The 72089-nt window shown below is 35.2% G+C and overlaps 2 protein-coding genes and 1 long non-coding RNA gene across 3 annotated transcripts; all 3 read right to left on the reverse strand.

Moving 5' to 3' along the window:
- Positions 1 to 22195: 22195 nt before the first annotated feature.
- Positions 22196 to 36585, reverse strand: LOC133336415 (PRL-1 phosphatase). Its single transcript, XM_061544709.1, has 4 exons — positions 36417 to 36585; positions 31215 to 31381; positions 22397 to 22528; positions 22196 to 22323 (listed from the first exon to the last, which is right to left on the reverse strand). The coding sequence occupies exons 1-4, from the start codon at positions 36531 to 36533 to the stop codon at positions 22212 to 22214; spliced, it is 528 nt and encodes a 175-aa protein (XP_061400693.1). The 5' UTR covers positions 36534 to 36585; the 3' UTR covers positions 22196 to 22211.
- A 1231-nt stretch (positions 36586 to 37816) lies between these two features.
- Positions 37817 to 47502, reverse strand: LOC133336416 (uncharacterized). Its single transcript, XR_009754544.1, has 2 exons — positions 47412 to 47502; positions 37817 to 37914 (listed from the first exon to the last, which is right to left on the reverse strand). It is a non-coding gene; the product is annotated as an uncharacterized LOC133336416 (long non-coding RNA).
- Positions 47503 to 62613: 15111 nt separating this feature from the next.
- On the reverse strand, positions 62614 to 62795 carry LOC133336417 (uncharacterized). The gene has a single exon (XM_061544711.1). It carries the CDS (start codon positions 62741 to 62743, stop codon positions 62618 to 62620), a length of 126 nt encoding a protein of 41 aa, XP_061400695.1. The 5' UTR covers positions 62744 to 62795; the 3' UTR covers positions 62614 to 62617.
- Positions 62796 to 72089: the final 9294 nt, after the last annotated feature.

The following is a 72089-nucleotide window of genomic DNA, read 5'->3' on the forward strand; positions in this document are numbered from 1 at the left end:
TATCGGCCCGTAGATCTTTCTTAGAATTTTTCTTTCAAACACCCCAAGAGCTGCCTCATCTGCTTGGGCAAGTACCCATGCTTCAGATCCATATAACAGCATGGGTAGTATCAGCGTCTTGTAAAGTGTGAGTTTGGTCTGGCGGGAGGTGGCCTTGTTTCTAAATTGCTTACTTAGACCAGACTTAGACCATAGTAGCATCTGTTGGCCATCACAATCCTTCTCCGAATTTCAAAACAGATGTCATTCGTACCAATGTATCAAGTTCCACAGTTGGTCCGAGACTACTGAACGTCTTGCGCGTTGATACTATCAGCTTGGTCTTCTTGCCGTTTACTGCCAGACTCACTTTGGCAGACTCCTTCTCAATTTGTTCAAAGGTGGCTGTTAACGCTCGCAATGTTTGATCCATTATATCGATGTCATAGGCGAGTAACGTGTGTTGTTTGGTGTACAGAGTGTCATTTCTATTCACCTTTGCGTCTCGTATGACCTTTTCCAGCAGGATGTTAAAAAGATCACACGACAAACTGTCACCTTGTCTGAATCCTCGTTCGGTATTGAAGGGCTCCGCTATGTCCTTTCCGACTTTAACTGCTGACCTTGTGCCACTTAAAGTTATCCTGCATAGCCGTATTAATTTTGCAGGAATGCCAAACGTAGACATGGCTTTAAACATCTCTGAACGGATAAGGCTGTCGAATACGTCTTTATAGTCGACGAATAGATGATATGTGTCGATGTGTTTTTCGTGGGTCTTTTCCAGGATTTGATACAGAGTGAAAATCTGGACAATGGTGGACTAGCCAGGTCTGAAGCTTTATTGGTATGGTCCAATGATGTCATTGACCATTGGCTCTGAACGGATAAGGCGGTCGAATACGTCTTTATAGTCGACGAATAGGTGGTATGTGTCGATGTGTTTTTCGTGGGTCCTTTCCATGATTTGGAGCAGAGTGAAAATCTGGTCTATGGTGGATTTGCCAGGTCTGAAGCCGCATTGGTATGGTCCAATGATGTCATTGACCATTGGCTTCAGTCGTTCACACAGCACACACTGGATAGCATTTTATATGCGATGGGAAGGAGACTTATTCCTCTATAGTTGGCACATATCGTCTTGTTTCCTTTTTTGAGCACGGGACACAGGATACTGAGGTTCCAATCTAGCCAAATTGTACTAATCAGCTGGTGCATGCTCCTGACCAGCATCTGGCCACCAGTCTTGAATAGTTCGGCTGGTAACCCATCGGCTCCTGCTGCTTTATTGTTCTTGAGCCGATTAATTGATTTTATGACCTCATCTTTGCTACAATATATATCATCACCTCTTATTGGTTCTGGGGTATCCTCTTCACCGCCACTATTTGATACCAGAAATTTTTTCGAAATGCTCCTTCCAGATCCTCAGCACGCTGTCTGTATCTCTCACCAGGTTTCCTTCTTCATCTCTACAGGAGGATGTGCCTGCACCAAAGCCATCGGTTTGATGTTTTACTCCTTGGTAAAATTTTCGGACTTCATTCTGACTCCTGTACATCTCGATTTACTCACGCTCATGTTTTTCTTGTTCTGTCTTCTTTTTTCTGAAAATACGTTTCTCCTCTCTGCTTTTCTCCTGATAATTTTCCATCGCATTACGTGTTACTACTGTCTGCAGGGTTGCCCTATACGCTGCGTTTTTCACATCAGTAGCATTACGACACTCCTGATCGTACCTTGGGTTTCTTGGTGGTGGTTTGTGGTACCCAAGCGTAGCTTTTGCTGCAATTTGTAGGGAGTGGGCAATTTTTTGCCATTGTGCTTCTATACTATTATCGGGACAAGAAGTGCCTTCGTCAAGTCGGTGGGTAAGTTGAGTGGAGTACGCCTCGGCTACCTGTTGTGGTTGCAACTTTTCGACGTCGGGTTTCCGTTTTGTGTTAGATGGCACTTTTGCTGCAACATTAAGACGACGGCGAACCTTGGCTGCTACAATGTAGTGGTCCGAATCTATATTCTCTCCTCGGATCGATCGAACGTCTAATACACTGGTTGAATGTCTTCCGTCCATCACAACATGATCAATTTGATTTCTCGTTGCTTGATCAGGAGAGATCCAGGTGGCCTTGTGTATATCGAGATGCTTGAATCTAGTGCTGCTAACTACGATGTTTATTGCTGCCACGAAGTCAGTCAACCTCATGCCGTTGTCGGATGTTTCTTCATGAAGGCTGAATTTTCCGACGGCGGCGCCAATGATATTTTCCCTTCCGATTTTTGGCATTAAAATCTTCTAACAGACTTTCAATGACATGGCCAGGGCAGTGGTCATATGCTGTTCCGAGCCGCCCGTAAAATATGTCTTTGGTCTGCTCATCTTCGTCTTAGGTCGAAGCATGGGCGCAAATAAGACTGATTTCGAAGAACTTCGCTTTATGCAGATTATAGCAATTCGCTCATCTACTGGAGTGAATCTGGAGACGAGGTCTTTTATTCTCCTTTTGACCATAAGTCCGCATCCAAATTTATGTCTCGTTTCATGGCAGCTATAATGCGTAATCTTCTGATTTACTTACGCCTGTCCCTTTCCATCACATTTCCTGTAAGGCAATAATATCGGCTTTGTACTTCTTGAGTACATCCGCCAAAGCGAGCGAGTATAGATTTCCAGAGCGTGGTCCTTTGAGTTTGGTTTTCTTTTTCTTTGCTTTTTCATAGTACGAGGTGTTTTCCGAGTGTGGGCAACTAACCCGACGCCTCAACCCATTTTGGTATAGTTCTTATGGGTGAACTCGCGGCACTTATCAGCTCGCAATTTCAACGGGTGATGAAAATAGCTACCCAGGTGACACCGCGGGGAGGTCAGTGCCCACAATTTAGATGAAAGAGTGACCAAAATAAGCCTGAACTTCGCCATGTTAAGGCCAATCAAAGCCGTTGCTTGGTATCTATCATCCCCTACGCCAATATTCTAAAAATCTATGTTGGCGCCTAAGAAAAAATACTTTTAAAAAATCTCCGCCTATATATATGTCCTGCTTGCTTATTTTCCTGTTATCCCAGTGTCGCACAATGTGATATCATGAAATTACACACATACATACACAGCCAAGCAATAGTGTATACAGAAGACATACACTTTACCTCACATCCATATTTCCTGTCGAATCCCCTAACAAGACACACACATACCCATACTCAATGGGCTCGGCATAGACAATTTATTCATTTTGTATGGCTGGGTGGAGAATTTGATGAGAGTCAATGATGCAAAAAAACAAAACACTTCAAAGGACTTCATTTTTAAGAACTCTAAAAAAGAAATCGGAAATACAAAAATTGAACATCGAAAAGTCATGTGGGCAAATAATTCACAAATTAAAACACACACACACACAGGTGCCGAATTACCCATCGAAGAGGATGCTACTTTGTTGATGTATGTCAAAGGTGTGTGTGTGGCACAGATGAAATGAGGGGTATTTGCTAGTATCGGCAGCGCACAAAAAACAATATGTGTATGTGTGTGACACACACACATATATATATGAATCCTATATTCGCGCGAAGCGGGAAATAAAATGCTAAGAATGTACTAAAATGAGTGTGCACAGTGGGCGTATATTAAAAAAAAAATATTTTTTTTTTTTTTTTTTATTTTTAAAAATATTTCTTAATATTTTTTGAAGAAGCCAATATAGGTGTGGATTTTTATACCCTACACAACTATGTTGTCAGGGTTTAATAGCTTTGTGCAGCCCCAAAAGTTTGTAACGCCGCGAAATATTGGTCCTTGACCCATCTTTAAGTATACCGATCATCACATCTCGACTAGCTGAGTCGATCTAGACATATGTGTCCGTCCGTATGTGCATTATAATTTGTAAACACGTTATGGACCAATCTTCACGAAATGTTGCATGTAGGATGGGTTCGCCCCAAGGAAGACCCCTATTGTTTTTAGTAAAGATCGGTAATGAAATGGACCAAATACTTAATTTTTGTCCTACACAACTATGTTGTCAGGGTATTATAGCTTTGTGCAGCCCCAAGAGTTTGTAACGCCGCGAAATATTGGTCCTAGACCCACCTATAAGTATGCCGATCGTCATATCCTGACTAGCTGAGTCGATCCGTCCGTATGTCCATTACAATTTGAAACACGATACAGGCCACAGTTATGGACCAATCTTCACGAAATTTTGCATGTAGGATGGGTTCGGGCCAATGAAGACCCCTATTTATTTAGGGAATGAAATGGACCAAATACTTAATTTTTGTCTGATCGCTCCAGACGACGCAATTTTGGTCCAAACATCGCGAAATTTTACATGGAGAAGGGTATCGAGCCAAGGAATAAGCATGCCTGTTTTGATAAAGATCGGTCAATATTTAGCGGGTCAAGTGAACCCTGACTTTACATGGAGAAGGGTATCGAGCCAAAGAATAAGCATGCCTGTTTTGATAAAGATCGGTCAATATTTAGCGGGTCAAATGAACCCTGACTTTTGTGTGAAAAAGTATATGTATTCTATTAGGTATAGATTTACCCCTGGAGGGTATAGACCCGAGGTGTCGAATATTTACAGGTACTTACGTACGGAAATATTATTTAGTAATCCATTACCGCACTCTGGAGGGCGGAAATATAGCGCTGATCGCTTTCAAATTTTCAAATATGATTCAGGTATGGTCAAGGACAACGCCTAAAATTGTCGATGATGATCAGATAATAATATTGGCATGAAGTGGACCGAAAACTTATTTTTTTGGGTTTTTTCGAATCGAGTCAATTATAAGCCGAACATCATAACACAACCCACGGAGAGGGGAATCTGGACAAGTAATTAAAAGGGCTGTACTGAATATTAGTAATATTTGGAAAATATATCAGTGTAAGGCAGCACTTCTGCCTCGAATCGGCAAATAAACCTCCGCGAAATAAACCTCCGCAAGAAGTTAGTGTTCCATGGTAGTTGTGTAGGGTATCGTATGGCCGGCCCGTCCTGCTATACTGCTCCGCTAACTGTTTTTAAACATATTTTTTCACGGCGTGGATTTTTAAAAAATATTTTTTCAATGCTCTATATAAGGCGTGGATTTTTAAAAAATATTTTTTCAAGGCTCTATATAAGGTGTGAATTTTTAAAAAATATATTTTCAAGGCTCTATATAAGGCGTGGATTTTTAAAAAATATTTTTTCAAGGCTCTATATAAGGCGTGGATTTTTAAAAAATATTTTTTCAAGGCTCTATATAAGGCGTGGATTTTTAAAAAATATTTTTTCAAGGCTCTATATAAGGCGTGGATTTTTAAAAAATATTTCTTCAAGGCTCTATATAAGGCGTGGATTTTTAAAAAATATTTTTTCAAGGCTCTATATAAGGCGTAGATTTAAAAAAAAAATATTTTTTCAAGGCTCTATATAAGGCGTGGATTTGTAAAAAAAAATTTCAAGGCTCTATATAAGGCGTGGACTTTTAAAAAAAAAATTTCAAGGCTCTATATAAGGCGTGGATTTTTAAACAAATATTTTTTTAAGGCTCTATATAAGGCGTGGATTTTTAAAAAAATATTTTTTCAAGGCTCTCTATAAGGCGTGGATTTTTAAAAAATATTTTTTCAAGGCTCTATATAAGGCGTAGATTTAAAAACAAAAAATATTTTTTCAAGGCTCTATATAAGGCGTGGATTTTTAAAAAATATTTCTTCAAGGCTCTATATAAGGCGTGGATTTTTAAAAAATATTTTTTCAAGGCTCTATATAAGGCGTAGATTTAAAAAAAAAATATTTTTTCAAGGCTCTATATAAGGCGTGGATTTGTAAAAAAAAATTTCAAGGCTCTATATAAGGCGTGGATTTTTTAAAAAAAAAATTTCAAGGCTCTATATAAGGCGTGGATTTTTAAACAAATATTTTTTTAAGGCTCTATATAAGGCGTGGATTTTTAAAAAAATATTTTTTCAAGGCTCTCTATAAGGCGTGGATTTTTAAAAAATATTTTTTCAAGGCTCTATATAAGGCGTAGATTTAAAAAAAAAATATTTTTTCAAGGCTCTATATAAGGCGTGGATTTTTAAAAAATATTTCTTCAAGGCTCTATATAAGGCGTGGATTTTTAAAAAATATTTTTTCAAGGCTCTATATAAGGCGTAGATTTAAAAAAAAAAATATTTTTTCAAGGCTCTATATAAGGCGTAGATTTAAAAAAAAAAATATTTTTTCAAGGCTCTATATAAGGCGTGGATTTTTTAAAAAAAAAATTATTTTTGAAAGGCGTGGATTTTTTAAAAAAAAAATTTCAAGGCTCTATATAAGGCGTGGATTTTTAAACAAATATTTTTTTAAGGCTCTATATAAGGCGTGGATTTTTAAAAAAATATTTTTTCAAGGCTCTCTATAAGGCGTGGATTTTTAAAAAATATTTTTTCAAGGCTCTATATAAGGCGTGGATTTTAAAAAAAAAATTTTCGAGGCTCTATATAAGGCGCGGACTTTTAAAAAAATATTTTTTCAAGGCTCTATATAAGGCGTGGATTTTTAAAAAATATTTTTTCAAGGCTCTATATAAGGCGTGGATTTTTAAAAAATATTTTTTCAAGGCTCTATATAAGGCGTGGATTTTTAAAAAATATTTTTTCAAGGCTCTATATAAGGCGTGGATTTTAAAAAAATATTTTTTCAAGGCTCTATATAAGGCGTGGATTTTTAAAAAATATTTTTTCAAGTCTCTATATAAGGCGTGGATTTTTAAAAAAAAAATTTTCAAGGCTCTATATAAGGCGTGGATTTTTAAAAAATATTTTTTCAAGGCTCTATATAAGGCGTGGATTTTTTAAAAATATTTTTTCAAGGCTCTATATAAGGCGTGGATTTTTTAAAAATATTTTTTCAAGGCTCTATATAAGGCGTGGATTTTTTAAAAATATTTTTTCAAGGCTCTATATAAGGCGTGGATTTTTTAAAAATATTTTTTCAAGGCTCTATATAAGGCGTGGATTTTTAAAAAATATTTTTTCAAGGCTCTATATAAGGCGTGGATTTTTTAAAAATATTTTTTCAAGGCTCTATATAAGGCGTGGATTTTTAAAAAATATTTTTTCAAGGCTCTATATAAGGCGTGGATTTTTAAAAAATATTTTTTCAAGGCTCTATATAAGGCGTGGATTTTTTATGATTTGTTTCCACTGTTCCCCCCCATCTATAACAATAGAAGTTCCCCCACATTTGGTGTGCGTATTCCAGTCCATTTTCGAATAGCTGCTGAAAAACATATTCACTGACAACTTTTCACATTCACACCCGCACACACACACCAACTCATTTTCCCTTGGCTGAGTATTTGTTTGTTTCGATATCAAAAAGCGCGAACACCATATTTGGTCCAGCATGTATCCATAATCGACATTATGTTCGCCTGGTGAAAATGCTGAGCGAAAATGCACACTTGTACAAAACTTATTCATTCATTCATCTCTCTTTACAATTAATATGTGTTTGTATGCGAGTGTGTGTCTATGTGTGTGTGGGTGCGTGAATATGAACAAAAGATTATTCTCATATACAACTTCGCACAAAAAATCACTACATGTATTTGAAGTGAGAGAAGATGAGGATGCTGTGGGACCAACACAATGCATCCACTAATTGAACAGCCATTTTCCTGCCAGGATTTGCCTGAGAGTGTGTGCGTAAATATGTTATATATACCCTCACCAAATAGCAGGTATTCAACACGACTAGCTCTTCAGATTATAATTAAAAGTCTAAAATGCCTGCAAGAATGAGAAGACCTCTAACAGGCCTTCTGGCTATTAATAACCCTTAGAGGGTCCTATGGCTATAGACAACCCCCTGTGTGTATATATTCCAATCCCAGAAGAACTACACCATATTAAAGGCTCCCTTGAGGTCTTCAATTTCCATTATCAACATACCCACAATTATATTCCTATATCAACTACATGAAAAAACACATCTCTAAACAATGTAAAAGACGACTTGTAAACCATTGCCTACTTTACGGCTGACTACAATACATTGTTATAATTTATAACAGTTGTCACGGTTTGTGTCTTGGATGGCAACATATTGTCTGTAATAGTGGATATGGTTGGTTACTCCATGTCAGCACTCGAAAAAAATATTTAAAAAATCCACGCCTTATATAGATCCCTTGGAAAAAAATTTTAAAAATCCACGTCTTATATAGACCTTGGAAAAAAATTTTTAAAATCCACGCCTTATATAGGCCTTGGAAAAAAATATTTTAAAAATCCACGCCTTATATAGGCCTTGGAAAAAAATATTTTAAAAATCCACGCCTTATATAGACCTTGGAAAAAAAATATTTTAAAAATCCACGCCTTATATAGACCTTGAAAAAATATTTTAAAAATATATTTTAAAAATCCACGCCATATATAGACCTTTGAAAAAAATATTTTAAAAATCCACGACCTTGGAAAAAAAATATTTAAAAAATCCACGCCTTATATAGACCTTGGAAAAAATATTTAAAAAATCCACACCATATATAGACCTTGGAAAAAATATTTAAAAAATTCACGCCTTATATAGACATTGGAAGAAAAAATATTTAAAAAAATCCAAGTCTTATATATACCTTGGAAAAAAATATTTTAAAAATCCACGCCTTATATAGACCTTGGAAAAAACATATTTTAAAAATCCTAGGAAAAACATATTTTAAAAATCCTTGGAAAAAAAATATTTTAAAAATCCTAGGAAAAACATATTTTAAAAATCCTTGGAAAAAAAATATTTTAAAAATCCTAGGAAAAACATATTTTAAAAATCCTTGGAAAAAAATATTTTAAAAATTCACGCCTTATATAGGCTTTGGAAAAAAATATTTTAAAAATCCACGCCTTATGGATCTATTGGTGCTTCAAAAAAAAAAAAAAAAAAAAAATTTAAAAAATCCACGCCTTATATAGACCTTGGAAAAAACATATTTTAAAAATCCACGCCTTATAAAGACCTTGGAAAAAACATATTTTAAAAATCCACGCCTTATAAAGACCTTGGAAAAAAATATTTTAAAAATCCATGCCTTATATAGACCTTAGAAAAAATATTTTTTAAAAATCCACGCCTTATATAGACCTTGGAAAAAATATATTTTAAAAATTCACGCCTTATAAGGGCCTTGGAAAAAATATTTTAAAAATCCAACCATTGTATAGACCTTGGAAAAAATTATTTAAAAAATTTACGTCTTATACGGATCTTTAAAAAAATTATTTAAAAAAATGTACGTCTTATACAGATCTTACTTACTCACTTAGTTAACTAGCTTCTTACAGAACGGTTGTTCCATAAGCCGAGCTTAAAAAAGTTTTTCAGGCGCATCGGTCTTGTGCGCATTTCCTCAAATTTGAGAGACCACGTTCCAAGATTTTGTTTTCTACTTGGTCTTTCCATCTAATTCGTTGGCTTCCCCTTCTACAGGAACCATCAGTAGGCTCGCTTTTATATGGCTTTTGAGCTGGGGCATTCTCATTCATTCGCACAACATGGCCTAGCCGCCGTAGTCGCTGCAGCTCAATAGACTGACAATGTCGATGTCCGCGTATAAATTGTAGAGCTCGTGGTTCATTCGATGTCGATATTCACCGTCGACGCAGATCGGCCAGTAGATCTTTCCTAAAACACCCCAAGAGCTGCCTCATCTGCTTGCGCAAGTAGCCATGCTTCAGATCCATATAACAGCACGGGTCCTATCAGCGTCTTGTAAAGTGTGAGTTTGGTCTGCCAGGAGGTGGCCTTGTTTCTAAACTGCTTACTTAGACCATATTAGCATCTGTTAGCCATCACAATCCTTCTCCGAATTTCAAAACTGATGTCTTTCGTTTTATTTATGGCGGTACCAAGGTATATAAAATCTTTAACTACCTCGAAGCTGTAGTTCTCAAGTTCCACAGCTGGTTCGAGTCTACTGGACGTCTTGCGTGTTGATACCATCAGCTTGGTCTTCTCGCCGTTTACTGTCAGGCCCACTTTGGCAGACTCCTTCTCAATTTGTTCAAAGGAGACTGTTACCGCTCACAATGTTCGACCCATTATATCGATGTCATTGGCGTAGGCGAGTAACATGTGTTGTTTGGTGCGCAGAGTGTCATTTCTGTTCACTTTTGCCTCTCGTATGACCTTTTCCAGCAGGATGTTGAAAAGATCACACGACAAACTGTCACCCTGTCTGAATCCTTGTTCGGTATTGAAGGTCGATAGGTCCTTTCCGACTTTAACTGCTGACCTTGTGCCACTTAAAGTTGTCCTGTATAGCCGTAATAATTTTGCAGGAATGCCGGACGTAGATATGGCTTTAAACACCTCTGAACGGATAGGGCTGTCGAATACGACTTTATAGTCGACGAATAGGTGGTATGTGTCGATGTGTTTTTTGTGGGTCTTTTCCATGATTTGGCGCAGAGTGAAAATCTGGTCAATGGTGGATTTGCCAGGTCTGAAGCCGCATTGGTATGGTCCAATAATGTCATTGACCATTGGCTACAATCGTTCACACAGCGCACTGGATAGCACTTTATATGCGATGGGAAGAAGGTTAGTTCATCTATAGTTGGCGCATATCGTCTTGTCTCCTTTTTTGTGCACAGGACACAGGATGTTGAGGTTCCAATCATTGGGCATGCATTCCTCTAGCCAAATTGTACTAATCAGCTGGTGCATGCTCCTGACCAGCATCTTGAATAGTTCGACTGTTTAATCCATCAGCACCTGCTGTTTTATTGTTCTTGAGCCGATTAATTGCTTTTATGGCCTCATCTTAGCTAGGAGGTATACACTCGTCATCTCTTATTGGTTCAGGGGTATCTTCTTCACCGCCACTACTTGATACCAGAAGCTTTTCAAAATGCTCCTTCCAGATCCTCAACACGCTGTCTGTATCTTTCACCAGGTTTCCTTCTTCATCTCTACAGGAGGATGTGCCTGCATCAAAACCTTCGGTTTGGTATTTAGTCGTTGGTAAAATTTTCCGGACCTTATTCTGAATCCTGTACATATCGATTTGCTCACGCTCAGTTTTTCTTTCTTCTTCTTTTTGGTGCTCAAGTGTTGCTTTTGCCTTATATAGACCTTGTATGGTATGATTTAACAAATCCACTCCTTAAATAGTAATTTAAAATATTCACGCCTTATATACCCCTTGGAAAAAATAATTTTTTTTCGAGGTCTATATAAGGCGTGGATTTTTTAAATAATTTTTTTCCAAGATCTATATAAGGCGTGGATTTTTATACCCTTCACCACACTGTGGCATTATGTCTTTGTGTACATGTTTGTAACAGGCAAAAAGAAAAGGGGTAGACACATGGTTCCTTTTGAGAATAATTTTGAGAATAAGTCGATGTATGCATCTCCGTCCGTCCGTCTATCTGTCCATGTTAAATTGTAAACAAAGTACAGGTCGCATTTTTGATTCGAATTGGATGAAATTTGGCACAGCTCATTTATTTGGCCCAAGGACGAACCCTATTGAAATTGGGAAAAATCGGCTCAGATTTAGATATAGCTCCCATATATATTTTCATCCGATTTTAGGTAAATGGTGCACAAAAGTCCCCATATCCTTCGATTTGCACGAAATTTGGCACATCGTACTGAATTAAGCCTAAAACTATGTGTGTTAAATTTCGTGAAAATCGGTTAAGATTTAGATATAGCTCCCATATATATTTTCGTCCGATTTTATGTAAATGGTGCAACAAAGTCCTTATATATCCTTCGATATGCACGAAATTTAGCATAGCGTACTGAATTAGGCCTAGAATGATGTGTGTTAAATTTCGTGAAAATCGGTTCGGATTTAGATATAGCTCCCATATATATTTTCCTCCGATTTTAGGTAAATGGTGCACCAAAGTCCCTATATATCCTTCGATTTGCACGAAATTTGGCATAACGTACTGAATAAAGCCTAAAACGATGTGTGTTAAATTTCGTGAAAATCGGTTCGGATTTAAATATAGCTCCCATATATATTTTCGTCCGATTTTATGTAAATAGTGCATCAAAGTCCCTATATATCCTTAGATTTGCACGAAATTTTGATTTATAAGTAAACTAGCATATACCCGCTACTTCGTTACCGAATGTGAGATGTATTTAAAACCACCCTATATCGACCACTATTAAAATTTTAGAACCATTTAGTACCATAGTATGTTATCAAATATACCTCTGTATCTCAACCCTACACACCCATTCCGACCGCAACAGAAATCTATCTCTATACTAAATTTGGTGTAATTTTTTACCATTTGTACTCTTGTTATACTTATTTTGAAAAAAAAAATCACCCAAATCCAAATTGAGTATCAGTTAGTGCACATTAATATAAATTTCCATAACTACCTACTTTAGCAATCATAAGTACAAATTTCCAACACTTCCAACATACCCCAATCTTAATTCCAAATTTCAGGATTCTATCGGTTCACTTAAATCCAATTTGTATCACATTTAGTACCACTTAGAACACATAAGTAAAAAGTTCCATTACTACCTACATCATGCAATCAAATTGAAATCATGAATTAGATAAAATCTTAATTATAATCCAAATAGTATCAAATTTAGTATACAGTAGTACGAATTTCCAAAACTTCTTACTTAACCCAAACATACACTCCCACAGTGATCCTAAATAAACATTTTAAGAATTCCAACACTATTGGTTCACCCACAACTCAAATTGTAGCAAATTTAGTACATAGTTGTACCAATATCCAAAACTTCATACATACCACAATCCTACACCCCCACAGTCATCCTAAATTCAAGTTTCAGGATTCCAACTTTATCGGTTGACCCACAATTCAAATTGTACCAAAGTTAGTACACAGTAGTACCACTTTCCAAAACTTCCTACATACCTCAATCACCCACAATTTAAATTGTACCAAATTTATTACACATTAGTACGAATTTCTACATTCTACACACCCCCACACTGATCCTAAAACCAAGTTTCAGGATTCCAACTCTATCGGTTCACTCACAATTCAAATTGTACTAAATTTAGTACATAGTTGTACTAATTTCCAAAATTTTCTACATACCCTAATTCTACACCTCCACAGTGATCCTAAATCAAAATTTCGAGATTCCAACTCTATCGGTTCACTCACAATTCAAATTGTACTAAATTTAGTACATAGTAGTACCAATTTCCAAAACTTCCTACATACCCTAATTCTACACCTGCACGGTGATCCTAAATCAAAATTTCAGGATTCCAACTCTATCGATTCACCCACAATTCAAATTGTACCAAGTTTAGTACACATTAGTACCAATTTCCAAATCTTCCTACATACTCCAATCCTACACCTCCACAGTGATCCTGAATCAAAATTTCAGGATTCAAACTTTATCGCTTCACCCACAATTTAAAGTGTACCAAATTTAGTACACATTTCTAAAACTTCCTACATATTTCAATCTTACACCTCAACAGTGATTCTGACTCCAAATGTCATGATTCTAGCTGTATTGGTTCACCTAAAATTCAAATTGTACCAAATTTAGTACCCATAAGTATTATTTTCTTAAACTGAATCCTGACCCTAATTCTACATCCCTACAATGATCCTAACTCCAAACTTCATTGTTCCAGCTCTATCGCTTCACCCAAATCCAAATTGTACCAATTATAGTACGATTTAGTACTTTTTGTACACATAAGTAAAAATTTCCAAAACTTCTTACATATCCCAATCCTACACTCCGACGGTAATGTTAATTTCAATTTTCAGGATCCCAGCTCGATTTGTACCTCCAAATCAAATTTGTACCAAATATAGTACCAAATATAGTACTTTTCGTACACATGAGTAGACGCTTTCCAAACTCTCCTCATATCGACCCTACTTCTCAACGTTATTTTTCATTCCAAATTTCAAGTTTTTAGCTCAATCCATTCACATGCTACGAAATTGTACCAAATTTAGTACATTTTCGTATTTTTCGGATAGTTATAGTTCGAATTTCCAAAAACCCTTTAGTACATCTATCCTACAGTCAATTAACGACCACCAACCCAAATTTCGGTTCGCCAAATACAAATGGTATCACCTTACCTGTCACATTTGGGCCAAGAGTGACCCACACCCAAAATTTCAAGATTCGAGCTTCAGCCGTTTCGTCTGGGCGTTAATGAATCGTTAAATCAGTCAGTCAGTCACTTTACTCTTTTATTAGTATATACATAGATGAAGAACTCAAAATGTGGTCGAATGCACAAACCATACTGAAATAAGTGTAACCTAACATGTGACAAGTATCGATGAAATCGGTTTAGATTTCGACATTTTCTAATTTCGTGCAACTCTATATCTGAACAAAATTTAGTATAGCTTGCAGAATGACATGTTTAATTTCAAGTTAAAGGTCCTTCAAAAATGCGACGTCTGTTAGGATTCCATCTGTTGAAAATACCCAAAGTGGTAAATTGTATCATATAGTCGGCCCCGTCCGACTTTACTACTTTCCTTACTGGTTTAAATAATTTTTTCAAGGTTCAAACTTTTTATTCAATCCCTGAATATTTTATTTTTTAAAATTTATTCCCCAAAATAAAACACACGTATATATTTTTTAATATTGTTTTTTTATTAATTCCTCTTTTTTTAATTTAATTTATTTTTCATTGTTTTTTGTTTATAAAACTACATTGTTGTTGTTTTTGTTATTTGTATGCTATTAAAACATACACAGTACTTTATAGTTGTTGTTGTTTTTTTTTCAATGTTTTTTTGTCTTAATAATTTTTTATATAAATTTTCATGTTTTTTTTTCTTTTTATTTTTTGCATCATTTCTAGATTCTTGAATTTGGGGCCCAGGAAGTAGCTGATCTATGATCATCATTTCCCATAACCACAAATCTCTGGTCTTTTTTTAATTCATTTTTTGCATTCTCAGTGATTTTGTTTTTTTTATTATTTATTTATTTCATATTTTTGTATGTATGTATATTTACTTATCATTGTTTGTATTTATTTTCATACATGGTTGTTGTTGCTGAATTTGTTTGTTCTTATTTTCTTTTTTATAGGTTATGTATTTTTTGTCACTTATATTTATTTTAAAAAAAATTAAATAAAAAATTAAAATGGTTTGGTGATAATTTTTTCAATAAAATTTTAGAATGTTATCAAATAAAGGTTTGAGTGAGTGGAAGTGAGAGCCAATGGAAATTTTGAAAAAAAAAATCGTTTATGTATAAAACAGATCAACAAGAATGAAAAAGAGAAAGAAAGAAAATGTTGGAATTTTTCCGATGAGGATGGAGAATGTCTGTGATTTTGTTTTTTTTTTAGAAATTTATTTTTTTTTATTTCAAAAATTTTATTTTATTATTGTTTTTTATTGTTTGTTAAAAACCAGTTGATTTTATTTAAAAAAAAAATAAAAATTCTTTCTAAAAAGTATAATTGTGTTTTATTTAGTTGTTGTTAGAGGTTTCAATTCAATTTTTTACAAATTAATTTTCATTGAACTTACACATTTTCCTACTTTTTTCTTTAATAAAAATTGAGATCTGTTAGAAATAGAAACATTACCCGGAGTACCCTCTCTTCAGCACAAAAATCCACAAAATATTGAAATTTTGGAAATACCATTATATGGAGCTATCCGAAAAATTGGACCAATAATGATGATTTTTTGTACGAAGATTTGCTACCCAATGAGAACCCAAATTACCAAATTACAGCCAATTCGGATGAAAAATGTACCCAAGCTCCCCAAAATTCCGATTAATGGGAGTTACAGTTATATGGTGGCTACCCCAAAAAGTAGACCGATTTTCATAATTTTTGGTACGAAGTTTTGTTACTTAGCCAGTACCCAAAATATCAAATTACAGCCAATTCGATTGAAAAATGTGCCCAAGCTCCCCAATATATCGAAATTTGTGAGATAACGTTATATGGCAGCTACCCTTAAAAATGGACCAATATTGATAATTTTTGGTAGGATGATTTGTCAGTCAATGAGAACCCAAAATACCCAATTACAATCACTTCGGTTCAAAAACGTGTCCGAAATCCTCAAAATACCGAAAATTTAGGGTACCGTAATATGAGAGCTACCCTAAAAAGTGGACCAATATTCATAATTGTAGGTAGAAAGATTTGCCACCTAACGAGAACCCAAAATACCAAATTACAGCCAATTCAGATGCAAAACGTGTCTTAAATACCCAAAATACCGAATATTGAGGGTACTATATAAAGGAGGGTATATGAAAACGTGGACCCAAATTGATTATTTTTGGTATGAAGATTTTTTACCTAATGAGAACCCCAAATATGAAATATCAAACAATTCGGTTTAAAAACGTTTCCGAAATCCTCAAAATACTGAAAATTTGGCGAACCGTTATATCAGAGCTACCCTAAAAAAGTGGACCAATATTCATCATTTTCGGTAGAAAGATTTACCACCTATTGAGAACCCAATATACCAAATTACAGCCAATTCGGTTTAAAAACGTTTCCGAAATCCTCAAAATACTGAAAATTTGGCGAACCGTTATATCAGAGCTACCCTAAAAAAGTGGACCAATACTGATCATTTTCAGTAGAAAGATTTGCCACCTAACGAGAACCCAAAATATCAAACTACAGCCAGTTCGTTTAAAAAACGTGCGTAAATTCGCAAAAATATCGAAATTTAGGAGGTAGCGTTATATGGGAGCTATCCTAAAAAGTGGACCAATATTCATCATTTTCGTTAGAAAGATTTGCCACCTAACGAGAACCCAAAATACCAAATTACAGCCAATTCGGTTGCAAAACGTGTCTTAAATACCCAAAATACCGAATATTGAGGGTACTGTATAAAGGATGCTATATGAAAACATGGACCGAAATTGATTATTTTTGGTATGAAGATTTGTTACCTAATGAGAACCCAAAATACCAATTTACAGTCAATTCGGTTCAAAAACGTGTCCGAAATCCTCAAAATACCGAAAATTTAGGGTACCGTTATATGAGAGCTACCCTAAAAAGTGGACCAATATTCATCATTTTTCGTAGGAAGATTTGCTACCCAATGAGAACCGAAAATACCAAATTACAGCCAATTCGGTTGCAAAACGTGTCTTAAATACTCAAAATACCGACTATAGAGGGTACTGTATAAAGGAGGATATATGAAAACATGGACCGAAATTTATTATTTTTGGTATGAAGATTTGTTACCTAATGACAACCCAAAATATCAAATTACAGGCAATTCTGTTGAAAAAGGTGCCCAAGCTCCCCAAAACATCGAAATATGAGAAGTTTCGTTATATGGGAGCTACTTTAAAAAGTGGACCAATATGAATAATTTTTGGTAGAAACATTTTCCACCCAATGAGAACCCCAAATACCAAATTACAGCCAATTCGGTTGAAAAACAAGCCCAAAATCCACAAAATACCGGATAATGGGGATATCGGAACAAGGGGACTTTTTCACAACATGGACCGATATTGACAATTATTGGTAGGGAAATTCTCAAACCAATGAGTGTCCACAACACGAAATTACCACAAATTCGCTTGAAAAGCGTTGGACCATTAAATGGCGGTTAATTACAGTTCCTGAACTATTCTCTAAAAAAATCCACACTTCGTATAATTTTTCCGGTAATTTTTCGATACACATAAAAACTACATTATTTCACCCATCCAATAGTGAAAATTGTATCCAAATATCTCTATTCATTGTCGAGTTATAGCCATTTGAAATGAACATTGTGTCAAAACATAGCTGCTACACGGTTCTGTTGTCCTGGTATGGCAAATGGCAAAATCGAAGAAATCGCAACTCCAATAAACCAGAAACGTGCAGGTGTGTTGCCATATTCTTAGCATGCTTTGTGCATGCATGTTTTGTTTGTTTGCAAATGCTGAGCATACTTTTAGGCGTTACATTAACAGTCAGTCGCATCTATTAATGTAACGCCTAAAAGTATGCTCAGTAATTTGTCACACACATGCATGCACAAAGCATGCTAACAATATGGCAACACACCTGCACGTTTTTGGTTTATTTATTGGAGTTGCGATTTTGTCGATTTTCACATTTGCCATACCAGGCCAACAGAACCGTGTAGCAGCTATGTTTTGTTCCAAGGTTCATTTCAAATGACTATAACTCGGCAACGAATGGAGATATTTGGATGCAATTTTCAGTATGGGATGGGTGAAATAATGTAGTTTTTATGTGTATCGAAAATCTACCGGAAAAATTATACGAAGTGTGGATTTTTTTAGAGAATAGTTCAGGAGCTTTAATAAGCCGACATTTAATGGCCCAACCTTTTTCAATCGATCTGACAGTAATTTCGTGTTGTGTACACTCATTGGGTTGAGAATTTCCCTACCAATAGTTGTCAATATAGGTCTATGTTGTGATAATGTCCCCTTGTCCGATACCTCCATTATACCGTATTTTGTGGATTTTTGGCTTGTTTTTCAACCGAATTGGCTGTAATTTGGTATTTGGGATTCTCATAGGGTGGAAAATCTTCGTGCCAGAAATTATCCATATTGGTCGACTTTTTAAGGCAGCTTCCCTTTGACGGTACCTCTCAAATGTTGGTATTTTGGGGAGCTTGGGCATATTTTTCAACCGAATTGGCTGTAATTTGGAATTTTGGGTTCTTTTTGGTTGGGAAATCTTCCTACCAAAAATTATGAATATTGGTCCACTTTTTAAGGTAGCGCCCACATAACGGTACCCTCAATTTTCGGTATTTTGAGGATTTCGGACACGTTTTTGAACCGAATTGCCTGTTATTTGGTAGTTTGGGTTCTCATTAGGTAACAAATCGTCGAACTAAAAATAATCAATTTCGGTCCATGTTTTCATAGAGCCTCCTTTATACTGCAATACCCTCAATATTCCGTATTTTGGGTATTTAAAACACGTTTTCCAACCGAATTGACTGTAATTTGGGATTTTGGGTTCTCTTTGGTTGGGAAATCTTCCTACCAGAAATTATGAATATTGGTCCACTTTTTAAGGTAGCGCCCATATAACGGTACCCTCAATATTCGGTATTTTAAGGATTTCGGACACGTTTTTGAACCGAATGGGCTGTAATTTTGTATTTTGAGTTCTCATTAGGTAACAAATCTTCATACCAAAAATAATGAATTTCGGTCCATATTTTCATATATCCTCCTTTATACAGTACCCTCAATATTCGGTATTTTGGGTAATTTAAGACACGTTTTCCAACCGAATTGGCTGTAATTTGGTATTTTGGGTTCTCATTAGGTGGCAAAACTTCATACCGAAAATAATGAGTATCGGTTCACTTTTTAGGGTAGCTCTCATATAACGGGTACCTTACATTTTCGGTATTTTGAGGATTTCGGACACGTTTTGGAACCAAATTGGCTGTAATTTTGCATTTTGGATTCTCATTAGGTAACAAATCTTCATACCAAAAATAATCAATTTCGGTCCATGTTTTCATAGAGCCTCCTTTATACACTACCCTCAATATTCGGTATTTTGGGTATTTAAGACACGTTTTCCAACCGAATTGGCTATAATTTGGTATTTTGGGTTCTCATTAGGTGACAAATTGTCCTAACGAAAATAATGAGTATCTGTCCACTTTTTAGGGTAGCTCTCATATAACGGTACCTTAAATATTCGATATTTTGAGGATTTCGGACACGTTTTTGAACCGAATTGACTGTAATTTTGTATATTGGGTTCTCATCTGGGTAGCAAATCGTCGTATTAAAAATTATTAATATTGGTCCACTTTTTAGGTAGAGCTCCCTTATAACGGTACCTTCTAAATTTCGATATTGTAGATTTTTTAAAGAATAATTTTTTAAAGGACATACACAAGGTGTGGATTCTTTAAAGAATATTTTTTAAGGGCCACAACAAGGTAAGGATTGTTTAAAGAATTTTTTAATGACCACAACAAGGTGAGGATTTTTTAAGAATAATTTTAAGGGTCACGACAATGTAAGGATTGTTTAAAGAATATTTTAAAAGATCTGCACAAGGCGTGGATTTAAAAAAAATTTAAGGGCTACAACAAGGCGTGGATTTTTTTAAATAATATTTTTTAAGGATCTACACAAGGCGTGGATTTTTTAAAGAATATTTTTTAAGGATCTAAACATGGCGTGGATTTTTCAAAGAATATTTTTTAAGGATCTACACAAGGCGTGGATTTTTTAAAGATTTTTTTAGGGGCCACAACAAGTTGAGGATTTTTTTAAGAATATTTTTAAGGGTCACGACAAAATCAGGATTTTTTAATGAATATTTGTTCAAGACCTACACAATTTGAGGACTTTTTAATGAATATTTGTTCAAGACCTACACAATTTGAGGACTTTTTAAGAAGATTTTTTCGAGGGCAACAACAAGGTGAGTATTTTTTTTAATGAATATTTGTTTCCGACCTACACAAGGTGAGGATTTTTTTAATGAATATTTATTCAAGACCTACACAAATTGAGGACTTTTTAAGAATATTTTTTCGAGGGCAACAACAAGGTGAGGATTTTTTAAGAATATTTTTTCGAGGGCAACAACAAGGTGAGGATTCTTTTAATAAAATTTTTAAGGACCTACATAAGACATGGATTTTATAACTAACATTTTTAAGGATCTAAACAAGTCGTGAAGTTTTTAAAGAAAATTTTTTAAGGGCCACGCAAGTTGGGGATTTTATACAGACTGTTTTTCCCCTTCCCAAAAATACAATTAACATGCCATCTTCCCTAATAATTTCGTTTCATTCGTACCAGTTTGTATATTAAAAAATTACATTATTTTAAAATTTTTATTTTGTTTTTTTTTTTCATGTGTTTTCATGTTGTTGTTGTTTTTGTTATTTTTATATACTGTATGGATATCAACTTATTATCATCATATCATAATCATTATCATTTCGTTATTATCATATCATTCAAAAAAATTATCATTAACTATGTTTTTTTGCAAATAATAAAAAAAATTACAATTACAAAAAAAAATCATTTAACAAAAAAATAGAATAAAATTAATTAAAAACTACAGAGACATATAAGAGTTACGGTTGTCTTATTTAAAAAAAAAATCATATATGTATTTATAATTATTACAAAAAAATATATTTTGAAAATAATTTAGAGTTTTCCATTTCTTTTTTTTATTCACATTGCAGAGAAGTGTGGGGTGTGTTTCGGACCCCCATTGTCTACATGCTTGTTTAGAGTAGACTTTAGAGTAAGGGTTCCGTTTGGGTATGGGCTGTATCTGTGATTTTTTAAACACAAGAGGGGAGTTTTTTGGGGGATTGTGGATCACCGGTTAGAAAAGTTTCAAGAGAAAACAAAACAAAAATAGAACTACGGTGAAATCTTGTAAAAATTGGTTTGGGTTGTTATTGTTGTTGGTTTATATATTGCCTTTAATGGTGTTGTCCTTTTATAAAGTCAAATCATCATTATCATTTTTAAAGGTCAAAGGGGGGAGGAGGAGAGAATTGGATTATGGGGAAAATTAAATCCAAACTAAATTCAATTACATTTTTAATTCTTGAGGAATATTAACAATTTTTGTAATTTTTGGATTAGTGGGCAAGGAAGGAAGTTGAATGAAAAAGTCAAAGAGTTCCAGGACTAAACAGAACAAGAAGTCGTCTATACACGATTTTCCAAACATTATCATGGTCATATTAAAAATTTAAATAGCGGCTGTTCCTGCAACATCATCTTCGTGGTCCTCATGCTCAGCAATTGAATATTTTACAAAGTTCCTTGGCAGAGTCATCAAAATATCTTTGGCCGGAGGAAGGTGTGTATGAAAATAAGCCTTGTTGCTGATCAATTTTCCCGATTGCTTGGCTTGGTTTGGCTTCCTAGTTAGTTCTCCAATTATTGTTGCAGACCTTGTTGTGGTTGTAGAGAGAGAGAGAGAGAGTAGCAGAATGTGATAGCACAGTAGTTGTGGTAGTTTTCATTTCCATTTTTTCTTTCTCTTCTTCATCTTCTTGTTGTTTGTTTGTTGTTGTAGTTGTTTTTTTGTTTTAAATTAAAAAAATGAACACTTTTCAACTGGTGGGAATTTATTTTTTTCTTTCTTTTTTTAAATATATGGTTATTTTGTTTTATATCTGTTACTTTCATTATTATTATTATTATGATTATTATTTTGGAAATCTATTGCACGCAACATGAATTTTTATGGCCATTTTTGTGCTTTAGCCTTGCCTTGGGCTTGTAGCGTTCCAAATATGATAACTGTTTGGCATTGATGGCTCCTCGTCGCTTGCTACAAAATAAAGAAAAAGAAAAAGAGACCGATTAGAGAAAATAATAAAAAGAAAAGAATTCGAAATACTCACTCCCTTATCATTTCAACAGCTGCCTCATATTTCAGACCCAACTCAATGAGTGCCAATGCCACCAAAACGGGTGCACGGCCGAGACCAGCGACACAGTGCACAGCAACACAAGCTTCGGGATTCTGTTGATATCTGGAAAAAAGAAAAAAAAATATTTGGAATTAAAAAAACACACAAAAAACGTGGTAAAACATGACACAAAGATATCAAGAGGACAGGGTAATACTTAAAATAAAGGATAATATTTTTTTCTGATATTTTTCATAGCCTATTTTTAGGCGCGGACTTTTTAAAGAAATTTTTCCAGGCCTAAACAAGGCGTGGATTTTTTAACTAATTTTTTTCCAGGCCTAAACAAGGCGTGGATTTTTTAAAGAAATTTTTTCCAAGACCTAAACAAGGCGTGGATTTTTTAAATAATTTTTTTCCAGGCCCAAACAAGGTGTGGATTTTTTAAATAATTTTTTCCAGGCCCAAACAAGGCGTAGATTTTTTAAATAATTTTTTTCCAGGCCCAAACAAGGCGTGGATTTTTTAAATAATTTTTTTCCAGGCCTAAACAAGGCGTGGATTTTTTAAATAATTTTTTCCAGGCCTAAACAAGGCGTGGATTTTTTAAATAATTTTTTTTTCAGGCCCAAACAAGGCGTGGATTTTTTAAATAATTTTTTTCCAGGCCCAAACAAGGCGTGGATTTTTTAAATATTTTTTTTTCCAGGCCCAAACAAGGCGTGGATTTTTTAAATAATTTTTTTCCAGGCCTAAACAAGGCGTGGATTTTTTAAATAATTTTTTCCAGGCCTAGACGAGGCGTGGATTTTTTAAAGAAATTTTTTCCAGGCCTAAACAATGCGTGGATTTTTTAAAGAAATTTTTTCCAGGCCTAAACAATGCGTGGATTTTTTAAATAATTTTTTTCCAGGCCTAGACGAGGCGTGGATTTTTTAAATCATTTTTTTCCAGGCCTAGACGAGGCGTGGATTTTTTAAATAATTTTTTTCCAGGCCCAAACAAGGCGTGGATTTTTTAAATAATTTTTTTCCAGGCCTAAACAAGGCTTGGATTTATTAAATATTTTTTTCCAGGCCTAAACAAGGCGTGGATTTTTTAAATAATTTTTTTCCAGGCCTAAACAAGGCGTGGATTTTTAAATCATTTTTTTCCAGGCCTAAACAAGGCGTGGATTTTTTAAATCATTTTTTTCCAACTCCTATAAAAGGCGTCTATTTATACCCTTCACCACACTGCGGTACAGGGTATTATGTCTTTGTGCATATGTTTGTAACAGGCAAAAATAATCGAGACAGACCCATGGTTCCTTTTGAGAATATACATAGAAACACTTTCTGAGTCGATTTATGTATGCCTGTCCATCTTAAATTGTAAACAAAGTACAGTTCGCATTTATGATCCGAATTGGATGAAATTTGGCACAGCTTATTTGTTTGGCCCAAGGACGAACCCTATTGAAATTGAGAAAAATCAGTTCAGATTTAGATATAGCTCCCATATATATTTTCGTCCGATTTAATGTGAATTGTGCACCAAAGTCCCTAAATATCTTTCGATTTGCACAAAATTTAGCATAGCGTACTGAATTAAGTATAGAATGATGTGTGTTAAGTTTCGTGAAAATCGGTTCAGATTTAGATATAGCTCCCATATATATTTTTGTCCGATTTAATGTGAATTGTGCACCAAAGTCCCTAAATATCTTTCGATTAACACGAAATTTGGCACAGCATACTGAATTAAGCTTAGAATGATGTGTGCTAAGTTTCGCGCAAATCTGGTCAGATTTAGATATAGCTCCCATATATAGTTTCGCCCGATTTAAGGTAAATGTTGCACCAAAGTCCCTAAATATCTTTCGATTTGCACGAAATTTGGCACAGCATATTGAATTAAGTATAGAATGATGTGTGCTAAGTTTCGTGAAAATCGGTTCAGATTTAAAAATAGCTCCCATATATATTTTCGTCAGATTTCAGGTAAATGGTGCACCAAAGTCCCTAAATATCTTTCGATTAGCACGAAATTTGGCACAGCATACTGAATTAAGCTTAGAATGATGTGTTCTAAGTTTCGTGAAAATCGGATAAGATTTAGATATAGCTCCCATATATATTTTCGTCCGATTTAAGGTGAATGGTGCACCATAGACTCTATATATTTTTTTATAGGGCATTATAGCTTTGTGCAGCGCCAAAAGTTCGTAACGCCGCGAAATATTTGTCATAGACCCACCTTTAAGTATACCGATCGTTATATCTGGACTAGCTGAGACGATCTAGACATGTGTGTCCGTCCGTCCGCCTGTCCAATTTAATTTGTAAACACGATACAGGTCACAGTTATGGACCAATCTTCACGAAATTTTGCATATAGGATGGGTTCTGGCCAATGAAGACCACTATTTTTTTGGTAAAGATTGGTTAATATTTAGGGGATGATATGGACCAAATACTGATTTTTTGTTGGTTTTTCTGGTCGCTCTAGAGGCCGCGACATCGCGAATTTTTACATGGAGAAGGGGGTCGGGCTAAAGAATAAGCATGCCTCTTTAGATAAAGATTGGTCAATATTTATCGGGTCAAATGTATCCTGACTTTTGTGTCAAAAATGACAAAATTTGTATTCTATGGCGTATATATTTACTCCTGAAGGACATAGACCCGAGAAGTTGATAGTATATCCAAGAGGAGTGGTTGACCTTTAAAGTGATGCCAATTATATGGTCGTATGTACTCCGACGTGGAAGTTACACTTAAATATTTACAGGGCGTATTCAGATATTACCACACTAGAGGCCGGAAATATAGCCCTGATCACTTTGAAATTTATCCATGAAGTTCCAGTTATGGTCAAGGAAAACGCCTATCATTTTAGGTGATGATCAGATAGTAATTTTCGGATGAAATGGACCGAAAACTTTAATTTTTTGTGTTTTTTGATCTATAGGCCACAATTATAAGCCAAACATCACAATACAATCCACGGCGAAGGGAATCTGGAAAAATTATTAGAAGCGCTATACTGAATATTAGTAATATTCGGAAAATATGTCAGTGTAAGGAAGAGGTGTTGTTGACCTCTAATCGGGTAAGAGGGTGTAAATATCACGAAATATTGCCCATGGTCGGAAAAAACATTTGTAGAAAGTTAGAGTTCCGTAGTAGTTGTGTAGGGTCGGCCTACTATACTGCTCCGCTCACTTTTTTTTAAATATTTGTGTAGGCCTACTTCTACGGGTGGATTTTTAAAACATATTTTTTCAAGGCCTACTTCTAGGCGTGATTTTTTTTAAAGAACATTCTTCAAGACCTACTTTTAGGCTGACGTTTTTGAAGATCATTTTTCCAAGGGCTACATCTAGGCTTGGATTTTTAAATAACATTTTTCCAAGGGCTACATCTAAGCCTGGATTTTTAAAGAATATTTTAAGTAGACATTTAAAAAAAAGTACAACAATGACAAGAAATGAAGAAAAAAATAATGAAAAGATAGCTCAAAAGGCAAAATCAAAATAAAAAAAGAACATTTTTTCAAAAAAACGACCACAACGCAAAAACGAAACGATAAAACCTTACCTCCTACTATTATTGGCTGAATCTTTTTCATCGTGAATTAGGGTATTATTTAAATTTTGATATTGCATATTATTAATTGTGTTGTAGGTAGTAGTCGATGTTGGACTTGTCGATGTTGTTGTAGTAGTAGTATTAGAAGAGGAATTCTTGGTATTGGTTGTGGTGGTGTTGGTGGTGGAGTTGGTAGTTGTGATGGTGTTGGTGTTGTTGTCGTTTGTATTGTTATTGGTATTATCGGCAGAAGATTTATGGAATCGGAACGAATGTCGCAGTGAAAAACGTTTGTTTCTCAAAAAGGATGCACGCGAGGAGGAGGAGGATTTCTTACTAAAACTACAAAAGATAAAGAAGAAGAAGAAGAAAAAAATAGAAGAAGAAGAAGTAAAGGGTGGTAGCGGTAAGAAGAAATCAACAGCATCATTCAAACCAATAAACAATCAATCAAAAACAGAGGAACGAACATTACAAACAAAAAAAGAACTGGGCAATCAGCAACAATAACAAATAAAACAACAACGAACAAAAAAGGATATAGAAAAGGACACACAAGATACATGTTTTGGTAGTTGTTTTTAGTAACTGTATATTTTAGTAGAGTTGGAGTGTGTGTGTGTGTATTAACAAAATAAGTAAATTTGATTAGTAGTATGGTGTTAAAAATTAGAAATAATGAAAAATTAAAAGCGAGAAAAAATGAGTTGGAAAATTGCAAAGCAGGATATTGAAAAATATTTTTTCAAGGCCAGATGCAGTATGGAGACCCACATCAGCTGAAAGGTCCCAATAAGTACTTTCAGAATATATACACTTTATGCCGAAAAAGAGATCCGTTCGCCTAACGGATTTTCCCAATTTCCCTTGGATAGTGGGGACCCTGTGTAGAAAACGCCCATTGAGACCCCCATCAGTTGAAAGGTTTCGAGAAGTACTTTCAGAATATATACACTTAATACCGTGACTTTCGTCTAACTGATTTTTCCGATTTCCCTGGCAAGACTTAGTGACAGTGGGTACCCTGTGTAGAAAACGCCATATTGCACAAAAACTAAAATAGATGCAGTATGCACATCAGTACTGGTCTCGAGAAGTACTTTCAGAATATATACACTTTATGCCGAAAAAGAGACTTTCGCCTAACGGATTTTCCCGATTTCCCTAGCAAGTCTTAGTGACAGTGGGGACCCTGTGTGGAAAACGCCATATTGCTCAAAACCTAAAATGGATGCAGTATGGAGATCCACATCAGTTGAATTGGTCCCGAGAAGTACTTTCAGAATATATACACTTTGTGCCGAAAAAGAGACTTTCGCCTAACGGATTTTCCCGACTTCCATCAGTTGAAAGTTCGCGAGAAGTACTTTCAGAATAAATACACTTTATGCCGAAAAAGAGACTTTCTCCCAACGGATTTCCCCGATTTCCCTTGCAAGTCTCAGTGACAGTGACCCTGTGTAGAAAACGCCATATTGCACAAAATGGATGCAGTATGGATACCCACATCATGTGGAAGGTCTCGAGAAGAACTTTCAGAATATATACACTTTATGCCGAAAAAGGGACTTTGGCCTAACGGATTTTCCCGATTTCCCTTGCAAGTCTCTGTGACAGTGGGGACCCTGTGTAGAAAACGCCATATTGCACAAAAACTAAAATGGATGCAGTATGGAGACCCACATCAGTTGAATTGGTCCCGAGAAGTACTTTCAGAATAAATACCGAAAGAGATGCTTTCGCCTAACGGATTTTCCCGATTTCCCTTGAAAGTCTCAGTGACAGTGGGCACCCTGTGTAGAAAACGCCATATTGCGCAAAACCTAAAATGGATTTTCCCGATTTCCCTTGCAAGACTTAGTGACAGTGGGGACCCTGTGTAGAAAACGCCATATTGCACAAAACCTGAAATGGATGCAGTATAGAGACCCACATCAGTTGAAAGGTCCCGAGAAGTTCTTTCAGAATATATACACTTTAGGCCTTCGCCTAACGGATTTTCCCGATTTCCCTTGCAAGTCTCTGTGACAGTGGGGGCCCTGTGTAGAAAACGCCATATTGCGCAAAACCTAAAATGGATGGCTCTATAACAAGGCATGAATTTTATTTTTTAGACTCTACCACACGGCCTGGATTTTTCAAAAATTATTTTTAGGGTATTCCAAAAGACGTGGATTTTTATACCCTACACAACTATGTTGTCAGGCTTTGTGCAGCCCCAGGAGTTTGTGACGCCGCGAAATATTGATCCTAGACCCTAGACATGTGTGTGCGTCCGTCCGTCTGTCCATTATAATTTGTAAACACGATCTTCACGAAATTTTGCATGTAGGATGGGTTCTGGCCAATGAAGACCCCTATTTTGTTTTTGGTAAAGATCGGTTAATATTTAGAGGATGGAATGGACCAAATACTTTATTTTTGTCTGGACGCTCCAGGGGCCGCAATTTTGACCCAAATATCTCGAATTTTTACATGGAGAAGGGGATGGGACCAAAGAATAGGTATGCCTGCTTTGATAAAGTACGGCCATATAACATCGATATAATGGGTCGAACATTGCGAGCGCCAACCACCACCTTTGAACAAATTGAGAAGGAGTCGGCCAAAGTGGGTGTGGCAGTAAACGGCGAAAAGACCAAGCTGATGATATCAACGCGCAAGACGTCCAGTCGACTCGGACCAACTGTGGAACTTGAGAACTACAGCTTCGAGGTAGTTAAAGACTTTATATACCTTGGTACCGCCAAGGTACCAAGGTACCAAGGGTCGCAATGTTCGACCCATTATATCGATGTCATCGGCGTAGGCGAGTAACATGTGTTGTTTGGTGTACAGAGTGTCATTTCTGTTCACCTTTGCGTCTCGTATGACCTTTTCCAGTAGTATGTTAAAAAGATCACACGACAAACTGTCACCGTGTCTGAATCCGCTGATACTAACTGTGCTGTTATACGGATCTGAAGCATGGGTACTTACGCAAGCAGATGAGGCAGCTCTTGGAGTGTTTGAGAGAAATATTCTCCGAAAGATCTATGGGTCGATCGCCGTCGAATGAATCATGAGTTGTACCAGCTATTCTCGGACATCGACATTGTTAGACGTATTGAGCTGCAGCCACTACGTTGACTAGGTCATGTTGTGAGAATGGATGAAGATGGCCCAGCCCAGAAGGCATATAAAAGTGAACCAGCTGATGGTTCGCGCAGAAGGAAAAGGCCAAGAATACGTACGGAAAGATCAAGTCGAAGACAATATCGCTGAAATGGTCTTTCAAATTGAAAAAACTGCGCAAAAGACCGACGCGCCTGGAAATCTTTTCCAAGCTCGGCTGTCACAAGCCAGCTAAGTAAGTAAGTTTTGATAAAGATCTGTCAATATTTATAAAAGTGAAGTGATCAAATGGACCCGGACTTTTGTGTTAAAAATGACAACATTTCTATTCTAGGACATAGACCCGGTTGACCTTTAAATTGAAACCAATTACATTGTCGTATGCACTCAGATGTGGGAGTTACACGTAAATATTTGCAGGTGCTTACGTATTCAGATATTATTTAGTAACCCATTACCGCATTCTGGAGGGCGGAAATATAGCGCTGATCGCCTTGAAATTTTCCATGAGGTTCCAGTTATGGACGAAACTATATATAGGAGCTATATCTAGATCTGAACCGATTTAAAAAAAAAAACTTGGCACATATCAATCTATACCTAATTCAGTACTCTGTGCAAAATCGAACCAATATTGGGAGTTTGATGCACCATTACCGCACTCTGGAGGCGGGAAATATAGCGCTGATCGCTTTGAAATATTCCATGAGGTTCCAGTTATGGTCAAGGACAATGCCTATATTTTTCGGTGATGATCAGATAATAATATTGGGATAAAGTGGACCGAAAACTTAATTTTTTGTGTCTTTTTTGAGTCGATCTATAGGCCATAATAGAAAGCCGAACATCACAACAGAACCCACGATGAAGTGAATCTGGACAAGTAATTAGAAGGGCTGTACTGAATATTAGCAATATTTGTTGACCTCTAGTCGGTCAAGAGGGTGCGCAACTATCGCCAAATATTGCCCAAGCCCAAGAATATAAAACCACAGAAAATTTGATTTTCGTGACAGGTGTGTAGGGTATAATATGGTCGGTCGGCCTGGCCGACTATACTGTTCCCCTCACTGGTTTAAAAATATTTTTTTAAGGCTCCAACAAATGCGTGGATTTTTTAAAAATATTTTTTCAAGGGCCAAAGGTGTTTCTGTTGTTTCAGTATCTCACACTTCTCGAAGCTATAAAACTCTGGCTAATCTGACACTTCAAATATTTCGCTACTATCTTATCGGGGGGAAAACATTTTTTTGTTTAAAAATATAAATTTTCAAGTGGAGATGATGATTGTATCCAGAAGATAGGAAGAGCGGGCATGCAAGTAAGCAGGTGTCGGATGAGACAACGGAGCGTTATCTAAATACCGTGAAGAACAAGGTGTAGTAGAAGCGCTTTGATTTTTTTATGGGATTTTTTTTTTCTGTTTGATTTAGTATGGGCGATGGTGGATGAATGATAAGGTGGTGGCAGGGCACGTCAAACATAAATAACACTGATTATTCGAACTGGTCTGAACTGAACAATAAAAATACTTCTAGAGATTATTTTTAAGGCACATAGCAACTGACCAACAATTTCGTAATTTAAGGAATTTATTTCGATAGAGATCTCTTTGATATGTCAGGTCATAATAAAAAGAAAATATGAAGAGGTACTGCTATCGAATCACATAGATGACATATTTGATAGGTTGTTTAGGGCCTAACTGGGGAGGTGTGTATTGTGTTAAACTTTGAAATATTTGACAGATAGTCAAATATTCAATTCAAATCAGTCGATGAAAAATCTTAGAAAATCCTGAATTTTTTAATGCAGAAGTCTTCTCAGACCCTCATGGCTAACCTCGATTCAGAAGGAGATTTTTTTACAGATATATAACACAAATAAATTTATTTACAAAAGCAACAACTTGAAAATTTAGATAAAAAATCCTAAACGATTTTCTAACAACATTAAAAAAATTACAAAAAATTTACAATAAGAAAAAATTTAGGAAGGAAGAGGAAATTACAAGCTTTTGATTTTTTTTGAAAACAAAGCCAATTGTTTTTTTTTTTTTTTGCGTAACAAATAAAACCGGGAACTTTGAAATAAGACATAGTTAGGGGCTGATGAATACTTACTTCTGTTTTAAAATCTCAAACCATTCGTCAACAACATTCTGCGGCGGGAAAGTACCATCTTCGAATGCTAAATCTTTAACGGTGATGCCTTGTGCTTCCAATTCTTCTGTGTTATAGCTGGGCTCGCAGACGCGAACCACAGTATTCACATTGTTTTTCTTTAATTCCTGGAAAAAGAAGAGAGAGAATTTGATGTTAGATTATGGAATACAAAAAAAATTAAATAAAAGAATGACTTATATGTAACCGTACAAATATTGAAAATCTTGAGGAAAAAATCAAAGACGGCTACAGAGAGCAACTGTCCTGCTTAGCTGAATTATACGACAAATGGTCTCATAAGGACAAAGAGTACCAATCATAGACATGTCCACAATGATGAGCTCATCATTGTGGACATGGCAAACTTGTGCCGGCATTGGTTGAGATTTGAAATTTCATATGAATTGGGAAGTTAACATGGAATCATGGGGGTATTAATTATGTACATCGATAAATTTCGTGAACCTTGTTTGTCTGATCAAAGAATAGCAATATTTGATAACATTGATCCATTGAGGTGGATAGTATCGGTTGATGAGACTTCTTGCGTGATGATGGTTCATTGTCGTTACAAACATCTGCAATGAAAAAAAAAACATCCTTAAGTTGGATCGAGCCAAACCTTTTATACCATACACCCTATGCTGTATATTCAAAGTTCCCTAAATCTGGCTGGACCTTTAGGTTGATTATGCTCTGAGAAAAATACCAAATAACAGACGAAACTTTGTACGGGAAATTTTTAAAAACATAGACTTTTATAGAATATTTTCTGATACGGATTTTTTATTCCCCAGGGATGGAAAATCCAAGATATAAAATTAAAACCCTTCGTGTTTTGAAATTGGATCGGGGCCTTAATATGGGGCCTGGTTTATGTCTATATTGAAAACGCAGCGTATAGGGCAATCCTGCGGACAGTAGCAACACGTAAAGCGATGCAGAACTATCGGGAGAAAAGTAGAGAGGAGAAACGTATTTTCAGAAAAAGGAAGAAAGAACAAGAAAAACAAACAAAAATAAGGCGGCAGGTGCCGACAGGTTACCAACCGAACTATTCAAGACTGGTGGTCAGATGCTGGTCAGTAGCATGCGTCAGCTGATTAGTAAAATTTGGCTAGATGAATGCATGCACAACCAGTGAGCGGAGCAGTATAGTCGGACGGGGCCGTCCATATGATACCATACACAACTTCCACGAAAAACTAACATTCTGTGGATTTAAATTCTGAGCTTGGGCAATATTTCGCGATATTTGAACCATCTGGACCATCTAGAGACCGACAATTATTACTAATGTTCAGTACAACCTTTCTAATTACTTGTCCAGATTCCCATCCCTTGTGTTGTGATCTTCTTATTCCCATTGGAGCCTAGATCGACTAGAAAAAACACTTCATGGAACATTTTAAAGCGATCATTTATTTCCGCCCTCTAGTGTGGTAAAGGTTTACTAAATAATATCTGAATACACATGCACATGTAAATGTTTAAGTGTAACTCCCACATCTGAGTACATACGACCATATAATTGGTATCAATTTAAAGGCCAACCACTGCCCTTGGATATACCAACAACTTTTCGGGTCTATGTCCTTCGGGTGCGAATCTATACGCTATAGAATTAAAATTTTTGTAATTTTTTACACAAAAGTCAGGGTCCATTTGACCCGATCCCCTTCTCAATGTAAAAATTCGCAATGTTTGGGTCATAATTGCGGCCTCTAGAGCGACCAGAAAAAACGATAAAAATTAAGTATTTGGTCCATATCATCCCCAATAGGGGTCTTCATTGGGCAAAACCCATCCTACATGCAAAATTTCGTGAAGATTGTGCCATAACTGTGGCATGTATCGTGTTTACAAAATATAATGGACAGACGGACGGACACACATGTCTACATCGACTCAGCTAGGCGCGATATGACGATAGGTATACATAAAGGTGGGTCTAGGACCAATATTTCGCGGCGTTACAAACTCTTCGGGCTGCACAGAGCTATAATACCTTGACAAAATAGTTGTGTAGGGTATAATGATTGGAACCTCAGCATCCTGTGTCCCGTGCTCAAAAAAGGAGACAAGACGATATGTGCTAACTATAGAGGAATAAGTCTCCTTCCCATTGCATATAAAGTGCTATCCAGCGTACTGTGTGAACGACTGAAGACAATGGTCAATGACATTATTGAACCATACCATTGCGAGCGGTAACAGCCACCTTTGAACAAATTGAGAAGGAGTCTACCAAAGTGGGTCTGGCAGTAAACGGCGAGAAGACCAAGCTGATGGTATCAACGCGCAAGACGTCCAGTAGACTCGGACCAACTATGGAACCTGAGAACTACAGCTTCGAGGTAGTTAAAGATTTTATATACCATGGTAGCGCCATAAAAAAACGAATGACATCCGTTTTGAAATTCGGAGAAGGATTGTGATGGTCAAAAGATGCTACTATGGTTTGAGCAAACAACTCAAAAGCAAGGCCACCTCCCGCCAGACCAAACTCACACTCTACAAGACGCTGATACTATCCGTGCTGTTATACGGATCCGAAGCGTGAGTACTTGCGCAAGCAGATGAGGCAGCTCTTGGAGTGTTTTAGAGAAAAATTCTAAGAAAGATCTATGGGCCGATCTGCGTTGACGGTGAATATTGCCGTCGAATGAACCATGAGTTGTAACAGCTATTCTCGGACATCGACATTCTTAGACGTATTGAGCTGCAGCGTTTACGTTGGCTAGGTCATGTTGTGAGAATGGATGAAGATGCCCAGCCCAGAAGGCATATAAAAGCGAACCAGCTGATGGTTCACGCAGAAGGGGAAGGCCAAGAATACGTCGGAAAGATCAAGTCGAAGACAATATCGAAAATGGTCTTTCAAATTGGAAAAACTGCGCAAAAGACCGGCGCGCCTGGGAATCTTTTCTAAGATCGGCTTATGGAAAGGAAGTTCTGTCACAAGCCAGCTAAGTAAAAACAACAAATACCAACCGCTATGGAAAATTTTGTCTCAATCGGACATTGACAGTAAGGGAGCTATATCGCAATCTGGACCGATTTCAACAAAACTTGGCAAAATTTTGTCTTCATCGAACCAATATTAGGAAATTGTTGCACCATTTACATAAAATCGGTCGAAACTATATATGGGAGCTATATCGAAATCTGAACCGATTTCAACAAAACATTGCATACATCAATCTGAACCTAATTCAGTACTCTGTGCAAAATGTTGTCTCAATCGGACCAATATTGGGAGTTTGGTGCAACATTTACATAAAACCGGACTAAACTATATATGGGAACTATATCGAAATCTGAACCGATTTCAACAAAACTTGGTATATATCAATCTAGACCTAATTCAGAACGCTGTGCAAAATGTTGCCTCAATCGGACCAATATTGGGAGTTTGGTGCACCATTTACATAAAATCGGACGTAACTATATATGGGAGCTATATCTAAATCTGAATCGATTTCAACAAAACATTGGATACATCAATCTGTACCTAATTCAGAACGCTGTGCAAGATTTTGTCTCAATCGGACAAATATTAGGAAATTGTTGCACCATTTACATAAAATCGTTCGAAACTATATATGGGAACTATATCGAAATCTGACTCAGAAAGTCATAAAACGACTCAGAGAGTGATTCTATGCATATTCTCAAAAGGGACCAAGGGTCTAGCTCAAGTCCTTTTGCCTGTTACAAACATATGCACAAAGACATAATGCCCTGTACCACAGTGTGGTGAAGGGTATAATAGTCCACGTCTTTGGTAAACCGTCGAAAAAAATATTTTTATAAAATCCACGCCTTTGTTGCACCCTTGAAAAATTATTTCTATAAAATCCACGACTTGTTTTGGTCTATAAGGCGTTGCATTTTTATACCCTACACAACTATGTTGTCAGGGTATAATAGGTTTGTGCAGCCCAAAAGTTTGTAACGCCGCGAAATATTCATCCTAGACCCACCTTTAGGTATACCGATCGTCATATCTCGACTAGCTGAGTCGATCTAGACATGTGTGTCCGTCCGTCCGTCTGTCCATTACAATTTGTAAACACGATACAGGCCACAGTTATGGACCAATCTTCACGAAATTTTGCATGTAGAATGGACCAATGAAGAGCCCTATTCGGTTAATATTTAGGGGATGAAATGGACCAAATACTTAATTTTTGTTGGTTTTTCTGGTCGCTCCAGAGGCCGCAATTATGCCCCAAACATCTCGAATTTTTACATGGAGAAGGGGATCGGACCAACGAATAAGCATACTTGTTTTGATAAAGATCGGTCAATATTTAGCGGGTCAAATGTACCCTGACTTTTGTGTGAAAAATTACAAAATTTGAAGGACATAGTCCCGAGAAGTTGAAAGTATATCCAAGAGGAGTGGTTGACCTTTTTTTTTGTTTTTACGAGTTGATCTATAGGCCACAATTATAAGTAGAACATCACAACACAACCCACGGTGAAGAGAATATGGACAAGTAATTAGAAAGACTGTACTGAATATTAGTAATATTCGGAAAATAAGTCAGTGTAAGGAAGAGGTGCAGTTGACCTCTCATCGGACAAGAGGTTGATACTATCTCGATAAATTGCCCAGGTACGGAATAAAAATCCGCAGAAAGTTAAAGTTCCGTGATAGTTGCGTAGGGTATCGTATGGTCGGCCCCGTACGACTATAAAGTTTGTTTTTTCAAGGCCATAAACAGGACGGGGTATTTTTTCAATGACCACGACGACATGGCGTGGATTTTTTCAGGCCTTTCGACTATTACACGGAAGGGCATGTTGTTAGTTTCCAGAAAATGTAGTCCATGTAATGAAGTTTTTGGAATCGCTCATGGCCCTTTGGGCTAGGCTCTCGTTTATGAAATAACTTGAATTGAATTGAAATATTCGATCTGTTCTATGCCTGGTCATCAGTCTCTATTCTCGTGAGTATTTAAAAATTCTTCTCTTTTTGACTAAAAATTTTATTTTTCAACAGCGAAACACCAATTACACGGCGACGAAATTTCACAATTTGCCACACTTGAATGGTTCTTTTTTGTCCCACAATGACTCTCTAGGAAGAGAAATAAAATTTTATATTACTAAGGACACACACACATCGGTATTTCATTTTTTCATACTCACCATAATATAATGATGTATGGTAACATCTGATGGCCGATCAGTGATTAGGAACTTCATTCCCTTAAACTCAATAAGAGCTGGTGCGGGGCGTAAATCCTTTTGACGCATGTTGCTCATTAATAATATCAAAATACAATTTGTCTTCTTATATAATTATAATAATAATAAACAAATAAGTGTTTTCTTTTTTTATAATAATAATAAAAAATGTAAACTTTTACAAACTTATTTTTCTGTTGTTGTTGTTGTTTTTTTTTTTTTCAATAGAATTTCTATACAAATATACCGGAAAAAATTGGACTTGTTTTGTTTGTTTGAATTTAAATTGCTGTCTCTTTTTCTCTATTAGTATATAGATAGATAGGTAAGTATGTTTTTGTTTTTGTAAGTATATAATTCGTAGAAATAGTTGTTGTTGTTTTTGTTATACAATAATTAAGTAATTTTGTTTAAGACTGTTGGGTTTTTTTTCAATTACAAAATTAAAGGAAAATATAATATTTTTTTTTAAAAAAGGGAGGTTTGTAGCGTTTTTCTTTTTTTAAGAGTTGTTGTCTTTTTGAAACTAAGTTCTTTGAAATAATTGAGGTTATATCAGTTTTTTTAACAAAAAAATTTTGGGGTTATGTTTTACAAAAAAATTTGTTTAAGACGGTCTGACTTTACAATATTTTGTTTCTAAACTATAACGGAAGATTGTGTCTGTATGTGTTATAAATTTTCAATTCAGTTTTTTTTTTCAAAATTTTACAATTTTTTTGAAAAAAATGTTTGTTAAGTAAAGCGTTAATTTTTTACAATGAAGTATTTTTAAGCAAAAAATTATTTTTTTTCTTAAGTACTTGAATATTTTGTTTTTGTTGTTAAGTTCGTAATTTTAGGATAAGTTTAACTTTGTTGTTGTTGTTTTTTTTTCTAAGCTTAAAAATTATCACAAATAAATTTTAAGACAAAATGTTTGTTGTTTTTGGGTTTTGTTTTTGTTTTTTTTTTTTAGAAAAAATTATTTCAAAAAATATTCACTTTTCTTTTCTTCTTCTTCTCGGTTGTTTTTTTTACAATTTAAGATCCCTGTTCTATGTTTTGTAATGTGGTTGTTGTTGTTGTTTTTATTTTGATGAGGAGGAGTAGGAGTTCGAGGATAAAGGATTATTCAACGTGATGATTTTTCGTTGGCGTTGTTTGAATTTTCAAATTTCGTTTCTCTTTTTCAAATGGAAACTGCTGTTGGCTGATATGGATTTGAATGTTGTTGTTGTGGATTTATCCTTTTATCCTTTAATTTCTTTCTGAAAATTTCTGGCGTATTTTCCCAATACGTTTAGCTTGGTTTATATTCTGCTTGCTTTTCTTCAGCTGATGGGTTGTCGTAATGGTTGTTCTTGTTGTTGTTGTTATGATTTTCCTTCTTAAACTTGCAGTTTCTTCGTCTGACTTTTAAACGCCTTCGCGAACGTTTTGATTTCCTTGTCAAACTTTCGCTACGGACTTTTTCCCCCTGGAAGAGAAAAAAAAACAGATATTAAAAAATTAAATAAAAATAAATATTTATAAAAATATATATACGCAGGACTCTTAACGCTATTGGCGATAGTTTAGAGGAGCAAAGTAAGGAAATCTTCGACAGACTCATACCGGAAGAGCAATGCGGGAATAGGCTTCCGGAGGAACTGTTACTAAATCTCAGGAACTGCTACTAATCTGATGATGAGCTGGACAGCACGGTGATCCCAGCCAGGTCTATACAGGCGGATTTTTGTAGCATAAGCATAAGCGAAGGAAGCGTAGAACCTGTTAACCGACCGACTTCAATTCTGACATCAACAGGTCCGGTGTCGGCAATTGCCGAAAATAAACTTCAGAGGCAATTTGCGACATTAGGGGGGTTTGGTATTATTTTTCTTAGCTTTTCCATAGTAGGTTGGGTTTTCCGAGAGTGGGCAACTAACCCGACGTCTCAACCCATTTTTTTATAGTTATCGCGGCACATATTAACTCACTATTTCATCGGGTGATGAGAATAGCTCCCCAGGTGGCACCGCGGGGAGGTCAGTGTCCACAATTGAGATGAAAGAGGGACCAAGATAAGCCTGGACTTCGCCATGTTAAAGCCAGTCAGAGCCGTTGCTTGGTATCTATCATCCCCTACGTCAACTCCTGGAAAAGACCCACGAAAAACACATCGACACATACCACCTATTTGTCGACTATAAAGCCGCATTCGACAGCCCTATTCGTTCAGAGGTGTTTAAAGCCATGTCTACGTTCGGCATACCTACAAAATTAATACGGCTATGCAGGATAACTTTAAGTGGCACAAGGTCAGCAGTTAAAGTAGGAAAGGACCTATCGGAGCCCTTTAATACCAAACGAAGATTCAGACAAGGTGACAGTTTGTCGTGTGATCTTTTTAACATCCTGCTGGAAAAGGTCATACGAGACACAAAGGTGAACAGAAATGGCACTCTGCGAATATCGGCGTCGAATGAACCACGAGCTTTACAATTTATACGCGGACATCGACATAGTCAGTCGTATTGAGCTGCAGCGACTACGGTGGCTAGGCCATGTTGTGCGCATGAATGATAATGTCCCAGCTCAAAAGGCATATAAAACGAGCCTACTGTTCCCGTTGACGGGGAAGGCCACGAATTAGATGGAAAGACGAAGTAGAAAACAACATCTTGGAACGTGGTCTTCAAAATTGGTGGATTTGCGCACAAGACCAACGCGCTTGGAAATCTTTTTTAAGCTTGGCTTATGGAACAAGCGTTCTGTAACAAGCAAGCTAAGTAAAAAAGGCAATCTGCGACGTAGGCGATGTCCGACGATGGGGGAATTTGTCGAGACCCCAGTAACGGACAGCGGCTCAAATGTTGGGAAGGCCCCGAAAACTAGCTGATGCGAAGCGCGAAGCGCTATTTCGTATCTCCGCAAATTCGTAGGGCGAGACGCGAATTTGATTTCGGAGGAGAGGTCCACTTCATCAAGGGCAAGATGAGATTCGAGTGAGGAAGTTCGAAAGAATCTATCCGAACGATCTCCATCGTGATCTTCAGAATTCTACTGCTCGATTAAGAACTTCCGAGGAGACCTCTAAATCGAGCGAAGCAGTGGAATCGGCGAAACACACTGTGTCTCTGACAAAGGTGCTAAGCCGACTTCTGATCTGAAGCTTAGCTCGAAGCCTAAACCTAGTCAAAAGGCAAAGGAAAAGGCTACTGAGAAAATCCCGAAACAAAATGTCACTCATAAGGGAGATGAACGTGTGGAGAGCTCTTTATCAAAGCCAAATTTTACGCCTAGCGACCAACGTGAAGCGGTTGGTGGTGCTAAAGCTTTGGGTGGATCCACCAGTGGTCGGAGTAGAAAGAAGGGAAAGTCCGGCAAGGAACCATCGTTTCCCGGGGGAGAGCTAATGCCGCCCACAGAACAAATCTGTGTGGGCGGCATCCGCTCATCAAAAGGTCCGCAACCTTCACCTAAGAAGACGATAACTTCGCGTCTGGCTGACCCATCTACCACATATGCGGCTGTCGCTGGACAACAAAGGGCGGAGAAAAAGCCTAGTACAGAGAAGGCATCAACCTCCTCTGGAAAGGCAAACTCCAAGGTTCGTAGTCAGAGACAGCGGAAACCATATGACAGACCGACCAAGGTAGCTGCTGAGGAAGACCTTCAAGTGGCAAATCATTGACAAATCTGATCCTCATGGCAGGATTAGTGTGATAGTCATTGGTTGCTCTTTGAAGGAGCCCTTCGGTCGGCTATCTGTGTCTGTGGGTCGGACCAGGGGGATGTCAGTTTGGCAATGCCTTCATGCAGAAGGGCGCCAAAGTCATCAACTGCCTGAACAAGAAATCTAAGAATTTCCTTGTGAAAACTGTTGGCGGCTTTGGTGCACTCTGAGAAGGAGCCAACCTTGGTGCGGTCTTCTTCCTATCTGAGATCCCAACCAGAGGGCTCCTCTCAGCCTGGGTTCCTCCACCTTCAGTGGACGAGGAATACCTGCTGAAAATATTGGCACTGCAAACTCCCAGCCTCAATACATCGACCTGGACTGTTGTCATATTAGCTCCATGCAACGACGAGGATGGAGGGATATTGGCAAGGGTAGCAGTTGACCCACCGGGGGAGGGATATTTCAGGGAGCGTGAGGGAAAATTGAACTTCGTTTTAGGATGGGTTCAGTTTCGACTGAACACGTCCACCAAAACTCAATAGGAGTAGGGAAGCGGCAATAGCTGCGCATCCTGCAGATTAATCTGCATCATTGCAAGACCGTAGCCGCCGAACTACTCCTGTCCCTCGCGAACTCTGAAGTGGACATCGCCTTAATTCAGGAGCCACATATTTATAAAAATATGGTTTCTGGGTTAAGGAATGATGCCAACTGTGACATATTTGCGGCGTCCATGGTGGACAAGGGTCGGTATATGAGGTAAAAGAGTTTAAATCTAATCTGTGCACAGTAAGGCTGGAGCATTCGACGGGGATGGCCACTCTGATCTCCTCAGTCTACATGCCTTTTGAGGACTGGATGCACCTAACCCTAGTGTCCGAAAGATGCTTGACGAAATGACGAGCACCTGCAACGTCATCCTGGGATGCGACGGAAACGCTCTTAATGTCCAATGGGCTAGCAAGCACACTAACAAACGAGGTGAGTCTATTTTCGATTTTATTCTATCCTATAATTTACCTATATGTAATAGGGGTTAAACAATATTGTATTAAAAAAATTCACGACTTAAAGTGGACCCTAAAAATATTTTTAAAAAATCCACACCTTAAGGTAAACCTTAAAAATATTTTCCCCTCCAAAAATTTGACAGATTTTTTTGCTTTTTGTTTTTGCGCAAATATTTCATTTTTGCGCGTAATTTAGTATTTGATGTTTTTTTCAACTTTCTATTCTCATTGTCACTAACAATTTTCGCCGTTCTGCCATGTGGCGTTGTGTTGTCCGACGACGTCGACAAAACAAGAAAATAAACATTGTGTCAAGATTATGTGTCGCACAAAAATCTGTCCATCTATTTAAACCTACCAAACAAACAGAGCCAACCAACCGTCCATCCATTGCCAGCCTCAACCAGCACCACCGCCACCACCCACCACATGACAGATCGCCTTTGAATGGTGGACGTTTGCTTCGATATTATTATGGCTCTATGTATAGTTTCAATAATGATTTGTGGCATCAGCAGCAACAACAACAAAAAAGATCCGACAAACGAACAAATGGGATCGACCCTCCCTATTTATTTATTTTCTTCTTTTAGTGGTTAATATAATTTACATTTAAATGGGACGGAGGAGGCATATATACAACCAAAATATTCATTCAATATGGGTTTCGTTCGAATTTTCCCCTTTCAAAAACAAAAGTTCTGACTGATGTTCGGAAAATGAGCATAGTTGTGGTGGTCGTATAGTAGCCATTCGTCGTATGTTTCTATTCATTTATTATTGAAAAGGTGTTGGCATTTTACCAAATATTAGAAGATTTGTGATAATCAAAACAAAGAATATTATGTATGCAGGTGGATGGAAAATAGAGGGTCAAGAAGGTGGGAAGATAAGAAGAGAAAAGGCAGAGCATACTTTGGGGAAAAATAATCGGAACAAAAATTCACTCTTTAATAGGATTTCTTGTGGTAGCATTTTCAAAAATATTAAAAAAATAAACGCCTAGGCCTGGAGCTAAAACAAATATTTTAAAAACTTCACAACTAAAGATAAATGCTACGATGCGAAAAACGCAGCATATAGGGCAACCCTGCAGACAGTAGCAACACGTAACATGATGGAGAATTATCGGGAGAAAAGGAGAGAGGAGAATACACGTTTCAGAAAAAATAAGAAAGAACAAGAAAAACGTGAGCGTGAGCAAATCGAGATGTACAGGCGTCAGAATGAAGTCCGGAAATTTTACCAACGAGTAAAACACCAAACCGATGGTTTTGGTGCAGGCACATCCTCCTGTAGAAATGAAGAAGGAAAACTGGTGACAGATACAGACTGCGTGTTAAGGATCTGGAAGCAGCATTTTGAAAAGCTTCTGGTATCAAATAGTGGCGTTGAAGATGATACCCCAGAACCAATTAGAGATGATGGTATAGAGTGTATACCACCTAGCCAAGATGAAGTCATAAAAGCAATCAATCGGCTCAAGAACAATAAAGCAGCAGGAGTCGAACTATTCAAGACTGGTGGCCTGATGCTGGTCAGGAGCATGCACCAGCTGATTAGTAAAATTTGGCTAGAGGAATGTATGTCCAATAATTGGAACCTCAGCATCCTGTGTCCCGTGCACAAAAAACGAGACAAGACGATATATGCCAACTATAGCGGAATAAGTCTCCTTCTCATCGCATCCTTCGTGCTATCCAGTGTGCTGCGGCTTCAGACCTGGAAAATCCACCATTGGCCAGATTTTCAACCTGTGCCTAATTCTGGAAAAGACCCACGAAAAACACATCGACACCTACCACCTATTTGTCGACTATTAAGCCGCATTCGACAGCCCTATCCGTTCAGAGGTGTTTAAAGCCATGTCTGCGTTCGGCATTCCTGCAAAATTAATACGGCTATGCAGGATAACTTTAAGTGACACAAGGTCAGCAGTTAAAGTAGGAGAGGGCCTGTCGAAGCGCCTCAATATCGAACGAAGATTCAGACAAGGTGATAGTTTGTCGTGTGACCTTTTTAACATCCTGCTGGAAAAGGTCATACGAGACGCAAAGGTGAACAAAAATGGCACTCTGTATATCAAACAACACATGTTAATCGCCTACGCCGATGACATTGATATAATGAGTCGAACATTGCGATGGTATCAACGCGCAAGACGTCCAGTGGTCTCGGACCAACTGTGGAACTACAGAGAACTACAGCTTCGAGGTAGTCAAAGATTTTACAAACCTTGGTACCGCTATAAACAAAACAAATGACATCAGTTTTGAAATTCGGAAAAGGATTGTGATGGCCAACAGATGCTACTATGGCCTAAGAAAACAACTCAAAAGCAAGGCCACCTCCCGCCATACCAAACTCACACTCTACAAGACGCTGATACTACCCGTGCTGTTATATGGATCTGAAGCATGGGTACTTGAGCAAGCAGATGAGGCAGCTTTTGCGGTGTTTGAAAGAAAAATTCTCCGAAAGATCTAAGGGCCGATCTGCGTCGACGGTGAATATCGGCGTCGAATGAACCACGAGCTTTAGAAGTTATATGCGGACATCGAAATAGTCAGTCGTATTGAGCTGCAGCGACTACGGTGGCTAGGCCATGTTGTGCGAATGAATGAGAATGCCCCAGCTCAAAAGGCATATAAAAGCGAGCCTACTGATGGTAGTAGGGGAAGGCCACGAATTAGATGGAATGACCAAGTAGAAAACAACATCTTGGAACGTGGTCTTCCAAATTGGTGGATTTACGTACAAGACCGACGCTCTTGGAAATCTTTTTTAAGCTCGGCTTATGGAACAACCGTTCTGTAACAAACCAGCTAAGTAAGTAAAGATAGACTGGAAATTATGTTTTTACAAAAAACCCACCCCTAAAGCTGGACCCTAATTTTTTTTTTTTTTTTAAATCCACGCCTAAACGTAGACCATAAATTTTCTGTTTTTAAATCCACGTCTAAATCTGAACCCAAAATTTTCTTTATTTTCTGTTTTCATGTCAAAATCTGGACCCTAAATTTTCTTTTATTTTTTTAATCCACGCCTAAATCTGGACCCTAAATTTCCTTTTTCTTTAAATGCACGCCTAAATGTGTACCCTAATTTTTCTTTTTGTTTTAATATAAGCCTAAATCTGGACCCTAAATTTTCTTTTTTTTTAATCCACGCCTAAATCTAAATCTGGACCCTAAATCTGGACCCAAAATTTTATTTTTTTTAATCCACGCCTAAATCTAAATCTGGACCCAAAATGTTCTTTTTTTTTAAATCCAGATTTCTAAATCTGGACCCTACATTTTCTTTTTTTAAATCCATGCCTAAATCTGGACCCTACATTTTCTTTTTTTAAATCCACGCCTAAATCTGGACCCCAAATTTTCTTTTTTTTTAATCCACGCCTAAATCTAAATCTGGACCCTAAATTTTCTTTTTTTTTAATCCACGCCTAAATCTGGACTCCAAATTTTCTTTTTTTTTAATCCACGCCTAAGTCTGGACCCTAAATTTTGTGTTTTTTTAAACCACGCTTAAATATGGACCCGAAATTTTCTTTTCTTTAAATCCACGCCTAAATTTGGACCCTAAATTTCCTTCTTGTTTTTAATCCACGTCTAAATCTGAACCCCAAATTTTCTTTTTGTTAAATCCACGCCTAAATCTGGACCCCAAATTTTTCATTAAGACCACGCCTAAATATGGACCCACGCCTAAATCTGAACCATACTTTTTTTTGTTAAATCTACGCCTAAATCTGACCCTAAATTTCCTTTTTCTTTAAATGCACGCCTAAATTTGGACCCTAATTTTTCTTTTTTTTTTAAATATAAGCCTAAATCTGGACCCTAAATTTTCTTCTTTTTTTATCCACGCCTAAATCTGAACCCCAAATTTAGTTTTTAAATCCACGCCTAAATCTGGAGAATTTTTTTTTAAATCCACGACTTAAGGTAGACTCTAAAAATATTTTTTTTTTTTAAATCCACGCCTTTAGGTAGATGTTACAAATATTTTAAAAATATTTGTTTTGAATTGAATTGAAATATTTTTTTTAAATTTTCCATTCTTCTTTAAATTGGAGCAATTGAAGATAAAAACGGAAAGTGTAAGTCATTCGACAGCAATTTAATGCGCTTGTGTTTTTTTGTGCTCCTTTTGGAATTTTTGCATTAAAACAAAAGAAAAAGGAAATCATTTACACTTGGATGCCCTCAATTGCTGATTAAATCAGACATTACTTGGTGGCAGTACACACAGCAACAACAACAATTAAAAAGAAAACATTTACCCAACAACACCAGAACAATAACAACAACATAAACAATAAGAAAATAATATATACATATATAGCATATAGCATAAAATACAGTCAAACCCGATTATAAGGAAAGGTGATCTTAAATATATCAAAGAGATATAGAGCAGAGTTACTTTGGACATGTGTAGCCTTGGGTGAGAAAAAATTAATTCCCTGAGTAGTAGACAATTTTGTATGAAACCCCCAAAAATAGGACAAATAGTCCTTATGTGATAAAAGCTGAGTAATACCAAGAATTCCCCTACCATCATTATCATCATGCAATCCAAAGTCTAGTGAGGAGGGCCGCAGCAATCGAGCAAAAAACTGTGCTGAGCAAAGAATACATTCACCCATCCAATCGATCGTTTCACTCGTCGCGCCACGTTCAGAGGTCATTGAAACTGATTGTTCCACATGATTTTTGCGGTTTCGTTTATTCACTTCGATGATCGTGGCCGACCAGCGGTCACCAAAGGTTATTAAACGACGCAAATTGTAATTTTTAAAACACCAAAAATAGAAAAAGCCAATTTGCACAAAAAATGTGATCGATTTGCAGAATAAAAAAATAGAAAGGGAGACAAGAGATAGACATGTCGAATCGATCACCTGCAGCTTTTTCTAGTATAAGAATTAGTAATACTATATAAATAGGTTCTGCAGAAGGGAAATCTAATTACACAATGAGAACACAATGGATTTTTTTAAAAAAATATTCTTAAGGGATCATGGATTTTTAAAAAAAAATGTTTTTCAGGGTCTACCTTAAGACGTGGGTTATTTAAACCATAATTTTAGAGTCTACCTTAAGGCGTGAATTATTTAAACAATATTTTTAGGGTCTACCTTAAGGCGTGGGTTATTTATACCATAATTTTAGGGTCCACCTGAAGGCGTGGATTTTTAAACAATATTTTTCAAGTTCTACCTTAAGGCGTGGATTATTTAAACAATATTTTTCAAGGTCTACCTTAAGGCGTGGATTATTTAAACTATATTTTTAGGGTCTACCTTAAGGCGTGGATTTTTTAAAAAAATATTTTTAGGGTCTACCTTAAGGCGTGGGTTTTTTAACAATATTTTTAGGGTCTACCTTAAGGCGTGGATTATTTAAGGGGACCCCCCCCCATTCTCGGTGTCAAAAATTTTTTTGATTTAATTCGAATCTACTCTAATTCTAGAATGTCTCTACAAAATTTCAAGTGAAAATCTCAAGAACTCTTAAAGATACAGCCGATTTATTGTGTCAGCATCAAGTGACGGCTAAAGGGCTTCTCAAACTTTAAACGCGTTTTTCTCAAAACGAATGGCGGGCACGATAACTCAAAAACTAATAATCCAATCGGTTTCAAATTTTGACACGTTTCTCTGGGAGTGTGTAGCTCTCGTATGAACTAGGATAAAGCTAATCGGTGAAGATCTTCCTTATTTTTTAACTTAGTTTGTGGTAAAAAATAGGCGTTTTTCCATAAAAATTTTTTCAAAGTTCCGCCATTTTGTTAATTGTTGTGCGAAGTCAATAATCCTAGTTCATACGAGAGCCAGACATGTCCTCTTTCTAAAACAGTTGGAATTTTCGGATTCCGATGTTCCAGTGAGGAGTTATCATGCCCGCCATCGAAAATATGGACTTTTCTTTGAACCCAAAAAACAACAACAAAACAACAACAACAAATTTTGGTAAATTATTTTTCTTCCTTTTTAAATCTTCAAATACATATGTGCCAACTTACAAACCTTAACAAGCATCGGTATTCATTTACCAGCCCATTTAAAATCTTAAAAATAAAAAATCGAGAATGGGGGGGTTCCCTTAAACAATATTTTTAGGGTCTACCTTAAGGCGTGGATTTTTTAAAAAAAATATTTTAGGGTCTACCTTAAGGCGTGGATTTTTAAACAATATTTTTCAAGATCTACCTTAAGGCGTGGATTTTTTAAACAATATTTTTCAAGGTCTACCTTAAGGTGTGTTTTTTTAATGTTTTTTTTTTTGTACTTACTTTTTATTTGTGCTGTGCCTGGCAGTATTCTGCACTGTCTAGATGAAACTCCATAGATGTAGGAACAGGTCGAACCAGCTGTAAATAAATTGAAAGAAAACAACAACAACAAGATTAGATTTATTTTGAATATTTATGACATTAAAATAAAATTCTGCAAATCAATGCAAACAAAATCACAATTTATGGTCCATCAAAGAAAGAGAAAAAATATTGTTTTTTTTTCGACAAAAATTGCACAAGCATGAATTTTTGAAAAACACAGAAAAAATACCGAATATCTAATTTTAGAATTTTCAAGAAAAACGCGCAATAATAGGTAAAAAAAATATGTGTACGATTTTTTTTCCTTCATTTAAATTGCAAAAAAGAAAAAAATCTGTGGAAGATTGTCTTAAAAATAGACACAAAGAAAGAAAAACAAACAGCGACGAGGACAAAAATATTTATACGGACACATACACAGTATGTCAAAAGAATGTTTTTTGGATCCGATTATAAATTCTTGCAAGATAAAGTGTTCCATATTTTCGTGGTAGACTGTAGCTGCTCAACCCATATTATATATTTTTTGTATTTAAATAATAAATATATTTAAATGTTCAAGAACAAATTGTTTATAGACGAACAGAAAAATATGTCCATCAAGAAAAATACGGCAGCATTATTTTTAATGGGAGCAGATTTTTTTTAATGGAAAATATGGCAAAAAATTTTTCTAGACAGGTTTCAATCTTGCAAAAATATTTTAAAAGGTAAACAAATTTAAATATTTTTACGTGGATTTTTTAAACATTATTTTTCAGGGTCTACCTTAAGACGTGGATTTTTTAAACATTATTTTTCAGGGTCTAACTTAAGGCGTGGATTTCTTAAACATTATTTTTCAGGGTCTACCTTAAGGCGTGGATTTTTTTTAAACAATATTTTTCAGGGTCTACCTTAAGGCGTGGATTTTTTAAACATTATTTTTCAGGGTCTACCTTAAGGCGTGGATTTTTTAAACATTATTTTTCAGGGTCTACCTTAAGGCGTGGATTTTTTAAACATTATTTTTCAGGGTCTACCTTAAGGCGTGGATTTTTTAAACATTATTTTTCAGGGTCTACCTTAAGGCGTGGATTTTTTAAACATTATTTTTCAGGGTCTACCTTAGGGCGTGTATTTTTTAAACATTATTTTTCAGGGTCTACCTTAAGGCGTGGATTTTTTAAACATTATTTTTATCAGGGTTTACCTTAAGGCGTGGATTTTTTAAATATTATTTTTCAGGGTCTACCTTAAGGCATGGATTTTTTAAACATTATTTTTCAGGGTCTACCTTAAGGCGTGGATTTTTTAAATATTATTTTTCAGGGTCTACCTTAAGGCATGGATTTTTTAAACATTATTTTTCAGGGTCTACCTTAAGGCGTGGATTTTTTAAATATTATTTTTCAGGGTCTATTTTAAGGCGTGGATTTTTTAAACATTATTTTTCAGGGTCTATCTTAAGGCGTGGATTTTTAAAACATTATTTTTCAGGGTCTAACTTAAGGCGTGGATTTTTAAAACATTATTTTTCAGGGTCTATCTTAAGGCGTGGATTTTTTAAACATTATTTTTCAGGGTCTACCTTAGGGCGTGGATTTTTTAAACATTATTTTTCAGGGTCTAACTTAAGGCGTGGATTTTTTAAACATTATTTTTCAGGGTCTAACTTAAGGCGTGGATTTTTTAAACATTATTTTTCAGGGTCTAACTTAAGGCGTGGATTTTTTAAACATTATTTTTTTATTTTCTTTTCTTCAAAAGAAAAAATATAAAACGCTTTACATGATTTATGAAAATGTTGACATGTGTCGGCGGGGGCCATTGAAAACAAAAATCATTAAAGCAATTATTTTTTATGTAAATCGCAAATGACAAGCATATTTATTTTCTGTCTCTATAGGCTAAATCCCAAATTTTGGCAAAATTTATTGAAAATGATCAACAACAAAATGCCATAATTGTACATCATACATATGGTTGGGTTTGGGATGATGATGGGTCATTTTGAAAATAAATGTGATGCCACACAAAACAAAAATCATTTTCATATTCGCGAAAAAAATATTTGAAAATTATTAATAGCTCAATAAACCAGAAACTATTAACAAGTTTAAATGTAAACAATTAGTTTTTCTTTCTCTAGAAAAAAAACGATTTTTTCCTCATTTACCTAAAAATAAATTTATGGCAAAATGAGGAGGTCGGCATAATTCTTTTGGTTGGTACCCCATAATTTATAACATTGTTCACAAATCTTTAGTTTTTTTTAAATGGCTTATAAAACTGTTCAGCTGTCAGTCCAAGAAGAAAGATCGCCACAATAAGCCACTGGCGTTGCAGTGATGCACCCCATTGGCTCCCATAAACCTCCTCTGAATATCTGTCACGTATCTAATAAACTTGAACCATTTGTTTCCTATCGGAGGGTTTGAATGGCTAACACTCAAATGGGCTTCTAATCGAATGCATCCCCTTGTCCCCGAATTGCTTGACGCCACCATTTGCCCATATTTTCATTTTAATAGTTGCATGCCACATGTACAATAAATTGTTGACACACATACACATACATATGAACATCTAACAAAAGCGATAATAAAATAATTTATAAAAATTTTATTGTTATTGTATTAAAAAAAATTTTTAAAGGCCTACTTATAGGCGTGAATTTATTAAAACATATTTTTAAGGCCTACTTATAGGCGTGGATTTATTAAAACAAATTTTCAATGCCTATAATTAGGCGTGGATTTATTAAAACAAATTTTCAATGCCTATAATTAGGCGTGGATTTATTAAAACATATTTTCAAGGCCTATAATTAGGCGTGGATTTATTAAAACAAATTTTCAATGCCTATAATTAGGCGTGGATTTATTAAAACATATTTTCAAGGCCTATAATTAGGCGTGGATTTATTAAAACATATTTCAAGGGCTACTTATAGGCCTGGATTTATTAAAACATATTTTCAAGGCCTACTTATAGGCGTGGATTTATTAAAACATATTTTTAAGGCCTACTCATGGGCGTGGATTTATTAAAACATATTTTTAAGGCCTACTCATGGGCGTGGATTTATTAAAACATATTTTAAGGCCTAATTATAGGCGTGGATTTATTAAAACATATTTTTAAGGCCTATAATTAGGCGTGGATTTATTAAAACATATTTTTAAGGCCTATAATTAGGCGTGGATTTATTAAAACATATTTTTAAGGCCTATAATTAGGTGTGGATTTATTAAAACATATTTTTAAGGCCTACTTATAGGCGTGGATTTATAAAAAAATTTAGGGCCTACTTATAGGCGTGGATTTATTAAAATATATTTTTAAGGCCTACTTATAGGCGTGGATTTATTAAAATATATTTTTAAGGCCTATAATTAGGCGTGGATTTATTAAAACATATTTTTCAAGGGGCACCTTGTTATTGTAATTATTTTGATTACCTAAAAGTATGCACCATGAGTGCGGGTATTCATGTGTGGTGCATACTTTTAGGCTGTTGTTCCCAAAATTAATAACAAAACTACTATAGGCGTGGATTTATTAAAACATATTTTTAAGGTCTACTTATCGGCGTGGATTTATAAAAACATATTTTTAAGGCCTATTTATAGGCGTGGATTTATTAAAACATATTTTCAAGGCCTATAATTAGGCGTGGATTTATTAAAACATATTTTCAAGGCCTATAATTAGGCGTGGATTTATTAAAACATATTTTCAAGGCCTATAATTAGGCGTGGATTTATTAAAACATATTTTTAAGGTCTACTTATCGGCGTGGATTTATAAAAACATATTTTTAAGGCCTATTTATAGGCGTGGATTTATTAAAACATATTTTCAAGGCCTATAATTAGGCGTGGATTTATTAAAACATATTTTCAAGGCCTATAATTAGGCGTGGATTTATTAAAACATATTTTCAAGGCCTATAATTAGGCGTGGATTTATTAAAACATATTTTCAAGGCCTATAATTTGGCGTGGATTTATTAAAATATATTTTTAAGGCCTATAATTAGGCGTGGATTTATTAAAACATATTTTTAAGGCCTAATTATAGGCGCGGATTTATTAAAACATATTTTTAAGGCCTACTTATAGGCGTGGATTTATTAAAACATATTTTTAAGGCCTACTTATAGGCGTGGATTTATTAAAACATATTTTTAAGGCCTACTTATAGGCGTGGATTTATGAAAACAAATTTTCAAGGCCTACTTATAGGCGTGGATTTATTAAAACAAATTTTCAAGGCCTATAATTAGGCGTGGATTTATTAAAACAAATTTTCAAGGCCTATAATTAGGCGTGGATTTATTAAAACAAATTTTCAAGGCCTACAATTAGGCGTGGATTTATTAAAACAAATCTTCAAGGCCTATAATTAGGCGTGGATTTATTAAAACAAATTTTCAAGGCCAATAATTAGGCGTGGATTTATTAAAACATATTTTTCAAGGGGCACCTTGTTATTGTAATTATTTTGATTACCTAAAAGTATGCACCACGAGTGCGGGTATTCATGTGTGGTGCATACTTTTAGGCTGTTGTTCCCAAAATTAATAACAACGAAATAAATAATGGAAATTTTGGAAGTTTTCTTACCTTCTCGCCATTAAGAAATCTAATCCTTAACAATATGAATTTTAATTTCTTCTTCGAAGATATTCACATGCAATAAAAACCCCTGAGTTAGTAACTGAGTTTAGAAGACTGTGGTTAGTTTGCCGAGCGATGATTATTTGCTTATCATTCGTTATTATGTCTTTGTTTATTTCATTTGCAGTTCATTTACAACAAAAATAAAATTTTTTATTTTAGTTTATTATTATTTACAGGAGACAAACAAAAAATCAAAATAAATAAACAAACAAATATTGTAAAAATGTTAATTTGCTGTTGTTTACTTTTACAACAAATTTTTATATACGCCGCACAAAATATTTTGATTGCGAAAATTATTATTATTGTTACACACAAATCAGTCTTTTTTTCTAAAATTCTCTCCCACTATTTTTGTTGTTAAATAGTATATTAGACAATTGTTTTGTTGCTGTTGGTTTTTTTCTTTCTCAAGAATTTCGAAATTTTGTTTTTCAATTTTCGGGGATTTTCTTTTTAATATTTACACAGTTTTTTTAATTTGTATACAAATTGTTTATTTGTTGTTAAATAATAAAAATTATTTGCGGGGAATTTTGGCTTTCTGTGGAAAAAAAAATTGGAAGAAAAACAAAATATTTAAATTTGATGTTAAGAAAAAAAGGAAACGAAAAACAAAATACAAAATTTGTCGATAGAAAATAAACAAATGTCATTTCGTAAACTAATATTGTAAACAATTGAAACTCAATAATTGTTTTCAATGTGTCTGAAATTTGTAATTGAATTGTGAACATCTGTGCTGAATTTCAAAGCGTTATCTCTTTTAATACAAGTTTTAAAGCGATTTGAAAAATGGCGCCCAACGTGCAAAATTTAAATTTCAATTTCAATTTACTTGATTCCGTATTATTATGAATATTCTTAACAAAAATTCAAAATTCTCTCAATGATATTACACGTTTAAGGGCAATTATAAAAGTTGGCGCCCAACGTGGGGACATTTGTAACCACAGAATTATTGGCCTTTGAATTTTTTATTGATATATGTGATGAATTTTAATGTTTTTATCTTTGATATGCCGCATTAAAGGGAAATTTTAAAAATGGCGCCCAACGTGGGGACGTTTTTAAACACAAAATTAATTGCTTAAGAATTATTATTGATATATGTGATGAGTTTTAAAGTTGTTTCAATGATATTACTCAATTAAGGTATATTTAAAAAATGGCGCCCAGCGTGGGGACATTTGTGACCACAGAATTATATGCCTTTGGATTTTATTATCGATATATGTGTTGAATTTTAATGCTTTTATCTTTTATATGTCACATTTCAGAGAGATTTTAAAAATGGCGCCCAACGTGGGGACGTTTCTAAAAACACAGAATTACTTGCCTAGGGATCATTATTGAGATATGTAATGAGTTTTAAAGTTGTTTCAATGATATTACTAAATTAAGGTCTATTTAAAAAAAATGGCGCCCAACGTGGGGACATTTGTAACCACAGAATTATATGCCTTTGGATTTTATTATCGATATATGTGCTGAATTTTAATGCTTTTATCTTTGATATGCCACATTTCAGAGAGATTTTGAAAATGGCGCCCAACGTGGGGACGTTTTTATATACAGAATTCCTTGCTAGGGATCATTATTGATATATGTGACGTGTTTCAAATACGTTACAATGATATTACTCAGTTAAGATCCATTTAAAAAATTGGCGCCCAACGTGGAGTTATTTTTTTAACCTACATTAATTTGCCTTAGGATTACTATGAATATCCGTGCCGAATTTTAAAGTTCTATCAATGGAATTACTCAGTTTAGTTCACTTTAAAAAAATGGCGCCCAACGTCGGGACGTTTTTAAACACGAAATTACTTGCCTATAGATCATTATTGATATATGTGACGAGTTTTGAAGTTGTTACAATTATATTACTCAATTAAGGTCCATTTTAAAAAATTAGCGCCCAACGTGGAGTTATTTTTTAAACCTACATTAACAGCCTGTTTTTGTAAATGTAAAATGTCCATTCGTTCGTCGAAAAAACGAACGATTACTCATTTTGGTTTTCGCAAACAAATTACCGGTTGTAGTGAGTGAGAAATAGGAAAGAGCTTTTGGTATTCGTATTTTTTTGGTTTTTGTTATACAAAACGGTGCGTTATTTACGAACAAAAATGTCAAAAACAAACGAAGAGAAAATACCATTCGTTTAAAAAAAAATAATAAAGAAAACTATTTGTTCATTACAATTTGTGTGTTGTTAGTGAAAAGAACGCAACAAATATGGAAAATACTGATGAAATATATAAGAAGAAATGGTTTGTAAAAAATTATATATCCCTATGAAATGTAAAAAATTATTTTGAATTGTTTGAACCCCTAGCAACAAAAGGACAACGATTGCCCAATTCCAAAAATTGGTTGATCTCATAGAACTTTACCCACAATTAGCAACTGGCCGTCCTGTTTTCGGATCCAATAAATTTGAAGTGGATAACAAGTGGAATAATGTAGCTGTATCATTAAATGCCATAGGTATTCTCCTTTGGGGAATATTTTGCTTTTCTTTATAATTAAAATTAATTGCAATCGTACCAAACATTTTGAATTTTCTATTTTGACACTTTTTATGTAAAAAAAAACTGTTTGTAAACAATAAACAGAGTTACCCTCATTTTGCAATAATTCTATTGGAAAATTTGCAACAAGATACCAAAAGAAACACTTTGGCACTAATGGTTAAAAACGAATGAAAAAGCTCAATCGTTTCTAGACGAAAGCTTTTACAATTATTACAAAAACCAAATTTTCGACGTATACGTTTTAATACGAACGATACGTGTGACTGCCGGAACAAATTACAAAAACAGGCTGTAATTTGCCTTAGAATTATTATGGATATTCGTACTGAATTTCGAAGTACTATCAATGGAATTACTCAGTTTAGTTCACTTTAAAAAAATGGCGACCAACGTGGGGACTTTTTTAAACCCACATGTATTTTCCTTAGGATTACTATGAATATGCGTGCTGAATTTTAAAGTTCTATCAAGGGTATTACTCAGCTTAGATCACTTTTAAAAAAATGGTGCCGAACGTGCCTAAGGATCATTATTGAGATATGTGATGAGTTTTGAAGTTGTTACAATGATATTACTCAGATAAGGTCAATTTAAAAAAAAAATGGCGCCCAACGTGAAGTCGTTTTTAAACCTACATGTATTTGCCTTAGGATTATTATGAATATTCGTACTGAATTTCCAAGTTCTATCAATGGTTTAACTCAGTTTAGTTCACTTTTAAAAAATGGCGCCCAACGTGGGGACGTTTTTAAACACAAACATACTTGCCTAAGGATCATTATTTAATATATGTGATGAGTTTTAAAGTTGTTACAATGATATTACTCAGAGCTAAGGTCAGTTTTAAAATATTGGCGCCCAACGTGGAGTTATTTTTTAAACCTACATTAATTTGCCTTAGGATTATTATGAATATTCGTGCTGGATTTCAAAGTTCTATCAATGGTATTACTCAGGTTAGATCACTTTTAAAAAATGGCGCCCCACGTGGAGAGGTCTTTTAATTTGGAAATATTCGATTTAGCATTCATATGAATATTTATGCTGATTTTCAAAGCTCTAAGATTTAGCCATTTTAGGACAATTTTCAAAATGGCGCCCAACGTGGGGACGTTTTTGATAACTGAATTTTTAGACATAGTGCTGTTATTACTGATATATATGTTGAGTTTGAAATATCTAACATCGTTATTATACATTCTAAGGTAATTTAAAAAATGGCGCCCAACGTGGGGATGTCTTCAAAATTTGGAATTATTCATTTTAGCATTGTTATGAAGATTTATGCAGAGTTAGTTGCTCTAGTTTTGACAGTGTCCATTTACGGCCAATTTAAAAAATGGCGCCCAACGTGGGGAATTTAAATTTGTGGGCATTATTTTGCTTCGGTATTAATATGAATATTTTTAAAGCTGATTTCCAAGGCATTACCGTAGATATTACTTTTTTCGGTCGATTTGAAAAATATGGCGCCCAACATGGTGTCGTCCTTAAATTCCGGTTTATTTTTATTTGTATGAATCTTTATTATTTTCAATGCTCTATCATTGATATTACTCAGTTAGGGTCCACTTTAAAAAATGGCGCCCAACGTGGAGTCATTCTTAAACACAGTGTATTTACAATTATTATGAAGATTTGTGGTGAATTTCAAAGCTCTTTCATTGATATTAATATGTTTAGGTCGATTTGAAAAAATGGCGCCCAACGAGAGGATATATATTTAAGAATATTTGAACTGAGTTTCAAATGCTCTATCTTCGACATCACAACCACTTTGGGTATATTCGACAAATGAATTCTAACAGACGTCACAAATTTTAAAGGAAAATATGAACCGATTTCATCGATTTCAGGAAACTTAACACACATCATTCTAGACCTAATTCATTACGCTGTGCCAAATTTCGTGCAAACCGAAAGATATTAAGGGACTTTGGTGCAAAATTTACATGAAATCGGACGAAAATATATATGGGAGCTATATATAAATCTGAACCGATTTTCACGAAACTTAACACACATCATTCTAGACCTAATTCATTACGCTGTGCCAAATCTCGTTCAAATCAAAAGATGTATAGGGACTTTGGTGCACCATTTACAATTAATCCGACGAAAATATATATGGGAGCTATATCTAAATCTGAACCGATTTTCACGAAACTTAACACACATCAGTCTATACCTAAGTCATTACGCTGTGCCAAATTTCGTGCGAATCTAAAGATATATAGGGACTTTGGCGGGCTGTGCCAAATCGGATCATATATGCGACCTGTACTTTGTTCGCAAAAATACATGGACGGACAGACAGACGGACATGCATAAATCGACTCAGAAAGTGATTCTATGCATATTCTCAAAATATTCTCGATTCCTTTTGCCTGTTACAAACATATGCACAAAGACATAATATCCTGTACCACAGTGTGGTGAAGGGTACAAAAATGGCGCCCAACGTGGGGACGTTTTTAAACACAAAATTACTTGCCTATGGATCATTATTGACATATGTGACGAGTTTTGAAGTTACAATTATATCACTCAGATAAGGTCAATTTAAAAAAAAATTGGGGCCCAACTTGGAGTTATTTTTTTAACCTAAAATAATTTGCCTTAGGATTATTATGAATATTCGTACTGAATTTCAAAGCTTTATCATTGATATTACCCAATTTAGCTCCACTTTAAAAATGGCGCCCAACGTGGGGTCTTTCTAAAATCTCGGTTTATTTGCCATGCAATTATGATAAATTGGCGCCCAATTTGGATTAATTTTTAACCTACATTAGGATTATTATGAATATTCGTACTGAATTTCAAAGCTTTACCATTGATATTACCCAGTTTAGGTCCACTTTAAAAAATGGGGCCCAACGTGGGGTCGTCCTTAAATCCTGGTTCATTTGCCATGCAATTACTGTAAATATTTTTTAGGAAAAAAATTCAAAGTTCTATCTTCAATTTTATACATTTTGAGGCGATTATGAAAATGGCGCCCAACGTGGGGACGTATTTTAGGAATATTTTTAGGATGGGTTTCAAAGCTCTATATTTGATAATTTTACATTTTAATTGTTGTTTACGGTTCAGGGTTCTTTTTACAGCAACCCTAGCCTAAATGGCCACTACCCCTCCGATACCCCTCCCAACCCCCTAAACACCACAATAGAAAGAAAAAAACTCATTTAGACAAAGTAATAATGAATGTATTTGGGGGAGAAAAAAGGTCATTTACTTGAACTTGAAGCGGGTAATTTCAATGGAAATAAATATAAATAACAATCAAAACGACAACAACAACGAAACAACAATAAAAGAAAATACAAAAAAAAAAAAAAAAACAACTACAACAAACTTTGTAAATATGGAAGAAAAACTGCTGTTCGTGTTTAGCGGCAACAAATGATGATATTCAAATGCAAAAAGGGGGAAAATAGAAAAATACAATAAAAAATAAAAAAACTCATCAATTCATATGTAAATATAATTTCTATGTCGAACAAATGAACGAGCGGAATGATGAAAATATCAAAATAAAAAAAACAACTACAACAACAACGTAGACAATTTACGCTTTATCGTACAAAAATTAATAGAAATTAATTGATAACATTCAGAGTAATATTTTTTATTCATATTCAGATGTTCCGGCGATATGGCTGGTCTATCTATATACACACAGACGTACATATTTCATATTCTCCATATACTGCCACAGCCACCCGCTAGCTCCCGGTTGTTACCAGTTGCTCAGCAATTGTAAAAAAAATAAAACAAAAATATGATGATGAATATATATTCAAGTCATTGTTCGGACATGAAATCATTTCAGTTGTTTCTTTTTTTTCGTTTTTAATGAAAATCATATGATTCTGGATCGAACGCCACCACGACCAGTCATTGAGATACATATTCGTAGAGGAATAATAAAAAAATCATATGAGAAAAAAAGAAAACCGCTCACAATAATAAAAATATATATCAGGAATTTTTTTAAAGATTATTTTTTGAAGGACCATCAGAGGTTAGATTTTTTAAAATATTTTTCAAGCATCAAATTCGGCGTGGATTTTTTAAAAACAATTTTTTCAAGGCCTGTAGATAGCCGTGGATTTTTTAAAAATTATTTTTTTTCTAGGCCTATAGTTTAAAATATTTTTTTCAAGGCCTATGGGTAGGCGTGGATTTTTTAAAGACAAGACAAGGAATCTTCAAAAACATATTTATTTTTAGGGTCTATAAAGGATAATTGATTTTGGCGCCCAACGTTGGGAAGTCTTTTTGATTGATGATTACCTTTACGTTATGGTATTTTCAGTATTTGTCTTTATCAGCAAGGCTATACCTTTGATAATAATACTATAATATAATACAGATTGTAAGGACGATTTTATAAATGGCGTCCATCGTGGGAAAATCTTTAAATTAAAAAATGTTTGCCATATGATTATAATAATAGCTCCATCGTGAAGTAGTTTTGAAATTTGTTATTGAAATTAATATTTGTGATTTTTTAACCTCTATATTTAATAATACTCATTTTAGGGGGGATTTTATAAAAATGGCACCCAACGTGTGGGAGTTTTAGCACTCAGTATTATTTGCCTTCACATGTCAATGCACATTTGTGATGAGTTTCAATGATCTAGGTTTGATATTACACATTTTGGGGTGAATTAATAAGCGGCGCCCAACGTGGGGAAGCCTTTAAATTTATGGTAAGTTGCCTCCCAACGTGGAAACCTATTTTTAAATTGAGAAATATTTGCGTTAGGGTTTATTATGAATATTTTTTGAGCTGAGATTTTGATTTTATAGCAAATTTTAGAAATTGGCGCCCAACGTGAGTGTTGGCTTTAGACACCGAATTAATACTCATTTGATGATTGCGAATATTTGTGCTGAGTTTCAAAGCACTTTTGTTGATATTACTCGATTTTGGTCAAATTTAATAAATGGCGTCCAACGTGTAGACCTACGACTATTGAAGAGCGATTTTAAAAATTGGTGCCCAACGTGGGGTTGTGTTTAAACCCCCAAATTAATTATCATTTGATGATTATGAATATTTCTGCTAAGCTTCAAAGCTCTATCTTCGATATTACTCGATTTTGGACGATTTTAACAAATGGCGCCCAACGTGTAGACCTATTTAAATTGAGGAATATTTGCGTTTGGGTTATTATGAATATTTTTTTTCAGATTTGCAGAACTGAATCTTTAATTTTAAAGCTATCTTAAGAATTGGCACCCAGCGTGAAGCTAGTTGCCCTTAAACACGGAATTATTTTTTTTTTTATTATCAAAGCTCTAGTATAGGTATTACACATTTTATGCCGATTTAAAATAAATGGCGTCCAACGTGGGATTGATTTTAAACTGTAAATTTGTTGACTTATATTTCTGGCAATTTCCAATAAAAAAATAAAAAATTAAACAAACAACCAGTGAGCGGAGCAGTATAGTCGGACGGTGCCGACCATATGATACCCTACACAACTATGATGGAACTCTAACTATTTGCGGATATCTGGATGTCTGAGCCTGGGCATATTTCGTGACATTTGCACCCTCTTGTCCGATTAGAGGTCAACAGCAACTCTTCCATACACGGACATATTTTTCGAATATCACTAATATTCAATACAGCCCTTCTAAAAGGTCAACCACTCCTCTTGGATATATTATCATTGGATGTCGTTTAGGTGTAAATATATACGCCATAGAATACAAACTTTGTAATTTTTCACACAAAAATTAGGGTCCATTTGACCCGCTACATATTGGCCGAGCTTTATCAAAACAGGCATGATTATTCTATGGCCCGATCCACAAAAGTCAGGGTCCATTTGACCCGCTACATATTGACCGATCGTTATCAAAACAGCCATGCTTATTCTATGACCCGATCCGATTCTCCATGTAAAAATTCGCGATGTTTGGGTCATACTTGCGGCCTCTAGAGCGATCAGAAAATCAGACAAAAATTAAGAGTTTTGTTACATTTCGTCACCTAAATATTGACCGATCTTTACCAAAAACAATAGGTGCCTTCAGTGGGCCGAACCCTTTCTACATGCAAAATTTCGTGAAGATAGGTCTATAACTGTGACCTGTATCGTGTTTACAAATTATAATGGACAGACGGACGGACGGACGCACATGTCTAGATCGACTCAGCTAGTCGAGATATAACGATCGGTATACTTGAAGGTGGGTCTAGGGTCAATATTTCGCGGCGTTACAAACGTTTGGGGCTACACAAAGCTATAATACCCTGACAACATAGTTGTGTAGGACAACAATTAACTATTTGGTCCATTTCATCACCGATCATTACCAAAAACAATAGGGATCTTCATTGGCCAGCACCAATCCTACATGTAAAATTTCGTGAAGATTGGTTCATAACTGTGACCTGTATCGTGTTTACAAATTATAATGGGCAGGCGGACGGACGGACACACATGTCAACTAGTCGAGATATAATATAATCGGTATACTTAAAGGTGGGTCTAGGACCAATATTTCGCGGCGTTACAAACTCTTGGGGCTGCACAAAGCTATAATACCCTGACAACATAGTTGTGTAGGATATAAAAAAAATTAAAAATTTGTCTGGAGTTTTGAAGTAAATTTTTAATGGACTTGGTGATAGCTAATTTATCATTTTTTTTTTAAATTTTTTCACATGACTGATTTTTTAGTTTTTTTTTTATGCTCAACTTTATTATTTGTAATTACCTTTTGTTGTTGTTGTTTGTGTTGTGGGAAAAAATTACAAAAAAAACTCAAAATCAAATGCGGAAAATTAAATTGAATAATAAACTTTTGTTGTTGATTTTTTGTTGGTAACACAGGAAGTTAATTAAAAAAATCAGGTGTATAACTTTTTGATTGATTAAAATAATTATTAAAAATTAAAAAAATTTAAATGAGATGGATTTCTTTTGATTTTTTAAGGTTTTGATTTTTTTTTATAATATTTGGAAAATTATAAAGTTTAAATCAGTTGGTTTTTTTCAAGGTTTTAATTTTTTTTTATTTTCAATATTTTAATTTTTTTTTAATTTTTCAATGTTTTGAAAATTTAAATCAGTTGGATTTCTAAAGATTTTAATTTAATTTTTTTACACTTTTTTATATTTAAAATATTTTTTTTTTATTTTTCACAGGTGTTTTATGTGTGTTAATTTTTCAAGATTTTCGATGTTTTGAAATTTTAAATCAGTTGGATTTTTTTAAGGTTTGAATTTTATTTATTTCAATTTGTTTGATATTTAAAATATTTTTTTTATTTATTTTTCACAGGTGTTGTAATTACTTTTTATTACTTTCTGGATTCCACTGGGTTGATTTTTAATTTCGAATTTATATCTGTTTTTAATTTTATATAATTTTTCCCGATTTTTTTAGTCGTGAATTTTTAATTATTTTTTTTTCAATTTCACTTTTTATTTTTTTCTTGACTTCGTTTGAATATTTTTTTTTTTTTTTAGAATTCCAATTTCTATTTCAAGTGACCGTATGTATATATGTACATATATTTATGTATATGACGCACTCTTGCCTTGCCTTTTGCGTTTAGCTTAATGCTTTAGCCGTTTTTTCTTTCTTTGCTATGTTTTGCTTTACTTTTTTTTCTTTTCTTCACAATCTATACCCGATGGGGAATAATACTTTCAATTCCTTTACTTTGCTTGCTTTGGTGTTTAAATATTCCGACGTTATTACTACTCGAATGAATATGGTCGTCGTTGTCGACTTCTTCTCTTTATTTGTGCTGCCGTTTACTGCTGCTTCTTCTTATTCTTCTTCGGTATATTCCAAAAGTGTTTTATAAGTTGTTTGAGTAGTTGTTGCTGTTGTGCTGATAACCGATTTCATCAATTAGCCAAAAAATTAACTTTTCATTAAATTCTCAGTTTAGTTGTTCGTTTTAATGACTTTATTCGCCCGTAATACGACGCGATAATATCTCGATAAGATATCGACAGGTGTCAATTCTAAGACGTTGATCAATAACAATTGTTAGCAGATTAGAGCTTCTGCAAGATGAGCACAGTTTCATCATTTGATGTAGACTGACGATTGGTGTTTCACTGGCAACGCAAACAAGCCTTTTGCAAAACGTATTTTGCTGGCAGGCACCGAGGCAAACAAACGGAAATAAGCACGATATGCTCTGTTTTACTCTCTCATATGTGCGCACACACATACTTTCTCGCTCTCGCTCTATCATGTTCACCCAACAAGTAAACACCACACACAATTAAAACCAAGTACAGGCAAAACAACTAGGCAGCCATTTGTATCAAGAGCACACATAGTGGGAGACATATAAAGAGAGAGATAGAGAGGGAGCTACAGTTGGGGTGGGAGACTCAGACAATTGGGAATGTCTGTGCATGCTTTATTTACCCAAGCAAGCAGGCAAACAAAGAAAACCCCACAATACAACAAAGGAGATTTATTGTTATTTACTAAAAAGAGACAACGGAAGAGAGCCCCCAATTGTCTGGGCAATGCTCTGTTGCTCCACTCATCTTGAAAACTCTTTAAGACTTAATTGCCGCTTAGCTCTTACCACCCAATTTAAAAGGAGAAAAGCAGACTCTTCCAAACTATCTACCTTTAGCATTATTAAAATTGTTTAAATATTAAAAACAACAACAAAAAATCCATCTTACGTATTTGTTTATTGACAATAAACAAATGGAGGGAGCAAACATGTTGTTGTTAAAAATTCTAGAAGAAAAAATTGAATTGTCAACGAATGTCAGGTTTTGTTTCTAGAAGTCAAAGGCATCTCCAAAAAGTTGTTGGTGTGGCAAAAGAGAAGGTTGTTGGGATGGGTAACACAATTTATGACAAATGTCGTAAATGTCAAAAACTTGTATAAAAGGAAGAAAACATAAAAAAATAAAAATTTTCAATTAAAATTAATTTTAATACATAAAAAAAATATTTTCAGTAACAAACACAAATGTTGTAAAAGATGTCACAAATGTCACAAACTTGTATAAAATGTCGAAAACCTCAAAAACATTGTAGAAAATGTTAAGAAATTAAAAATTTGTAAACTAAATGGTATTTTTTGACGAAAAATTCATATGTATTATACATGTCGTAAATGTCAAAAACTTGTATAAAATTGTATAAAACCCCCAGAATAATCACCAAAAGTATTTGATGTAAAAAGAGAAGGTAGTTGGTGTGGGTAACGAATTTTTTACAAATGTCGTAAATGTCAAAAACTTGTATGAAATTTAGAAAACATGAAAAATGATAAAACTTTCAATTAAAATTAATTATAATACATAAAAAATTAGTTTTCAGTAACAAACACCCATTTTTATAAAATGTCGCAAATGTCACAAACTTGTATAAAATGTCGAAAACGTCAAAAATTTTAAAGAAACCCAAAAAATACAAATTTTAACAGCAAATGATATATTTGAAAAATTCATATGTATTTTACATATCGTAAATGTCAAAAACCTGTATAAAACCCCCAGAATGATATTTTTCATAGAAGACAAAAACTGGGCATCTCCAAAAATTATTTGTGGAAAAACACAAGGTAGTTTGGTGTGGGTAACAAATGTCGTAAATGTCAAAAACTTGTCTAAAAGGTAGAGAACATAAAAATATTAACATTTTTAATTAAAATTCCTAAAATCAGTAATTTCTTGTCAAAAAAATACATATGTAAAACAATGTCGCAAATGTCAAAAACTTGTATAAAAGATAGAAAACGTCAAAAACCTATAGAATATGACAAAGAAATAGAAATTTGCAAAGAAACTATCAAAAATATAACATTTTGGTTAAAAATCCCTATGTATTTTACATGTCGTAAATGTCACAAAATTGTATAAAACCCCTAAATTGAATATATTGAGTATAACTTACAATATAAATTATATTTCTGAAAGAAATATCAAAATTTGGGCAATGTCGTAAATGTCAAAAATGTCACATAAATGCGTATTAAACCCCATAAATGAATATATAATGTGATCATGATAATAGAAATTTAGTTTTCGTTAAAAATCCATATGTATTAGATATGTCGTAAATGTCTCACACTTGTAAAAAAGTGTAAAAACCCTTTAAAATTAATGTATTTAGTAAAAACTGTAATATTAAACAATATTTGGAAAAAATTTTGAGAAATTGGAGAAATTTGAGTAATGTCGTAAATGTCATAAACGTCAAATATTTGTAAAAACCTGTATAAAACCTCAAAAATTAATAAATTTTGTAGAATTTATTACATAATCTTACATTTGGTAAAATTTTGATTAAAAATCCATATGTATTATACATGTCGTAAATGTCAGAAACTTGTATAGAACCCCTAAAATGTTTATATTTAGTAAAAACTGCAATATTTAAGAATATATTGAAAAACGTGAAGAAATTTGAGTAATGTCGCAAATGTCAAAAACATCATCTATTTGTAGAAAACTTTATAAAACCCCTAAAATAAGTATATTTTGTGAAAATGATAAAATAAACTTGCATGTGATTAAAATTTGTATTTTGTGGTGAAAATTCATATGAATTAAACATGTCGTAAATGTCACAAACATGTAATAAATGGTATAAAACCCAATATATGAGTATGTTTTTCAAAAAATGATAAAATATAATAACGTATTGAAAAATATAGGAAATTGTGGGCAATGTCATAAATGTCAAAAACGTCACATACTTGTAAAAAAATATGTATAAAACCCCTATAATGAATATATTTTGTAAAAATTGTAAGCGAAACTTGTGTACATAAATAATATGTGAAATTTGAACAATGTCATAAATGTCAAATATTTGTATAAAATGTCGAAAACCTCAGATGTTTGTAGGAAACGTGAAAAATGTTGACTTTTACAAACAAAAATTGTAAATGTATTAATTTTAGATTACAAATTCATGGTTGTAATAAATGTCACAAATGTCACATTCATGTATAAAATGTATGAAACCTTGAAAAAGAAAATTTTTGGTAAATGTGATAATTTTGGATTACACATGAAAGTAAATTACATCGAATAGACATTGTCAAAAATGTCAAATACTTGTATAAAATGTGTAAAATCTCAAAAATTCATTTTGAATCATATAAAATTGTGTATGCTTAATAAATGCGAAATTTAGACAATGTCGCAAATGTCAAATACATGTATAAAATATTTATAACATCATATTCTTGTAGAAAAATGTCAAATAGTTGTATAAAATACCAAAAATGAACATATTTACTAAAATCTGAGAACCCTATTTGTCAAATATTTACCACTTCTATTGGAAAGTTCGGCTAGAAATTTAATGAATTCGCCTAAAACAAAAATATGAATTAAAATACCAAACAAAAAAACAGAACACCTCCATTTGAAAATTTAGGGTAGACCCTTTCAAATAACCACATTTGAAGCTATGTACATTTTCTCGAGGGAGCTGTTTTTACCATCTGAAAAACCTAAATGCCAAATAAGCGCCATATCGATGAGACCAAGAACACCGATTTGCGCTTCAAGAACCCCGATTTGAAAAAAAATTGGTCAAAACAATTAAGACACCCACATTTTTTTGGGCGGGTATATTGTGGCTGTACCAAAATGTGGCCCAGTATTTCCCATTTTCAGTACCAAAAACCCTGAAAGTCCTTGAAATTTATGTAAAAAATTTCAAAGCTCTAGCTTCAATATTACGAGCTTTATCGGCACTTCAAAGGCAGTGGGTCAAAGAGGGGGACATGTATAAATCGACAGATAATTTTACTCAGAACCAATAATGAAATATATGTATACACATTGATATATATATCAATGGGTCCTTTGTTAATTTTTCCAATGAAGAAATTCATACTTTTTTATAATAATTAAAAATTATTAAATCTTCTAAATACCGACAACCCTATAATATCTACCATATCACCATTTTCCTCTCTTTAACGAGATTTTCTCTTTTTATCTACATTTCAATTGCATTTTATTAATAACTGTCTGTTCCAATAAGAATCTCTTTCACTCTGTGATTTTTTTGTCTTCCATTGCCTATGAGAGGGAGAAGTAAGAGAGAGAGAGTGCGAGAAATGTGCATTGAACAAACCTGTATGTATTTGCTTATATATGAAACGGGTATATATGTGCACAGTGTATGTAAACACAACTACGTCATTAAATCACGACATCAGCAGTCGTGGCAGCAGCGGCAGAGCCAGAGACGACGACGGCAGCAACAACACAACACACCTAGGCAAACTGTGAGCGTCATCATCATCGTCTATAAACGACAGTAACAACAAAAACAACAACGACAAAGACGACTACCAACGACAACAACAAAAATAGAGAGTCTAAACAACATTTACATGGCATTCATTGCCAGGAGAAGGCTCATAGAAATTGATAAAATGTTAAACAGGATAGTACAGGAAAACCCAGAGGGAATCAAAGACTTAGAGTAAAGGACAAAGAAAGAAACAACAAAATAAAGTGACAATAGAAACGAATAGTTATTGAGGAGGAATAAAAAGGAGGTAAATGGAAAAAGAGGTGCATGCATGCCAAAACAAGACTTCTTTCTATAGAGTAGTGGATGAGTGGGAGAGCAGAGAGAGGTGTGTGTTTGTGAGTCTGCTTAGGCATGCAACTGGGAGTAAAAATTTTGCAACTGAAATGGAAAACAAATGAATGTTAGGGGTCAGACAGGCAGGGAAGGGGGGATTTTTGGGATCTGTAAAACAAACATGGAAATGCATTCCGGTTTTTTTTTTTTTGAAATTTTAATTGTTGTTTTTGTGCAATTTAAGGTTGGTGTGAGAGAATTTTTTGTTTGCTTTGTTTTTGTAGTGGAAAAACTAGTTAACTTCACAGTTGCATCCATAACAAAGTCAACCAGCAGCTATTGTATTTCGTGTAAATGTCAGGGCCAAAATGAAAATTGGTTTCCTTTGAACAGAAAATGGGTGTAGTTTCGTATTACACTGAGAGAAAAAAATTAAAAACCAAGATATGGAAATTAAAAAAGATTTCATGTAAAAAATAGAAGAAGAAAATCATATGACGTATACGTAACGACAGAATGTATACGCATCGGAGAACTCCAAGAATGGGAAAGAGACGATTTTTTAAAAACTATTCATAAGGTCTCCACGCCTATTGCTGGACTTTTTTTTCAAAAATTTTTTTCGAGTCCAGCAACAGGTGTGGATTTTTTTTTCAAATTTTTTTAGATTCCAGCAATTTGATTTTTTTAAATAAAAGGTAATCTAAAGGCCCAACAACAATACCGCTGACGTATACATTATGATAGTACGTATATGAAATAGCCAGTGAGCGGTGCAGTATAGTCGGACGAGGCCGACCATACGCTACCCTACACAACTACCATGGAAATCTAACTTTTTGCGGATTTTAATTCCGAATCTGGGCAACATTTCGTGATAGTTGTACACTCTTGCCCGATTAGAGGTCAACAGACCCCTCTTTCTTACACTGATATATTTTCCGAATATTTCTAATATTCACTACAGTCCTTCTAATTATTTGTCCCGATTCCATTCACCCAGGGTTGTGTTTTGATGTTCGGCGAATAATAATGGGCTATAGATCGATTAGGAAAAACACAAAAAAATTAAGTTTTCTGTCCACTTCATCCCAAAATTATTATCTGATCATCAGCAAAAATTCCAGGTGTTGTTCTCTTGATCATAACCTGGAACCCTATGGAACATTTCACATCGATCAGAGCTATATTTCCGCCTTCCAGTGTGCGGTAATGGGTTACTGAATAATGTCCAAATACGTAAGCACCTGTAAATATTTTAGTTTAACTTTCAGATCCGTGTACTTACGACAATAAAATTTGTCGATCGATTTAAAGGTCAACCACTCCTCTTGGATATATTATCACCTTCTGGGGTCTATGTCCTTCAGGGGCAAATATATACGTCATAGAAAACAAATTTTGTAATTTTTCACACAAATGTCGGGTTCCATTTGACCCGCTAAATATTGACAGATCTTTATCAAAACAGACATGCTTATTCTTAAGCCCGATCTGGCTTGTTACAGAACTGTTGTTCCATAAGCCGAGCTTAAAAAGATTTCCAAGCGCGTCGGTCTTGTGCGCAAATCCACCAATTTGGTGGTTGTTGTTTTCTACTTGGTCCTTCCATCTAATTCGTGGCCCTCCCCTTCTACGGGAACCATCAGTAGGCTGGCTTTTATATGCCTTTTGAGCTGGGGCATACTCATTCATTCGCATAACATGGCCTAGCCACCGTAGTCGCTGCAGCTCAATCCGACTGACCATGTCCATGTCCGCGTATAAATTGTAAAGCTCGTGGTTCATTCGACCCCGATATTCACCGTGGACGCAGAACGGCCCATAGATCTTTCGGAGAATTTTTCTCTCAAACACTCCAAGAGCTGCCTCATCTGCTTGCGCAAGTACCCATGCTTCAGACCCATATAACAGCACGGGTAGTATCAATGTCTTGTAGATTGTGAGTTTGGTTTGGCGGCAGGTGGCCTTGCTTTTGAGTTGTTTGCTCAGGCCATAGTAGCATCAGTTGGCCATCACTATCCTTCTCCGAATTTCAAAACCGGATGTCATTCGTGTTATTTATGGCGGTACCAAGGTATATAAAAACTTTGACCACCTCGAAGCTGTAGTTCTCAACAGTTCCACAGTTGGTCCGAGTCTAATGGACGTTTACTGCGCGTTGATACCATCAGCTTGGTCTTCTCACCGTTTACTGCCATACCCACTTTGGCAGACTCCTTTTCAATTTGTTCAAATGTGGCTGTTACCGTTCGCCATGTTCGACCCATTATATCGATGTCATCGGCGTAGGCGAGTAACATGTGTTGTTTGGTGTACAGAGTGCCATTTCTGTTCACCTTTGCATCTCGTATGACCTTTTCCAGCAGGACGTTGAAAAGATCACACGACAAACTGTCACCTTGTCTGAATCCTCGTTCAGTATTGAAGAGCTCCGATAGGTCCTTTCCGACTTTAACTGCTGACCTTATGCCCGTTAAAGTTATCCTGCATAGACGTATTAATTTTGCAGGAATGCCGAACATAGATATGGTTTTAAACACCTCTGAACGGATAGGGCTGTCGAATTCGGCTTTATAGTCGACAAATATTTAATATTGAAGGGCTCCGATAGGTCCTTTCCTACTTTAACTGCTGACCTTGTGCCACTGAAAGTTATCCTGCATAACCGTATTAATTTTGCAGGAATGCCGAACGTAGACATGGCTTTAAACACCTCTGAACGGATGGGGCTGTCGAATGCGGCTTTATAGTCGACAAATAGGTGGTATGTGTCGATGTGTTTATCGTGAATTTTTTTCAGAATTTGGCGCAGAGTGAAAATCTGGTCAATGATGGATTTGCCAGGACTGAAACCGCATTGGTATGGTCGAATGATGTCATTGACCATTGTCTTCAGTCTTTTATATGCGATGGGCAGGAGACATATTCCTCTATAGTTGGCACATATCGTCTTGTCTCCATCTTTTGTGCACGGGACACAGGATGCTGAGGTTCCAAGGTTCTCCATGCTAAATTTCGCAATGTTCGGGCCATAATTCCAGCCTCTGGAGCGACCAGAAAAACGTTCTAAAATTAATTAGTTGGTCCATATCAACCTCTTTACCAAAAACAATAGGGGGTCTTCATTGGCCAGAACCAATCCTACATGCAAAATGGTGTGAAAATTGTTCCATATCTGTGGCCTGTATCGTGTTTACAAATTATAATGGACAGACGGACGGACGGTCACACATGTCTAGATCGCCTCAGCTAGTCGAAATATGACGATCGGTATACTTGAAGGTGGGTCTAGGACCAATATTTCGCGGCCTTACAAACTTTTGGGGGCTGCACAAAGCTATAATACCCTGACAACATAGTTGTGTAGGACAAAAATTAAGTATTAGGTCCATTTCACCACCGATCTTTACCAATGTAGTGGTCTTCATTGGATAGAACCCATCCTATATGTAAAATTTCGTGAAGATTTGTCCATAACTGTGGCCTGTATCGTGTTTACAAATTATAATGGACAGGCGGATGGACGGACACACATGTCTAGATCAACTCAGCTAGCCGAGATATGACGATCGGTATACTTGAATGTGGGTCTAGGATCAATATTTCGCGGCGTGGAGCTGCATAATGCTATAATAACAACCTGACAACATAGTTTTGTAGGGTATATAAAAAATCTGATGACGTATACGTTATGACAGAATGTATACGCATCGGAGACAACTCCTAGAATGTTTATGGGAAAGAGGAGCTTTTAAAAACAAAATCTGAATATACTCCAATAAACGTCGAATTTGTTAAAAATTATTTTTAAGGTCCAGCAATAGTTGTGGATTTTTTAAAAATTATTTTTAAGGCCCTGTAGATAGGGGTAGATTTCTTCAAACTTGTTTTAAAGGCCCTGCAATAGTTGGGGATTTTTTAAAAATTATTTTTTATCGGTGACGTATACGTTACGTCAGTACGTATGCGAGTCATGAAATCAACAAGGATGCGTATACGTTACGTCAGTAGGTATACGTGTCATGAAATCAAGAAGAGTGCGCATACGTTACGACAGTACGTATACGTATCATGAAATCAACAAGGATGCGTATACGTTACGACAGTACTTATACGTATCATGGAATCAACAAGGATGCGTATACGTGCTGTCATAACGTATACGTCACTTGTTGTTGGTTTTTAATGATGTTTAAGGGCTTTTTAATATAACTTATAAATTTTTAAAATATCCTTATTCCTTATGATCTATAATGGTCTTATAAGAAACTACTTCTAAAGACACCTCTTTACTCGTAGGTTTTTAGTGCAACCTTCTCGCCATCGAATAATGTTGCATCTTTTTGCAGGTCACATAAATTTAGTTTTAAATCCCCATCTTAATTTATATTTAAAAGACCTCCTCATTTGGCAAAGATATATTTCGAATGGGGTGGTATAGCGTGTGGGCAAACGTTCCGGCTTATATATTTCCGCCATTTAGAGTGGAAAAACGAAACGAGGAAATAGTAAAAACTATCACGTCAAGTGGACAAACATTTGGCGTGGGCGTTAGAAAACTGGTCACATTTAAAATGAGGCACCAGCACAAAAAAAAATCTGTGGAAGGTACATTTGCGGTAAAAGGAAGAGGAGCAAGAAGGGAAAATTTTCCATTTTTTTAGTCAATGAATTTTTCCAGTTTGCCTGTCAGTGTGTGGGATAATTTTATGCAGTTTCACCACACATTGTGTCTTTCCTTTTTTTGTGGGGAAAAGGACATTCTCAAAGGAATTTCCGCACAATTTGTTTTGTGGAAATTCAAGTTTTGCACATTCCAATTTGTTTTGTTGACTGACTGC

This window comes from Musca vetustissima, unplaced genomic scaffold, assembly GCF_032173495.1.
Source record: "Musca vetustissima isolate MV318-11 ecotype Yass unplaced genomic scaffold, APGP_CSIRO_Mvet_v1 utg27291, whole genome shotgun sequence".
In the NCBI taxonomy this organism is placed as follows: domain Eukaryota; kingdom Metazoa; phylum Arthropoda; class Insecta; order Diptera; family Muscidae; genus Musca; species Musca vetustissima.

Excerpts from the sequence above, each read along its gene's own strand:
- LOC133336415 (XM_061544709.1), bottom strand. The coding sequence starts at position 36,533 with ATGAGCAACATGCGTCAAAAGGATTTACGCCCCGCACCAGCTCTTATT. Across the intron at positions 22,529-31,214 it reads TTTGAGATTTTAAAACAGAA|ATATCAACAGAATCCCGAAG; the intron begins GTAAGTATTCAT and ends TCTTTTTTCCAG. Across the intron at positions 22,324-22,396 it reads GCTGTTGAAATGATAAGGGA|CAAGCGACGAGGAGCCATCA; the intron begins GTGAGTATTTCG and ends TTTATTTTGTAG.
- LOC133336417 (XM_061544711.1), bottom strand. The coding sequence starts at position 62,743 with ATGATGAAACTGTGCTCATCTTGCAGAAGCTCTAATCTGCTAACAATT.